Source organism: Miscanthus floridulus, chromosome 5, assembly GCF_019320115.1.
Source record: "Miscanthus floridulus cultivar M001 chromosome 5, ASM1932011v1, whole genome shotgun sequence".
Lineage (NCBI taxonomy): Eukaryota > Viridiplantae > Streptophyta > Magnoliopsida > Poales > Poaceae > Miscanthus > Miscanthus floridulus.
In genome coordinates this window covers 104,142,434-104,214,522 of record NC_089584.1, presented here as the reverse complement: position 1 = coordinate 104,214,522, position 72,089 = coordinate 104,142,434, and the positions used below count along the sequence as shown (strand labels likewise).

Below are 72,089 nucleotides of genomic sequence, written 5' to 3'. Positions count from 1 at the left end.
TGTGTGAGCCATGCAGTGATGGCGCGGTGGATGTAGCGCACCTGAGTCCCCTCTCGGATGTACACTTCTGTCTCCCAGAAGCTGGTGTAGTCAGGGTGGGTCCAATGCTCTGTCCTATACTGAATAGTGCCTCTAGGGTGGTAGCGATGTACAAGTGTGAGAAGCTTGGGATGGTAGTAGGCATCACCCTCCAAGTCATAGTGGATCTCTGTGGTCCACCCCTGAGCCAACAATGCACTGTGATCATCATCACTATCATCACCCCCATTTCCACCATCTCCACCATCAGCATCAGAATCATCAGAGTCATCTCCATCATCGGGGTCACCAGCTCCCTCTTGGCCACCCTGTCCATGCTCCTCCATAGGATCCTCCTCAAACTCCTCTATCAGAACGGGCTCTTCTATTTCTTCATCCATTGGATCTTCCAGCACGTCCTCCAGAGGTTCCCCCATGGGCACCTCCATAGGCAGTTCCTCTTCCTGGTTCCTCAGAGCTTCCACTAGATGTGCCGGGACACGCTTGCCCAATGTGAACCTGGTCCTCCTGGTGGGCATCACGATGGTCCTCTTGAGTGGGGTCTGCTTGGTGTAGGCCATCTATAAGAATGAAAAGGTTGAGTATTAGAACAAATTAATTTTTAGCAACAGATAAAGAATAGAATATAAGCAAAAATTTTATAGAAAATTAATCATAGTAAAATAAAGATAATGTGATCCTAGAAACGTCCATTTCTAACTAGGTTGATCATCCTATAGTTAGTTATAGCTTTGATACCAATTTGTCGCACCCAATTTTGCATAGCAAAACCAAGTACTCATATATGTGCGCCCAGGATGTCCAAACACACACATATCACAAACTACAATAGTATCAAAGTAAAGTACTTATTACATCGCATATCTCATCATAAAGTTAATACAAAGCTTGCTCAACGGCAATATTATTACAATCACAGCGGAATAACTAGCCCAACTGCCATAGGGACTCCAACTGGCGAACGTCTCCCTAGAAGTCCTGGACAACCTCCGAAAACTCTTCATATCAATTATCTGTTACCCATCCGGGATTTTCATTGGATGTAAAGCAAGTGTAAGCTCACCATGCTTAGCAAGTATATTAAAGGGATCTATGAGGCTCAAAAGGCTTGACACTGTTTGACTGCGGTTCGCAATTTTAGTTGATCAAATTTTAGCATCCTGAATCACTACTTTAATGAACAATCCCAATTCCCAAGTGTCATTAAAGTATAGTCATGTTTATCTCAATTCCCACCCATCCACTATCCATAGTAACCCACTAATCTTGAAGGATCCAGACCACTCGTATCCATGAGCACACTTGTTATAACAGGTTAAATATTTCTACAGAAATTGTACATCTTTACCCACCGAGCCATGATTCCCAAGGTCGAGGTTCACGAGGCCCACTACACCTCTTCCCAGGAAGTGTGGAGGGTTTCACTATGAAACCCTTAGCTAGTTGCACTAACAAGTCGTAGCTACAAAGGAGTGGCACATGTGGGCATCGCAACACAGTACACACCCTAGCAGAAAAAGAAAAGATACCCTCTTACCCTTACTAGAGCTACAGATGAGCTAGTACAATCTAGTTAACAGGTTAAAGTCAGAGACATATGACACTTAGGGTTGTATAGAACCTCCTGAGTTGCCACTTTAGGATTAAGTCCTTATAGAGAGGCACTGGAGTACTCAACCCCATACTCTAGCCCCCTATCTATTGCTAAAAAGCTCCATTTTATCACATTACATATAGTCTTTAGTCATGTTTAACAATTATTTTATGTTAAGCGCTGCAACATCTATCCAAAATGCCTACCCAAAAACCCTAGGTATCAAGGATATGTGGTACAAGAAATCATCTAGGTAAAGTCCTTAAAGGTATTTCAAATTAGACACATGCATGAATATGAATGGTAACAGTTCATAGGTAACAAGGGCCTTTGGTACACTTGCCTTCCTCAAAGTTGTCCTGGAAGTACTGCTGATCCTGTTGTGGGTCCTCGGTCACCTCAAATGGCTCACCCTCTAATCATGTTCCAACCACCAATCAAGCATCATACCAATCATTACATGCATACAAGATAGACTTCTATTAGAATAGTACATCAAACAGTAAAAACATAAGTTGAAAAGCTTATAAATCTATTCTATGTATTGCTACAAACAAGTGAGCGAAAGCATCACTCAAATCGGACTTAAAACGCGAAAGTTATGCATAAAATAAGATGTGATGGCATTTCTGTAAATAAACTGAACCTATTTTTGAATTAAAACAATTAAAAATATGAATATTCATGGTTATAGGACTGTGGGTACTAATTCTGGAAAATACAGGGGCCTAACCGAATAAAAATAGGTCTGATATGCAATTACTTTGAATTAAATTGGACTGCGGGTTGAATCTACGAAAATAGAAGGGTTTTTTCTACAAAACTGTACGCGGCTTGACTGCGGTTTTGACCGTGGCGCTGACTGGATGACACGTGGCGCTCTGGGGTTGGATCGGTGCACCACTTGGCTCGGTGGACCTGTTGACGTGGCATAGTGGATGGGTCTACGGGTCCATGGTGGACCGGTTATGATCTGAACCGGTATGGTTAGATCTCGACCATCCAGTCAACATCCGACGGCTCCTAATGACTTCTATCACTGTACAGTAATGCCGGTGAGTAAGCCATGGCCTGCGACGAGGCAGGAATGGCGGCGAACCCTAGTATGGTGGTTACGGCCATCCTGAGACCAATGGAGCACACGTAGTCGACCTACGAGCATTTGCAAACACTATGGAGGCGCTACCGAGGCGAGGATGGCGCTGGAGCATCGGGTCCACGGCGGCGCCATGGTCGGCAGCATCTGGAGGTCATCGGTACAGCGTTCTAGAGCGCAAGATGGCGAATGGAAGACATGGGAAGGATGGGGAGCTCACCACGAGTCGAATGAAGGGGTCTACGGTGTCTGGAAAGCCTTCGAAGGGGTGGTTCATCGACGGCGGCGGCTAAAGGCATGGGGAAGCACGGTGGATCTCCTGGTGGCATCGGCATCGAGAAGTGGGGCGCTGGTATGGAGAATCGCCGACGGCGGTGGAATTGGACTGTGAGCAGAGGATGGGAGAGGGAGAAGGGGTCAGCGTGGAGTTTTATAGGTTGGGCGGTGCGCGGAAAAAGGAAGGGGAGCGAGAAGATTTGGGCGAGATTGGCTGCCTGCCATATGTGGGCGACGGCGGTGGCTTTCCATGCTGGCAGCGCCAACGGCGGTGGTGGAGAAAGGAAAGTGCACCGGGAAAAGAATGGAAACACTGGGGAAGAAGAAAGGAAAGGTGCTGACACGCGGGGCCAGTGCACAGGGAGAGGGAGAGAGTGGACGGGCAGCGCGTGCGGGCGATGAAGGCCGAGCGGAGCAGGCCGAGCTAGGCCGCGCGGTGCGATGCGGTGCGCGCGCGGGAGAAGAAAAGGGCTGCGTAGAGTGGGCCGGTGCGGGAGGAAAGGAAAAGGGAGGAAGGGGAGGCGCGGCTGGGCCGCCAGCGGGCCAGTGCGGGAAGGAAGGGAAAAGGGGCTGGGCCAGAACCTAGGGTAGGGCTAAAACTAGAAGAAAAGTATTTTTTAAAAAACAAATCCTTTTCCAAATCTATTTTTCAATACTAAGCCAAATTCAAATGGAATTTGAATTCAACTTCAAATCAACTAGCCCTACACTCAACCAAAAACAATATGCTTCGGCATGAATGCAACAAACATGTTTCTAAACCTTATAGTTTTATTTTTTATCCATTATTTATTATTTAGCCTAAGTTAAAAAATACCTAGAAAATTTAATAAAGGCTAAGAATTAATTGCTAATTTGTAGTAAAAAAATTTTTGGGTGTTACATCGAGCCAGTGCAGACCAATACTGCGCTGTTCACCCCCAACACCTATGACTGTAGATCCATTCTCGAAACCACCTCTGAGGTCACTTTCACCAACAATTCATCGCTCGCTTCCTCGCTACCCAAGGAGGCAAATCGACAATGACAATCTGATCGCATCCATCGATCAGGTTGGCCAGAAGCTCACCGATTGCCTCTCCATCGTAGAATTAGCTCTGACCACTCTAGTCCAGCGCCGACCACCCTCCAATTCAGATCTATCAGAGGCAGATCAGGAAACTCTAGGGGTTACGACCCTACACTTTGTGCTCACTAGCGTCATCGTCGCCTATCAAGATGTCCTAAGGGGCAAATTCGTCGACCAGGTTGGAGATATCCATCCTCTCGCTACCTAGATCGCCGACCAGCTCTCGTCGGCCGTCAACATGCTACACAACGACCGATGCCCCGAAGCATCCCTCCAAACCATCCTAGAGGAGAATCTAGACTCCTAGTCCTAGGGCTCTACAGAGACTGTCGCTAAAACCACCACCGAACAACCTTCTTTCCCTCCCTTCCGTGGAGGCGCAATCTTCAACGTCAGCATCGATAGCCCCATGCGAGAAGGGGAAACCGAGGAGGACTACGCTGCCCATGTCAACAGGAATGTTAACCACGCACAGCACCGAGCAAACAAAGCTGCCCTTGTGCTAGCCAAAGCTGCTTACAATGATCAGCTTGACTCGTAAGGAAGGCCACGCCAACTCCAACGCAACCTCAACAACAAATTTGTCCGTGTTAAAGGCCATGACGTCTACAAGACTCCAAGTGCCAACTTGGTCATGGCTGCCAATGAGCTCGCCTAGCTCCCGTAGACACTAGAGGTTGCTAAGATCACCGCCATGCTTAAAGCGGTGCACTGCCAGGTCAATGAGATCTGCTAGGATCTGAGACCTTCCTACTCGATGAGCTCAATTCGCCGATCAGCCACACCAAGATCTAGTCGCCACCCTAGCCAAAGTTGTTTTGCTGACCAGCACCGTGATGATGGACAACCTCTCAAGGGGGGAGCCAGGGCAACCGTGTCGACCACCCTCGCCAACATGACCAGGAAGTCAACTAGGACCTCCGAGCACACCTTAACAATCTTCGAGACGCACAACGACGTATCGATGAGCGCTATTTTTCTCACCATGAAGAAAAAGTATGCCGCCATCAAGAGTATGGCAAGAGTTCAGTAATCTTGGACTCATCCCTCTAGCCGCTCAACATTGGCAACACTAACATCGACGATCTCGAAGGGCCCAAAGCATTCACAAGCACACTCCGGATACTCCAGTGGTCCCATGGTTTCAAAATCACTAGGGTCGAGCCCTACAAAGGACAGATGAACCCCACACAGTGGATACAAGCTTATGCCACTACTGTGTGCGCCATCGAGGGGGATACCAGCATCATGTCAAACTATCTTCCCGTCATGCTCACACCAACTGCGATGAACTGGTTCACAAGCCTCGCCCTAGACTCCATCGGATCTTGGGAAGAGCTGAACAAGGTCTTCACCGACAACTACATGGCCACGTGTACTCAGCCGAGCACCAAGCACGATCTGAACCTACTTGAAAGGTCCTAATGGCTAGAGGGGGGTAAATAGCCTATTAAAAATATTCTACAACAACACTAAGGTAAGTGATTAGTAAATAAGATGGCAAAGCAAATTTTGCGCTAGCACTATACTTGTGTTGCAAGCCACCTACCCAATTCTAAAATCTATGATCTCTAGTATATCACAACAAGGCTAACTCACTAATTTACACCTAGGTGAGCAAGCTAGCAAGACAACTACAACTAAGAGCTACACTAACTAGTTTCAATTACCACAAGGTCTACACAAGTAAAGGAACAATGTAATACAAGAGAGTGGTAGAGAGGTATACCACCGTGGCAAGTGATCAATCAATAAATACTAATGAATTCCAAGGAGACAATCAAGACACAAAGATTTTTTCCTTCGAGGTTCACTTGCTTGCTAGGAAGCTAGTCCCGTTGTGGTGATTCACTCACTTATAGGTTAATGCGCTAATTGGCATCACACACCAAATCCACAACCAGGTGCCACACAACCAACACAAGATGAGGATAACATAAGCCACGAGCAATCCACTAGAGTACCTTTTGGCTCTCCGCCGGGGAAACGTCAAGAACCCCTCACAATCACCACGATCGGAGCCAAAGACAAGCACCTTCCTCCGCTCGACAATCCTTGCTGCTCCAAGCCATCTAGGTGGCGGCACCCACCAAGAGTAACAAGCAAATCCTACAGTGAAACACGAACACCAAGTGCCTCTAGATACAATCACTCAAGCAATGCACTTGGATTCACTCCCAATCTCACAAAGATGATGAATCAATGATGGAGATGAGTGGGAGGGCTTTGGCTAAGCTCACAAGGTTGATATGTCAATGCAATTGGCCAAGAGAATGAGCTAGATCTGGCCAAACGCCATATATAGGCGTCCCCTCAAAATAGAGTCGTTGGCTCTCTGCTATCAGCTTCCACGACATGACCGGACACGTCAGTCGGTTTGATCAGATGCACCACCTTAGAGTCCGATCACTTATGCGCTGCCACGTGTCATCGCGGTTCAACGAACACCGCATGATCCCAATGGTCAACTTGATCACTCGCGTGGTTAAGTCAAGACTGGACACACTATGGAGATGACCGAACGCACCCTCGCCTAGAGTCTAGTCACTTCTAGTAAGCATCCAGAGAGGCAAAATCGCCACTGGACGTGTTAGGTCACGCATGACCAGACACGTCAATGAGTCTAGTCACCACTGCCTCGCTCTGATGCTTGCATCAGCATATGTCATAGCCTGACAGGACACATGCCCTGCGCGTCCAATCACTTTCACTGTTTAGCATCCGGTCAAAGGATCGAGGGTGGCCTTCACTGCATGCCACTGACTGGACACGGCTGCTGAGTTCGGTCGGAGCTAGAACAACGTTCGGTCGCCTCGAGACTACCCCTTCTCAACTCCAACTTTTCCACCCTTGATCAAATGTGCCAACCACCAAGTGTATCACCTTGTGCACATGTGTTAGCATATTTTCACAAACATTTTCAAGGGTATTAGCACTCACTAGAATCTAAATGCATATGCACTGAGTTAGAACATCTTATGGCACTTTGATAACCGCATTTCAATACGAGTTTCACCCCTCTTAATAATATGGCTATCGATCCTAAATGTGATCACACTCGCTAAGTGTCTCGATCACCAAACCAAAAAAAGCTCCTATCAAGTTTTACCTTTGCCTTGAGCTTTTTGTTTTTCTCTTTCTTCTTTTCCAAGCCAAGCATTTGATCATCACCATGGTCACACCATCATCATGATCTTCACCACTTGCTCCACTACTTGTAATATGCTACCTATCTCATGATCACTTTGATAAACTAGGTTAGGACTTAGGGTTTCATCAATTCACCCAAACCAAACTGGAGCTTTTAGTGGTTGGCTGAGGAAAGGAGATTACCACCATACCCCTAGCTCTTGTATAGCGTTTACCAGCTAGTGTCTGACCCTAATGTAATTCCACCGCATCCCTAGGTATGGCCTATAAATGCCTAGAGTGCTCATGTAAGAAGGGAGCTGAACTTTTCTGGACAAATCAATGGACATTTAATTCACTATTTTTCATCTCCTCGGTATCCTATACCCTCGCCCATCCCTTCATGATAGTCTAGTCACTCACCTATGGGAACCCTCAGCCTCCCCCCCCCCCCCGTGTCCTTCAATGAGGGTGAGAGGCTAGGAGTGACCCCACAGTTGGCGTCGCCCGGGGGGACCCTAGTCCGCCACTCCTTGAAAACAATGGCAACAACTAGAACAAACACCCAAAGGGCACACCACGAGGGTTAGACCCGACAGCAGGAACCTCTACAAGCAGGGCCGCCGGGACTCCGATACTCCAACCTATCGCTCAACTAACGAGAACACAGCTCGAATCAGATGGGGCCGAGGCAGTCAAAGCCAGAGCCAACCGCGAACACGAACCATCCAGAACAGAAGAAACCAGCCACGTATCGGAAGATGATGATGAAGATGTAGAGGCAAGAGGCCTCAAGGCCCGAAACCAAATGCATGAGGAGCTCCAGGAGAAAAGGCATCGAGTCAAAGCCCACTAGAGGTAGGCACGCCTACAAGTGATAAGGTAGATGAAGCCAGGGAACAACTTAGGCAAATGAATGAGTACCTAGCTTTGATCAAAGCTAACCCAAACTACCTACCCAAACAGCATGACTTGCCACCTCCTCCCCACCCAAATCCACCTCCGCTCCACCCGAACCCACCCCCTCCACCACCACCACCTTGTTTTCACCAGATCTACCCAAAATACATTCCCCCAGCCATACAACAACACCACAGAAACCAACCTCCACCAATGCCATATGACCCAAAATCCCCATTGACCTAGTTACTCCAAACTAGAAACTAGCCACTTGAGTACAAACCACAGAACCTACCAAGGTACGACAGAAGCAAAGACCCTCGCTAATTCATAATGAGCTATGAAGCGACAGTGGCAGCAGCAGGCGGGGATGAGTATACCATGGTGAAGTCCTTCTTGATTATAGCAAGGGACATTGCCCAAAGCAAGTACAACAACCTCCCACTAGGCTCGATAGATTCCTAGGGGCGCCTCCATGAAAAACTATGCAACAATTTCAATGGTATCAGCCCTTCGGCAACCAATCCCATAGAATTATTCACCTGCACTCAAGCCAAAAAAGAACCCCTCTGAGACTTCTGGCAAAGATTCATCCAGCTTAGAGCGAGGACACCAAACATAAAAGATGATGTAGTGATCCTAGCAGTAGTCAACAGGGTAAGACCAGGTCCATGTTCCTCGAGGCTAGCACAGAAGCCACCAAAAACCATTGTAGAGTTACACGAGGTCATGGATAAGTACATCAGATCAGACACTATCTTCCATTCGAAGACCAAGGCTTTGAAACTTCAAACATGCTCGCCTCCGAGGCCACCACAGCTCAATTAGTACCCTCGCAATGAACCAATCAACATGAATACCATAGAGTCCACACCTCCGCAATGCCAAAGACAGTAGCCAAGTCCAACATCTCAACAGACCCCCGCTAATAGCCAGAATGACAATAGAGACAATACCCAAAGCAGACCAAACCCGAGAGATCCAGCGAAGCTATACTACCATTTCTATGGACTAGGCAAAGGCCACTCGACAATGCAATGTGCATGTTTTGCAAAGGGAAGAGAATATCAAGAAGCACAGCAAGCCGCCGCTTTAGGCCCACCAAAACATGTTAACTACACAAGGAGACAACCCACCCCCACAACTGCCCCATACCAATACACACTAGTAAACTACGTCATCCTCTCGCAACAACATCCTTAGCAATACCCAACCTTTGCCGGCTACAATCCCTCCTATCACCATTACAACACCTACGACAACCCCCAGCCATCGTACGGCTACAACAATCGCTCCAACAGCCAACCATACATGGTTACTCACCCACCCACCCCACCACAAATACAAAGCCAGCACCTAGCATTACCACCACCACCAATCTAGCCGCAACAACAACAAGTAAAACTAGAACATGTGAGCCAACCCATTCAAACAACAATCAACAACCTAGCCACAACCTTTGGTGTGATACTTGCAATCACCGAAGGACCCAACGACGATCACAACAACAAGAGATAGCGCAAAGAGCATATGAGGCGAGTACACCACCTAGACAACGAAGGGCCACATAAGAACTCACAATGGTCTCACATCCCAATAGCCTTCGATGGCACGGATCTCCAACTAAAAGGCTACCCTCACACCGATGCCATGGTCATCGAGACAAACCTAGCTAGTTGGGTAGTAATACGGATTCTTGTCGACACTGGTAGCTCCGTCGACATCCTATTTGCTTCAACCTTCGACAACACGAAATTAGACAGAAATCTTCTCTAGCCGGCTGGACGCCCGCTATACGGATTTGGGGGCAAACAAGTGAAAGCCATAGGCAAAATCAAACTCCTAGTAACCTTCGGTGAGAAAAGCAACGGCAGGATAGAGTACATAACTTTCGATGTGGTTGACATGCTATATAACTACAATGCAATTTTTAGCCGAGGGGTCACAAACATTTTTAGCACAGTCCTCCACCCGGGCTATCTTTGTATGAAGCTGCCCTCCGCCAGAGGCGTCATTGCCGTATACAGCAACCAAGACCTTGCTAGAATAGCAGAACAAATAGTCACCTTAGGGCAGAAAAATGTACACAACCTGGGCAAAGAAAACCCAAAAGTCAAGATACCCTTACCAAACGAACCAAAACAACAAGTTAGGGCGAAGGCAGTAGAAGAAACCAAGACAGTACCACTATTTGAAGGTAACACTAGCAAGCATGTCATCATCTTTGCTATGCTGGATGGCAAAACCGAGGCTGAGCTCATCCATTTCCTATGCGACAACAACGACATCTTGGCATGGTCCACAGAGGATCTTCGAGGGGTAGACAGGTCCATCATTGAGCACACCCTTGACATCAACAAAAATCAACCACCAATCAAGCAAAAGCTTCACAAAATATCTGAAGAAAGAAAGCAGATAGCCAAGGCCAAGGTCCAAAGATTGCTTGATGCAGGGGTCATCCGACCAGTTAAATACCCAACTTGGCTATCAAATGTCATGCTAGTCAAAAATAAAAATGGCAAGTGGAGAATGTGCGTCGATTTCACAAGCCTAAACAAAGCCTGCCCTAAGGATGATTTCCCATTACCAAGAATAAGCACCCTCATAGATTCAGTAGTTGGTTGTGAGCTCCTATCACTCCTGGACTATTTTTTAGGTTACCATCAAATTTGGATGAAACAGAAAGACGAGGAAAAAACTAGCTTCATCACTCCTTTCGGAACGTACTGCTTCAGAAGAATGGCAGAGGGATTACACAACACAGGGTCAACCTTCGCCCGCATGACAGCAAAAGTATTCAAAGAGGACAAAGCAATCTCAGCATATGTGAACGATATCATTGTACAAAGCAAGCTCAAACAAGAACACATCAAGGACCACCGCAGAGCTTTCAACAACCTCCGCAACGCGGGGCTCAAATTGAATCCAGAGAAATGCATATTTGGAATAAGCAAGGGAAAGCTGCTCGATTGCCTTGTCTCAGCAAGAGGAATCAAGGCCAATCTAGAGAAAATTGATGCAATCCTCAACATCAAACCCCCGACCTCAAGAAAGCTAGCATAGAGGCTCGCAGGAAGACTATTAGCATTAAATAGCTTCATTTCAAGGTCCGTGGAGCAAGGGCTCCCCTTCTTTGAAGTACTAAAAACATAGATCCGTACAGCCGGGGACCCCAACAACAAAAGGCCTTAGAGGATTTTAAGGTCTATCTACACAACCTAACAACCCTCGCCAGCCCCTAACCAGGTGAATCGCTCCTCCTATATGTCGCAGCCTTGCCACATGCCGTAAGTGCAGTACTAGTAAAAGAAAATCAACAAGAGCATCAAAAGAAGCAGCTACTAGTGTATTACATATCCAAAACCCTTGACGGAGCAAAAAAGTTATATACATAAATGGAGAAGGTAGCATACGCAGTCATCATGGACTCTAGAAAACTGAAGCACTATTTCTAGGTGCACAAGATCACTATACCCTCAAGTTTCCCGCTTGACAACATCTTCAAGAACCTAGAAGACATAGGTCGAATAGGAAAATGGGACACCAAAATCAATGACTTCGCAATAGGGTTCGTCAGGAGAAACACAATCAAATCTTAGGCCCTCACAGACTTCTTGGCAGATTGGACCCCCGACACTCACAATATAGTGGAAGTTACAGAACCAATATGGATAGTGCACATAGATGGAGCATAGGGATCAGTAGGAGCTATAATAGTGGCAATCTTAACCTTGTTGTCCGGTATCAAACTCAGATATGCAGCGAGGCTAGAATTCCAATACACAAACAACAGCATAGAATACGAAGCAATCATATTGGCTCTATCCAAGCTCCGTGCACTCTCAGTAAGGTGAGCAATCATCAAAACCGACTCCTAGGTCACCTCCAGCCACATTGAGAAAAGCTTCAAAGCTAGAGCAAAAGTACTTGCACACAGTCTGCAAGATCGAGGGTTTCTTCCTAGGAATCACGGCCAAACCAATCCTGGGATCAGAGAACAATGAGGCTGATGAACTAGCAAAAGCCACAACTCAAGGCATCACCTTACCCTTGGATGTTTTCTACGAGGTCATCAACCAACCCTCAATAGAACTAAACATAAAAGCACCAAAGCTCATCAACGCAATACACAGCGAAGACTGGAGGGTGCCCATAATAGCCAATCTCAAAGGATATCGTGAACCAGTAACCAAAGAGGAAGAAAAAAGGATGCAGCAGAGGTCATGAGGGTACAGAATCATCAATGATGAACTATACAAGGCTAGCATAACAGCACCACTGCTCAAGTGTGTCGCATCTAGTGAGGGAAAACAACTATTAAAGGAGATACACGAGGGTCCATGTGGTTCACACAACAGACCCAGGGCTCTAGTGGGCAAAGTGTTCAGACTAGGGTTTTGTTAGCCAACAGCAATCAATGATGCAGCCTCGCTAGTCTAGTATTGCGAAGGTTGCCAACTCTCAGCAACGGACTCAAATAGACTAGGGGCTCAAACCACCCTAATCTTCCCAACATGGCCTCTGCAGCGATGGGCAATGGACCTAGTTGGACCATTGCCAACAACTCTAGGAAACCTCCACTATGTGGTGGTCGTCATCGAGTACTTCACCAAATGGATAGAAGCAAAGCCACTAGCTACAATAACCTCATAGACTGTCAAAAGCTGCTTTGGAGTGCCAAGAGAACTAACAGTAGACAACGAAACCCAATTTGACAGCGAAGTATTCAAGGAGTTTTGCATGCAGATAGGAACAAAGTTGTGCTTCGCCTCGGTAAGACACCCTCAATCCAATGGCCTCATTGAAAGAGCGAATGGTATAATCCTCCAAGGCATCTCAAGAAGATTACACGGTAGAACCAAGGGAAAATGGGCAGAGGAACTCACCTCAGTCATATGGTCACACAATACCTCTGAATCAAGGGCAACAAAATTCACCCCCTTCAAACTACTCTTTGGAGAAGAAGCCATCCTTCCAGAGGAGCTCACTCACAAATCACCAAGAGTGACCTTCGCAAAAGATGGAACAAGCACCCTCGACGAAGAATAGTTAACAAAAGACCTCTTAGAAGAACTCAGATGCCAAGCAGTCAACAACCTTCGCTTATACCAAGCTAAAAATGTACGGGGGCAAGACAAGAAAGTGAACCCCCGCCAAATTAACACAGGAGATATGGTGCTAGTTAGAAAACAAAACGCGAAGATGGCGGGTAAGCTCCAACCAAAATGGGTAGGCCCATACTTGGCTACTCAAGCAAGCAGACCCGGAGCATACAATCTCCAAGACAATGAGGGTAACCAACTACCTCACACTTGGAACATAGACGATCTTTGAAAATACTATCCCTAGAGGCGCCTTAGCGTGCCCTCACATAATGTAATTTTCCTTTTTTCATTCAACAATGTAAAAACTCAGGGCAACACTCTTTTTCCTTGTGAAGGGGCGCAAGATTTTTTAATGAGGCAGACGCTCTACCCTCTAATGTAATATTTATTCCCCAAAACTCCAACCTCCACTGAAATGGGTGGGTCAAGGCCAACCCACCCTCATCGACAAAAAAGCACAGGTAAAAATTTGTACCAAGCAGGGTCTCCAATCTATCAACCCTCGCTCGGTACAAAACATTCCTCCAAACCTCACAAAAGCAAACCCCACCTGACCTTAAGATAAAGACGGACGTGGAGGTCAAAACAAGTGAGCACCCTCATAAAGCGCCAAGGGCTCACAAAAGCAAACCCCGCCCGACCTTAATATAAGGACAGAAGCGGAGGTCAAAACAAGTGAGCACCCTCGCAAAGCGTTAGGGGCTCACAAAAGCAAACCCTACCCAACCTTAAGATAAGGATGAACATGGAGGTCAAAACAAGTGAGCACCCTCACAAAACGCCAGGGGCTCACAAAAGCAAACCCCACCCAACCTTAAGATAAGGACGGACATGGAGGTCAAAACAAGTGAGCACCCTTGAAAAGCGCTAGGGGCTCACAGAAAGTAAACCCCACCCACCCTTTAGATAAGGACAGATGCGGAGGTAAAAACAATTCAGCACCCTTGCAAAAACGCTAAGGGCTCACAACGCAGACCCCCACATCCCCAAGACACAAAGACGGACATAGTGTCACCCATCCTCAAAACAAAAGGATGGAAATGAGGGTCAAAGCGCGTGAACACCCTCATAAAGCAAAACAACCCTAACCGAAGGGCATCCTCATACTGCCGACTCAAAATCCAACAACACAAAAATAAAAGGGGGCCCACAAGAATACAAAATCATTCGTCAAAATTCAAAAACAAGTCCAATCATCTCAAATGACGCATTCACTCCACACACCAACCTCACCAACAAAACATATATCTCTCAGAAACCAGCCGCATTCACCACTACATCGAGAAACGAATCGACTAGGATTAAATGCTCCACCCACCCAATCAACATTAAAAACAAACCACCACACCAAAATCCAACAGTCGGTTCACCCTATAAATACCACCCCAATCCACCCAATGGGTCGATCAGCAACCACAGCAATAGACACAATCCTCAACCTCCCCACACTCAAAAATGTCTCTCAAACCCCCAAACCCTTACAAGAGAAAAGCCCCACCTAAAAAACCACCAGACCCCTCCCTCGACAATACAAACGACGATACCACAAGCAAAACGTAACGCTAGGGACAGCCAGAATAATCTCATCCATGAGCCCAATCAACCCAGTCCCAAAGCCTAGAGCACTCGGGGGACACTGCAAGAAAAAACGTAACATCCCCCCGAGTGCTCCCTCGCCACCAATCTCGAGCCCCAAAGCGAAGGGATCGTCAACACCTCCTACTAGAAGCTAGTGCGTGCTAGCTAACACCTTTGCTCAATTATGCGAGCCTCGAGGATCGCATATATCTTGCAACCCTCAGGCAAAGGTTCAGTGGAAGCAAAGTTGACAAGGACTACGGCACCATCCACCAATAATTCAAGAGGAGGGGTTTCAATCCTACCCTCCTATAAGTGGGCAATCAGCCGCACGCCAAAGAAGCTTCGCTAAGAACATGAACATGAAGGCGCTCTAGGAAAAACTCATGCTCAGAGCGGCGTGGAGCCTCACGGGGTCCAAGCTACACAAGAAGGAAACCTGTGACCCCCATGGCCAACCAAAAATAGCAAGCCTCGCCTAAAAGAAAATGGGGACATCGCTGCGCGTCAAGTTTAAAAAACAAAAATAGCGAGCCTCGCCTAAAAGAAAAGGGACATCGCTGGGCGTCAATTTTAAAAAATGAAAAACAGCGAGCCTCGCCTAAAAGAAAAGGGGGCGTCGTTGCGTGTCAAGTTTTAGAATACGAAAACAACGAACCTCGCTAAAAAAGGAGGCGTCGCCGTGAACCAAAGCGACAACAAAGTCACACCATATCCTGACCCGTCAGTTAAACAACACCAAATAATATTTACAACAACTGGAACCCTCGACGGGGCTCCCAACAGCACATCAAAATTACAACAAGTACAACAACAACTATTACATCGAGAAAAAATAGACTTCAAGTTGACCCTCGGCGCCGAAACTCCCAGACATCGGGAGCATCCTCTTCAAAACACACCTCACATGCCACCTCCCTTGCCATCTCCATAACTATATTTTCAAGCACACACTCAACCAGTTCATCTGCTACACCCTCCACAAACTCAGCTACATCATCCACAACCACCTGCAAACCCTCAACCCCGCCCAACCCCTCAACCTTTACAATTGGCACCCAAAGAACGGGTGCCATAGGAACTAAAGGCAAATCACCTTCCAAAACCCTCGCGTAGTACATATGCCGATTGTCACGCTCATCAAGCTCCAACGGCTCTGGCTTTGGAACCTTCAACTCTCCCTCGGCATCTAGACTCAGGCGCCCTCGCCCAAAAATAAAGTCTATAGCATCCTCATCATCAACATCATCCAACACCCACAAAGTAGACCTCGAACCAAAAAACAAGCGCTCGGACTGATGATTCGTAAGGTCCGCGTTCCGCCAAAACCTACTTGTCTCCTAATTTTTCATATCATATAAAGCAAGCTTCGCCCACCAAAAATGATCGAACGACAATGAGGAAAACTTAGACTTAGCACGCGCCCGTGATGCGCTAGAAATAAATGTATCCTGACGATTTAACATTAGGGGCAAAACATCCAACACTTCACGTGCAAGCCTGGCAGGACCCTACGCAATGAAGGCAACCGTTAATCACCAACCAAAAATAGACCCCCATAGGGAGGCACACCAAATGTTTTCCAAAAGGTACAACCATCCTAACTACGACGCACACGCACATCAAACCTGCCCTATAGTATCGACATACATGGCTTCTATGGCTGGCGCTCCATCAACTCATGCTTCCTCAGTCCCAAGGCCTGCTTCAACACCTTCGTGACCAACCCCCACAGCAATCTCGCTGGTGGATGCCTCACCAACAGTAGACGTCATGACCCTCGTGCTTGTTGAAGAGGTCCTACCTCGCCAGTTCTGGCAGTAGAGGTCAGAGAATCCTAGGGCTACGTCAGCTAACAAAATAAACAAAATAATAAGAAACATAAAAAGGAGAGAAAGGAAGAAAAAACAACAAGACTAAAGCCCCAACGTACCTCATGAGTGCTAGCCACTACCTTGTCAAAGGCCAGAGCCCAACGCTCGCCCTCTATCCAAAACTTCATCACGAAGCGTGCGACAACATTCTTGCAAAGCCAGTCATTAGCAGCACCCCACACATCCTCTAGACTAGGAAAGTTATTGTTAACCTGCCCAAGCCTCTTCAAATGATCACATCCAATGGCCTGAAAAGATCTCACAATGGCAAGGGTAGCCCCATAAGCCCCAAAATCAGCAACATTTTTCAACAGTTGAGAAAACTATCCAAGCTTCACCTGAAGCCATGATGAAAATGTAGTAGGATCAGCTTTGGGTAACACCCCGCTTTACTCCACGCCGCCCAAAACAAAAATGGTATTGCCAGCAACCTTTGCCTCCTGCATATAGGCAAGCAAAGCGGCACGTGAGTCTTCTAACTTTTTAGCGTTCTCCTTCGCCAACTCCTCGTCCTTTCTCAGATCCTCGTTCTTTCTTTTTAGCTCCACGTTAAGATCAATATTATGACTCAAACACGCCTCTACATCTTCAACCAAAGCTTTATTCCTCACAATCAAGGCCTCAAGTGACCCAACTTGCCCAGACAACTCCTTGTTTCTAGCCTTTAGGTCAGCCTTCTCCTTCTCCAATGATGCAACTTGCTCTTTCAGCTCAGTCTCAACATGACCATGGCGCTGACGCGCAGCTTGAGCAAGCATAATGGCTCTATCCCCAGCCACCTCGACGTCCTTAGTCAAATGATCCACTAACTCATAGGACATCAAAAACTCTACCTCTGGTAAGCAAATTCAGAGATAGGTCCCCGCCAAGAACTAATGCTCTTCTTCAGTCCTAACAAGATGGCAATCACAGAGGTCAGGGTTGGTGAAAAGGTCAATCTTAGGCTCATCAACACCATAGGAGACAGCGAAATGCCTCAAACCACTGTGGCTAGCCTCGCCAAGAACATGCTTGCCCATACTAGATCTAGGCTCATCCTTGTCGGAAGCAACATCACGTCCCTCATGCATAATATGCACGCAACGACGATAAGGCATCATCCTAGATCTGGTCAGGCTAGACTCAACTTTCCTCCCCTCATTAGCTCTGCCACCCTGAAACCCGAGCTCCTCAGAACCAATAGTCCGAGGGTTACCTGATTCGTTGTGCCCCTCATCGTATTCATCATCATCATCACCACTCGTGCCAGACTCACTGTTGTTGCTAGAGGAACTAGACCCATCAATCTTCACCTCCTTAGAGCCCTCGCTCCCCTCTTTCTCCTCACCATCATCATCATCCAAGATCACTTGCAAAATAGGTAGATAGGAAATACTTGGCATTTTACGGCTAGGTAGAGCCCCCCAACCATGCTTGGCCAGGGCACCAGCAAAACCATAGCCACTGGCCTCGTCATCACCATAGACGAGACAGCGGATGAAGCAGTAACCTTCACCGTGGCAACACGATCAACCTTAGATCCCCCAGCGCACCCATGACCATGCCCACCTCACTTAGAAGTACTCGTGATATTGTCACTGGCCCTAGCTTGCTTTCTTCTCTTGCCAACCCCGGCATCTTTTAGCTCCACAGACGGCCAATCCATGTAAATCAACCCAAACAAGTCAAAGCACCAATTAACACGATGATGATCAGCCAAGGCAATCTTTATCGCCTTATTCTTAGTAGTCCCAAGAGCCCCGATGAGTTCCTCCATAGCCTCCACAACCTTCTTATACATGACCTTAACCACAGCAGCTGGGGTGTCACTCTTTCGCAGCACCTTCGACCAAGCCTACTTGACATCCAAGACAAGACCCTTCAAACCACACGCCAGATACTTCTCATCATCCTTTATCGCAAACCATGATTGATTATCCCTCAAAGGCAAAACCTTTGTGCAAACAAACTTCTCAACCATGTTGCGCGCACACTGATGACGCGATAAAGGCATCCACAGCAGCAGTAGAACCATCAATCATGATACCCTTTGCAGTCACACTGTTAAGCTTCAATAGCTTCCCACAAAGGCTAGGCTCGCCTTCCATCCTAATATAGAATGAATTTTTGGTCCAAGGCGAAGCCCACTTGTTTTTCTAAGCCTGGACAGGAACCTTCATACCATGACGATAGACAAAGGTATAAACACCAAACTGCAAATGCATAGGCTTACCATCAATAGTCACCTTCTGAGGCTGAGGATGGGCCCAGTGAAATTGGACAAAGCCCTCGAGATCTGGCTCAACACCTTGAGATTTATAGCCCCAAACATAGATAGTGAGCTTCACAAAACTAGAGGGGTTCAACTGATGTAACTTAAGGTTAAACCTTTTCAGCACGCCAACAACAAGAGGGTGCAACGGAAACCTCAAACTGGCCAAGAATTCCTTATAAACAACAACCTCATCATCATGAGGATAAGGAATAACCTCTCCCTCATATGGCCTCACAAGATCTCCTATGAACCAACTAGCCTTCGTGAACTCATCCAAGTCGCACGAAGTAACCCTCGATAGACCAAACTCGAAGCTCACTACAGCATCCGAAGCAGAATCAGCGACCTCTGAACTATCAACAGGCTTCGCAGTCTTCTTCACATGAGCCATCAATCTACAAAATGCATAAGCAGACTCTTTAGTACAAAGAAAACTCAAAAGACAACAAGTACAAGCGACCAAGCAAGTACCTCAATAAGAGCAACGAGGCAGATGAAGCCAGCAAAAGCATGAACCCTCGAAAAAAGAACAACCCTTGCTACAATCAAACCTTCGCTCAGCAAGCTCAGCAGCAGCAACCAGCCAGCAAACAGAGGGCGTAATAATGAAAAACCCTAACCTACCGCAACTATTTATAGGCACCAAGCACCCGCACCTAAGGAAAGAAACTGGCGCACATCTCAAAGATTCATGAACCACTCCTCGAGAAAAACACAAATAGAAAACACCCAACAATCCTGCATACCATCCAACTCCACACTGGGCCCATTCACCTAATTCAATCAAATGCCCAGCTCTAGTCGAGCATGATAGGGATGTCGCTGGACTAGGGCCGCAAGCTAGGTACCCACGCGTGCCTCCCTCCCCAAGTTTTAACGTTGACCCATCACGCTAGGCCCGACCCTTGATGGGATGCAATTGGGGGGAGGTACCCTAGCACTGCTCCTCCCCTAACCCTCGACCTGGCACTAGCTCGACTAACCCACCCTCGTCCTGGGCACCACCCTGCGACGAGGGTGCCCTCGATTGGTTTTTTCATCTGTGTGTTTAGGGGGAGTGTGGCAAGAAGGTCGCAAGGCGGTGATGGTGAACAAACCCTCACTAGGGGTGCATGAAGGTCGTCACCTGCTGCGAAAAGGAACCATCCCATTAGCAATTGGATCCGAGAGTGGTTGGCTGAGGAAAGGAGATTACCGCCGTACCCCTGGCTCTTATATAGCATTTACCGGCTAAGGTCTGACCTTAATGTAACTCCACCGCGTCTCTGTGTATGGCCTATAAATGCCTGGAGTGCTCATGTAATAAGAGGTCTGAACTTGTCATTTAATCTGCTATTTTTCATCTCCTCGATATCCTGTACCCTCGCCCATCCCTTTACGTTAGTCTAGTCACTCACCTGTGGGAAACCCTCGGCCTCTCCCCCTGTCTTTCAATGAGGGTGAGAGGCTAGGAGTGACCCCATAGTTAGGTCAACCCTCGTGCCTATTGTCGCGTCATGTAAGATTTTTTTTTTGTTGCAAATCGGTAAATAAAGGTAGACCAGACCCGGAAGCAACATGCTAGCGATCGACCCAGCGACTTTTGATTGTTGAGTGGTCTTAGTCGTGATCAGTGGAGAAGATCTAACAAGTATTGGTACCAAGTACAGTACCCTACTATGATTTGGCGAATTTTAAAAAAATTTAACACTTTTTGAAAACTAATTTTAAATCTAACACGGTCGATTTTTAAAAAAACTAACACTTTTGGCCGCGCCTATTGCCCTGGCGTGGCCAAATGCCTATGTCGTGCCATGCATGGTGGCGTAGTAGAGGGCTAACATGGCGGTGACCAGAATCGCTGACCGCTGATGGGGCAGGGCCCGCCGTGCCACTGAGCTTGGCGTGGCACTGCCGTGCCCTGATCCATGGCGCGGTAGAGCCGAATAAATATCACGAGCGAGCCCCCCGTCCGCATGCACCCCTGCCCACCGCCAACCGCTGGCCCGCCGCCGCCCACCCGCGCCCACGTTAGCCATGCCCAGCCACTCCCGTCGTGCAGTGGCCGCGCCGGCCGTGCCACGAACGCCAGAGTGTCAAGGCCACCCGCTCCTAAGGTACCAACCTTTCGATTTCATGTTATTTTGATTATTATTGTTTTAGGACAATTAGTGATTTAGGATAATTAGTAATATAGGATAGTTACGGTTTTATGATTGTTATTGATTTATGATAGTCAATGATTTAGGATAGTTAGTGATTTAGGATAGTTAGGTTAGTGAATTTGTTTGTGATTTACGTAGGTAGTTTTTAGGTTTGAGGTTAGGATTTTGGGTTTAGGGATATTAGGTATTTATTATTTAGTTTATAGTTAGTTATTTAGTTAGGGATTTTGGGTATAGATACTAGTTTATAAATGTCGGTACTTACTAGTGCGTGATACGTCGATTTTGATGACTTCACGAAGTTTCATCAAATGCTTATATTCCTAGTGAAGTTGTTTATGTTACTAGTGCGTGATGTCTGTTAATTTTACTTTGAATATATGCATGTGCTTTCATATTGCATAACAAGTAGTTCAAATTTTGCAATGCTACATAATGTTAATTTGAATTTTGTTAATTTGAATACTCTAACGCTTTGTTTATCAATTTGTAACAGGATGACCCCTCCCACGCAACACCCGTTGTACCCCATTCTTCAGGTGGAGTACGACGACCAGCACCGAGCACACATCTTGAGTGACAACGACGCAGAGGTGGCCTTGCCTACTTTGAGGCCCCGCATGCACACCAGGGCGTACTAGTGGGACGAGCGTTATGCACCGTACATACAGCGTGCCGGCTTTCTCGAGCTTGTCCATGTTGTCAACCACGGTCTTTTGCCCCTTGACCTAGCACTACTTACTGTAGCTGTAGACAGGTGCTAGTGCATTCTTTATATGTAAACTTTCTTATAACAAATTTGAGGCAACTAACAGTTGTTCTATTCTTATAACAGGTGGAGGCCTGAGACCCACACGTTCCATCTACCTTGTGGTGAGATGACCTTGACCATGTAGGACGTGAAGGCTATTTTTGGCCTTCGATTGGGGGGACTTCTAGTAACAGGGATAGTTGACAATGGTCACTAGAGGGAGCTGGTGGCTCAGTTTACTGGCTTTCTTCCAACGGACGACGAGGCTTCCAAGAAAAATAAGTGAGAAATTGAAGCCTATTTAATACTTGCATTGCTTTTCTGCAGCCATCGGGTCTCATGTTCTTTGGTAAATTTTAGGAAAACTTCCAGTGTTTCGTCGTCCTAGATCACGGAGCGCTTTGATTACTTGGACCCATAGGCTAAGGAGGCTCAAATCGATAGGTTCGCTCGAGTATGGCTCTGGCACTTTCTTGGTGCTTTCCTCTTCCTAGACGCCTCGGGCAACACCATCAGCTGGATCTTCCTTGACATACTATGCCAGTCATGAGAGAACATAGCGACGTATAGCTAGGGCAGTGTAGTCCTAGCATGGACATTTTGATAGCTATGTGTTGCCTGCCATCGCACCTCAGGGTATGCAAACCTTGGAGGTTGCTCGTACCTACTCCAGGTTTGGTGTTGGAAACGATGGCCTATTGGGAGGCCACTTAGTACTAGTTTATCGGCAAGTACTTCAGTTCATTATATTCTTCGATATGGTTACATATGGTGACTTTATTAATGGCTAATTCATTATCGTGTTCAATGCAGCAATGGAACAGGCAGGATACACTCCCTACAGCTCTGTTTATCTAGACAAAATCAGAGTTAGTTAGAGGGAATGCGAGGCGCAAGTACAGGGAGTACACGGACGGTCTCGACGTCCTAACACAGCACCAGGTTACGCTCTCTTTACTATCATACCGGTGTCTTGTTCGATCTACACTATATCACAATCTAACTCAATTATGAAATTTTAGGTGCATTGGTGTCCTTAGGATGCTTCGGAGCTCCAGTACTATCTCAGTCCTGTCACTAGGGACGAGTCAGACGAGTATCACTGCAACGTCCCTCTTATTTTCTTCTATGTGGTCGAGATTAACTTGCCCATCAGGGTCTGTAGACGGTTTGGAAGAATGACAGGCTGCCCACCACCGCTTTACTCCACCAACCAAGGATTGCACGGGTGTGTTATCGATTAATAACAAAGCTACAATTCAGATGTGTGTGTGGTACAACTAACAACGTTTTGTTGCAGGTATGACCACATGAAGAGGTACAAGACCAAGGATTGACGCGTGACACACAGCGCGCACATCCATTTGTGGCAGAACAGGGTACGATAGTCGGTCCATGTGGGTCCTCCACACGACCAGCACACCTTCGACGAGTACCTGCGGTGGCTTCACAGGTCTACGATGACACATATCATGCCCCCATACACTAAGGAGGCGATTGACGAGGACTCGGAGAAAGATATCATCGAAGATGTGTACGACGTTACCACTAGGGAGGACACACGGCTATAGAGAGCCCCGCTTTAAAGATACATGGTAAGATACTTGAATGGTACAATTTGTTATCCTTTTGGTATTAAGTATGTGTCCTAAAATTGTCCAACCGCATTTCTGTACATAGGCGACACAATTGTCAAGGCTATCCAACGAAGCAGCGTTTTAGCTTCACGAGTCTAGAGGGCAGGGACCAGGCGTTCTCGTGGCTTTTGTGGAGGTAAACATAAACTTGTTCGTTCCGAAAATGTTTGTTCAGTGTATATGCATTTGGAAAATGCACTAACTTTAACGTCTATTTATGCAGAAGGTGAAGAAGAGCAGCAAGAAGCTAGCTCAGAAGCTGAGCTGCATGGACACTCCTTATGAGGAACCGTCACTCCCGGTGCAGTCGGGTGGCACGTCTTCAGCCTCTTTGAGGACACCAGCCGGCTCTTCTCAGCAGATGACAGGTGCCACTTTCGCGGTGCGTACACCACCACATCATAGCGCTGGGAAGGACCCTGCAACCAAGAACGACGATGATGACGACGATGACCCCCCAGGCTTCCGCAGACAGCACGACCAGTGGGACGATTGGGCGTAGAACGAGATCGGCATGTCTCAGCTAGGTGGTGCCCCGCTTGGTACCCAAGGAGCCTCACAGGTACTAACAAAGGTAGTTTCTTTAAATATGTATGCTCCATGAACTAATGATCATAAAGAATTATAAGTAATCGCGCATATCATATACTTGAAGGGTACAAGCCGTACGCACCGTCGACGCGACCATATCGACGTTGGCTACACTCCCAATGTGTTGCCAACAAATCCAAAGAGACAGAGGCGTCCGAGAGATCCTTACACTCCTGGGTCTTAATTTGTTAGGTCAAACGAATATTGGCGTCCGAAACTTGCAGGGTTATTTAGTTATGTTATGTCAAACTTATGCCAAACAATGAAAATGTTATGTGGTCAACTTGTGCACGGACTTCATTTATTTGCTTCATATTCGTTTCTATGCGTCGCGGCAGCACTGCCGGCGAGATTTAGCAACTAGTTCGGGAACCGGCAGTCCCGCCATATCTCGACGTCGGTGGCCGACGTCTTGCGCGAGGGGTCGAGGAAGCCGGGGTCCATGGTCCATGGTCGCGTCGCCGCCGATCCTACAATATGGGGCCAAAAAGCCCAAGAAATAAGTTCCCTTAAAAAATATTTGTTTCAATCGGATCTAATTTTTCGTCAAACACTATTTAGAATAACTCCTACTATCGGCGCGACGCGTTCCGATTAAACCGTCCAGGTACCGCCGGACGGGCGGCGGGCGCGGCTGTCAGGCGGGTTTCTGCTCAGGCAGGCAGGACTGGCCGCGGGGTTTTATTCGGCTCTGCCGTGCCACGGATCAAAGCGCGGCACTGCCGCGCCAAGCTTGGTGGCGCGGCGGGCCCTGCCCCGTCAGCGGTCAGCGATTCCGGTCGCCGCCACGTCAGCCCTCTGCCGCGCCACCATGCATGGCACGGCACAGGTATTTGGCCGTGCCAGGGCAATAAGTGCGGTCAAAAGTGTTAGTTTAAAAAAAACCCGACCGTGTTAGATTTAAAATTAATTTTCAAAAAGTGTTAAAATTAAAAAAAAATCGATTTGGACCGGCAACGAACTGAATGGTAAGGGAACTGAAATCACGCCGATCGATCGTCTGATATGCCATAACCCCGCAGCGTGCAGTTTTGACATGGCAAATTATTAACGAGGTGGAACGTATTATTTCACATCACGCATGCGACCAGATTATTATATTCCAGCGACATTTTCATTTGCTGAATTCTACTGCATTAGTTTCCCCCATTCCCTTTTACGAGTAGTTGTCTACTGCACCTTCTTGGTGGTTTCTGCTACCGTGCTACGCGCGCAAGTATTGGCCCCCTTTGCTAGAGGCGTGAGCGCGGTAAGAAACAACACGCTTTTTCTATAAAGAAATGCACAAACCAAGGAAAAGCACAGTTAAAATAAATTACTCTGACCTAGCTCTCTTATGCGTTTTAGTACGGAAAGATTCATAGGGAGAAACATGGCCTGAAAAAACTACCAAAACCATACCATTTGGCTTCTAGTTTTAACTTATTATTTATTTGAGCCATAAATAACTTATGGAACGCAGGGCTGGGATGCACTTTTTCTCTTCTACAAGTTGCTTGATATACGAGAAATTAAGCATCTTTAATATTTTTCTCCCTTTTTTCCCCGTCGACTGACATAAAGTCAAACCCGTATAGTCCACAAACAAAGTATACTGTCAAATTTGACATGGCAACTAATAGCTAGCAATTCAAATTATTGACCTTCGCGGGCAAGCGGGCCTTGTTCTAATTAAGTCTATTCCATATACTGATATACAGCGATCGTCATGTGTGCCTGTCACCCATGCATGCATGCTGTTGGAGTACATGCTTGCTTACTCCTAATTAATTAGCATATAATCTCATTCCCTTTTCTTCTGTTTTTGCGTAACGTGCTCGGTGGTCGCTTTTCCTTGCGTCCCAAGCACCTCGAGCGTCTTGATGCTGTATGATTAATTGTAGTATTGTTTATTTATCAAATTTAAAACTGGCGGACGTAACTGTGAAGTAAATTATAGAAATGATTGCTTATTAACCTCTGTTATTAGTACATAGACAAGTCAAAGACAAGCCCTCCGATCCACGCTAACGTGCTACCATACGAATTGTTTCGTAACATATATATGGTCCTAGCTAGGTGTGCAATTTATCACTACTAAAAAATTATTTTTACAGACAACCTTTTGGGCATAAGAATTTCTTTTTTCTATTTTTGTGTAATTTTATATATTTTTTCAATTGTTGAAAAAATATTTTAGGCGTGGTTTCAAAACCACCCTTAAAAATAAATGCTCATTTCCAAAAACTAGTAGTGTATAACAACATTTTTCTTTTTTAAAAGATAGCTAGGTCTAATCCATATGGTATAATCAATAGTGAAACTTGATCCTCTATATACATGTCTAAGACATCATTTTTTTTCTTGACCGGAGAGATATATGTTGTGCTGGTACCCTGCAAGGACAAAAAAGCTTGCGTATTTTCTTTAGTAAGGCCTTGTTTCGTATGGTTTGGGCCTTTCTAGAAATGGAAAAGCCATAAAAAAAACATATTTTGTGGCTTCAGCTTTATTGGTTTTTGCCTCATAACCTGTTCAAGTGGGCACGTTTGGTGTGACTTTTGATTAAGGCGGTGGAAAAAACATAACATAAAAAAGACATGCTAAAGGCCATTTAATTAGAGCATGTTTGATAGAAGAGCTAATTGCTAGCTAGCTAAAAAGTAGCTAAAATTAGATCTAGTATATCCAAACAGGAGAGCTAATACGTTGACTTAATTTTTTAGCCAAATTTTCAACTAAGGCCTCGTTTAGTTGGCGAATTTTTTTGGGAAATGGTACTGTAGCACTTTCGTTGTTATTTGGCAATTAGTGTCCAATCATAATATAATTAGGCTTAAAAGATTCGTCTCATGAATTTCGTCTAAACTGTGTAATTAGTTTTATTTTTTATTTATATTTAATGCTTCATGCATGCGTCCAAAGATTCGATGTGACGAGAAATCTTAAAAAAATTTGCAAAATTTTAGAAACTAAACAGTCACTAAGTGTTGACTAACTATGGCTAACCTGGACTAATTTTCTACAGGAGAGCTAATAGAGTCGTCGGCTCACGGACAGCTCACAGCATAGCACGGGGGCGGGCGCCCAGCCCCAAACACAAACGGCCCTCGCTTCGCATCTAAGGTCTTGTTTAGATTGAAACTTTTTTTAACCTGATGAATAGTATCATTTTCGTCTTATTTAGTAAATATTGTCCAATCGTGGACCAACTAGGCTCAAAAGATTCATCTCGTGATTTCCAACTAAACTGTGTAATTAGTTATTTTTTTTACTTACATTTAATACTCCATGCAAGCGGCTAAAAATTGATGTGATGGAGAGAGAGTGAAAAAACTTGAAACTTTGATGGGATCTAAACAAGGCCCAAATTTGACCTGGTAACGTCGGCGATGACGTCAAGCGCACGATTTTTTAAGTATTAATTAGATGCTACTCCAGTGGGCAACGGCTAGCTCGTGGCTACTCGAGGGCGCCAGGAAGGGCCACCGACGTGCGGGCCCGCGGAGTTGCTGCTGCGTGGTGCCCCTTGTTCGGGAACCGCTTTGTGCGCGCTAACTGTGTTTGGCCGTACACACGTGCTTGCTTGTAGCGTAAGTAGGTGCTCCCGTGGGTGGGTCTGCAGGCGGGCCATCCGTGTCTGCCTCGTTGAGCACACCGTGGACGTGAAGGTCAAATTCCGCGGTGCTGTGTCACGTGTGTTACTGGCGCCCGACAGTGTTGTGAGTTGTGGCTTCTTGAAATATACTCTTCCTTTTAAATTTTGTTGTATAATTTGACACTTTTGAGTCAACAAAACTCCATGGCAAAAATAATATTAGGGGCCTAAACTTTTAAGCTTGTAATAATGCAAAGTTGAGCAAAGAGTGAAAAAGTTACTCCTCAGTCCACAAAAGAATGTATTTTTTGTTTTTTTTTTTGGGAAGTCAAACAATTTGAACCGAAGGCAGTTAAGGAATGTTATTATTTTTTAATGGCAACCAGGGAACCAGTACAAGTTATGATGGCGACGAGCAAATTCTCTCATAATTCATTGCGTCATTTCATTACTACTAGCAAATATATCCGTACGTTGCAACGGATATATAATCTTTTATATGGTAACTAGTTAAATGCCCGTACGTTGCAACGAGTACACATAATATCACGATAACATATGTATGAACGCGTGTTATACTGTATCTAAAATAGATGCTGCAATCGTGATGTTTTACAAGTTGCAATACACGAGCATTCACCTTAATCATAACAAGTTTGTGTTTTACAATACATGTTTTACAATATATTATACAATTAAGAATCTAATCTCTCAATATTTCGACCAAGAGAACGTGCTTTGCACGAACACCAAGCTGCAGCTGGACACCAATCAAAGATAACCAGAAGATTTTCAAGTCTAAGATGCGGCATCTAACTTCTTGCAGCTGAAGCATGCAAATAGTTGAAGCTGTAGTTAGAAGTATCTTGCACATAAGTTGTTTGTTACTTTTTAAAGTTAAAGTACTACTGATATATCTTAAAAAATATGTATCGACGTGTAATGCATTACCTCTTTCATAGAGTTAGAACCTCTTTATATACAATATTCTTTATGAATATATCCTTTGTCGGTCTCTTCTTCCCCTTCCCTTTCCCTTTTTCCTTGTTCACGTCCTTCTCAGCTGCCGGCATAGCCAAGATCCTAATGTTCGATCTTATAGTAGCTCTTGATAGCGCCACATACAATTGGCCATACGAGAACACTGGTTTCGGCAAGTATACCCCGACGTTAGGGATAGTCTGCCCCTGTGCCTTGTTAACAATCATTGCGAAGCTGAGCCGAATAGGAAACTGCTTTCGCTTAAATTGGAAAGGGAACATCTCATCGTTCGACGGGCATAAGGGTATTTGAGGCAGAAAAACCCGCTTTTCCAGCGTGCTGTCCTAACACAATTTCTGCGTCTATGGTATTCTTTTGGAACCCCTGTATGATAAGCCTGGTGCCATTACAAAGTCCGTTCATAGGGTCAATGTTCCTAAGCAATATGACCGGACAACCAATCTTCAGCTTCAACACACGTGGAGGTAGCCCATTGGGTGTCAAAGTGTTAAGAAATTCCTCAGGGTAGTAGTTGTGCGGATCGTCCACCGCACAGTCAAAGCTATGATACACCATCTTATCCCCATGGAAACGACCTATCATCTTTATATTAATCATATCAACACATTCGTTCCGCGTAGATAATATCGCTCGAGAGGTGATATAATCTTTGCTTGACATATTTGCATTGAGGTTAGGGAATATGCAATCAATTAGAGTATCAAGATCACTATCTTCCCTAATGTGCGGAACACATATATCATGAGGAAGACGGATTTCAACATCAACAGTCGCCTCTTCAAAACCTTCACCGACGCGCAACAAGTATTCTGCAAACCATGGGTCGCTCTTTGCCCTCATGCTGCGCACCAGTTTTAGATGACGCATGGAATCCCAAAGGTACGACATCCGTAACGAGGCACCAACTACCTGAGCCCTTGACCCTCTCCGAACAACGGGAAGAACCTGTCTGAAATCTCCACCGAACACCACGGTCTTCCCCCCAAACGGCAACTCTGGTCGGTCCATTATATCACGAAGGTTGTTGTCTAGTGCCTCAACACCTTGCCTCTTTATCATTGTCACCTCGTCCCAAATAATAAGGGATGCGGCCCGAAGCAGCTTGGCAGTACCACTCTGTTTCGTGAAAGGTGCAAAAGGCCCCATTATCGATGGTGAGGGGAATCTTGAAGCACGAGTGGGTGGTTCTGCCACCAGGCATTATTGAGGCCGCAACACCAGATGTAGTTGTTGCCACTATAATCTTTTTCTGACTGCGTATAGTAGCGAGAAGTGCTCTGTACAGATAAGTCTTTCCGGTCCCGCTAGGACCATCCACAAAGAAGAGACCACCGTCCTCGGTATCAATCGAGGACATGATCTCATCGTATACAGCCCGCTGCCCCTTATTAAGGGTGTTTGATAGAGCCACATCATCCTCGTTAACCTCAATGCTAGCCTCCTCAAAAATCTCTCTAGGAATATCATGAGAGGCATCATATGTGTCGTCGATATCAGGAAGTTGATACATCTTTATATCCTTCTGCATTGATTGTAGCAATTTTCGAATATCCATGAGGACCATCTGCTCCACCATGAAGGTGGATTGATTATTACGCCTATAGTCCTCCGACATTGCCTCCTTGTGTTTCTCCCATAGTCCAAACACATCACTGGGCTCACAAAATACTAATATTGTTGCAAAGAGCCTTCGCAGCGCATATGGCATCATCCACCCGGTTGCCTCAGCGAGACTCTCATTTAGCATGCTGTCCTCTTCGATTAAGCCCCTTCTTTCTACAGCTTCACGAAAGATCGGTAGGATTTTGCCATCCACGGTCCTTAGACACTCAAACGAGGTTGCACCAGCCACGTGGTTCAGGAGAACCCTAAGATAGTAACGCTCCCCCTTGGCTGGATTGGCAGACATGATTCTTCCAATCTGTCGTAATGTATCATGACGTACCCTATTTTTCCAAACTTTGCCCTGTGCTTGCCACGTATAGAACTCAGGAAAGTCCTGATACAATATACCTCAAGCTGTTTCATCTGTCCTGTTCTTCTCAAAGTACGCTGTAAGCATTGACTTGTCAACACCTAGACGATCAAGCACTCATCGAATCCCCTGGCGCCAATGACACCATGTGCATGTCAGGAAGATGTAGCTGTAAGGACAACACAAAAGGGTACCTATCACTCAAATCAAACTCATATATCCTCCACAAGACTTCTAGGGGGTTACCCATCTAGCATCTCTGTACTGCTTGATCTCATCAACGTTTCCTTCACTATCCTCCTTGTTAGCCTCTCTCATGGCCACAGATGTCCGGTCATAACCCTTGTAAATGTACTTAAACAGATACTTGACTGCCTTGATGCTCCCACATGCCTCAACATTGATGTGGCAGTTAAATAGAAGGAGGAGATACGGGTTGTAAGGCACGACCCATCTGTTGTCAAGCTCATGTCCGCAAACTTTTTCTTTTCGGCCATCTTCACGCCATTTGTAAACTGGATATGAATCCTTGCCTTGTATTGTGACATCGCAGAAAGGTCTAGGGTAATGGTTCTTGCAGGAATCACGACCCTTTGTGCATGGACAATCGTGATTAAGCAGTCCGCAAGGGCCATGCATCATATGTTTGGTAACCATCTTGTACAAGACTGGGTACTTCTTCTTGTTTGGGAGCTCAGCTGAGATGAGGCGATCATACTGCTCTGGACATGTGATATTGTACTTCCTATCCATGATTAGCAAAAAATATGCATGAGGTAGACCCCTCTTCTGAAACTCCACAACATAAACATGTGCTCGCACCTTTCTAAGGATATCCTTTTTTAGGAGTCTATCCTTCAGCTCTTGTAGTTTTGCTCTAAAGACCCGAACAACGAGATCTGGATGATCATGTGGTGTCTGGCTAGGGTAGAGTTCATGCTTGATCTCATCCTAGTTTGGGTTACATGTCATAGTTAGGAAGATGTCCGGTTTACCAAACCTCCGTACTAGAGCCATTGCGTCCATGTACCGACGCCTCATGTCACGGGGGCCTCCAATAAATAATGAAGGCATCACTGTCCTCTTTCCAACACTTCTGCTCTACCTTCACCAGCATGAAGGATGCACATTGTATCATGCATGCTAATGATTTTGCTACTACAGATCAATATGAAACATTTTCGTGATGAGAGGTAGAACACAAGTAGTCTTTGAAGGGTTACCTGACTGATACACATCGATCGGTAACCGTCCATAAGCAGTACAAGCCTGAAATGATGCAAGCCTTTTTCTTATTGTCTAAAACTATGAAACATACTATCTGCAGCTAGATCAAACTGATGATAATTGCGTGCTTCACCTAACTGAATGGCAAATGAATCAATCTGCTGATATTCAAAATCAAACAAAGAACTGGATCTGCATCCGCCATTGCTCACCGTGTAGACAGCCAGATGCAGGACTAAGGAGGGGAGCTCGAGCTAGAGGCTGGCGCGGCCTGCGGGCGGGTAGGCAACCTGGCCACGCCGGAGATCTAGGCATCCGTCGTTCGGCCTGTCCGGAGGCGTCAGGGATGCTGCTGCTGCGTGCAGTCAGCGAACCGTGGAGGCGGGGAGGGCCGGAGGGCAGGTGGCGGCCGATGGCCGCTGGCGGGAAGGCGGAGGCGGGCCGCGGACAGGCGGCGACAACAAGCGTCGGGAAACGGCAATTCGGCACTTCGGCAAGCAGCCCGAGCGGGTGAGCGACTACGGGATTGGAGGAGGAGATCACGCGGAGGATTTTTGACAGGGCAACGTATGAGACCCGAGGGAGACCGAGGCACCACCGTGCGGGCAAGCCAATAAGCGTCGGGGGATGTGAGGATTTTGACCGGGGAACCGCATGCGAGGTCAAGGGAGGGATTGATTATTTCCTTTTCTGCTGGCATGGATGATGGTTGTGAGGTGGCGACGTGAGCGAGCGCAGGAAGGGCAGGCGCAGGTGATTTGCTTTTGCTCTGGTGCTGCGGTGATTGAATGACGAGCGAAGCTCTCGGTGATCGCTCGCACGACACCGGGTCCACTGCAGGCGCGAGCTAGCGAAGGCGTGTCGGGCAAGCGCAGACGCGAGCGAGTTTTCACATGCCGATCAATAATTCTCTTATGGATTTTTTGTTGTAGAGAAGAGAAGAGAGTAGAGATAGAGATAGAGATGGAGATGGAGATAGAGATAGAGAAGAGAGTAGAGATAGAGATAGAGATAGACATAGACAGCATGTTCGCTTGTTGGTTTCAGTCAGCCCAAACCAGCCAGCCAACAGTGTTTTCCTCTCACAATAAACCAGCACCAGCCAGTCCAAACCAGCCCAGAAACCAACCAGCGAACAGGCCGAGAGAAGAGAAGAAATAGAGAAAGAGAAGAGAAAAGAAGAGAAGAGATAGAGATAGAGATAGAGATAGATGGTCTGTTCACTGGTTGGTTTCTGAGCTGATAAGTCCGATTGATACTAGTTTATTATGAGATAAGCCATGGCTAAAACCAAACAGCCAACCCGCCGAGAGACAGAGACCGTACATACTTGCGTAAAAAGTTTCGCAACAGAAGTTGGGCAGCGTGCAATGGCTCCTTTCCCAACTACTACCGCCCTGTGCGACCAACGAACCCCATAAATACCGTTGCCAGGCGGAGCCGCGAGAATCAGGCGCCCCCACCCCCAGAGGCAGGCAGGTGTGTACGCAGTACACACACACATCCCCACAAAGTCGCGAGCCATGGACGCAGCGGGAGGTGCGAAAGGGAGCGATGGCGTGGAGAAGAAGGGAGAGGGGAACGGGAGCGGGAACGGCGGAGGCGGCGACGCCGGGAAGAAGGTGCCGTTCACGGGGCTGTTCCGGTACGCCGACGGCACGGACGTGCTGCTCATGCTCCTCGGCACCGTGGGGGCGCTGGCCAACGGCGTCTCGCAGCCCGTCATGACGGTCATCTTCGGCCAGGTCATCAACGCCTTCGGCGACGCCACCACCGACAACGTCCTCCACCGCGTCAACCAGGTGAGCCGGAGATGACTTCTCCATAACATGTACGTATGCCGGCGGCCGGAGACGGCCGTCGTTGGATCGAGGACAAATTCGGTCGCATGGCAGTCTGGTCTGATCGAGATAGAAAGCTCTGTTAAAATCTTGGCGGCGTTTGCGCTTTCGTTGCCCAGGGAGGGACAACGATGGAGGGCGTATCTTGACTTTTGGCGCCATTAGCACTCCCGTTCTGTTCTCTATTCGTCTTCTTTCTGTTTTGCTCCTTTTTATGTTCTTCATTCAATCAACCTTGAGATATATAAAAAAAAAAACACTCCTATTATGCAATGGAATTGGCCCTTAGAAATGAAAATACTTCCTTGATACGTTATCCGTAGAAACTTAGCAGCAACGTCCAGTATCAACGTGACGCCTCTTCCTAGATCAGTTGGTTTACGCTTCTTACGGTGGAACTTGTGCATCCGAGTATAAGTCCTCAACTTGGTACGGCTGCGGATTTATCGGCGCTATGTTTTCAGCGGTAGGCGACGTCTTCGTCGACAGCGAGGCGTCTGCAGTGACTTCGTAAATCTCGAGATCTACCGGCTTAGTCCTTCGGAGGTGCTCATAGGAGTAGGGTTTGTGTACGTGTGTTCATAAGGTTGAGTGTGAGTGCGTGTTGAGCGGCTACGTTGTACTGTATAATTCTAAAAAAAAATCCAATTCACTAGTGCCTTATTTTCCCAGTTTCAAAGTTCGAATATTGCACTATTCCTTCTGTCTTCTTGGAGCGTTTTTGCTTTCATTAGTTCAGTCATGCGGTAGCAATAATTGTATAGTTTCAATATTTTTAAGTGCAAACATCGAAGGGCGAGCCTTGGCAAGGTTTGTATGGCAACTTGATCCTTTTTCTATCGAGGGAATAAAACAGAGTCTTCAGGGTCACAAGTTTACTGTAAAAATTACAAGCCCGGAAATAATGTTTCTTGACCCCGTTCGTTTCGCTAAAATTTACTAATTCGTTGCGAGAGGAAAACACTGTTCGTTTGCTGAAAAGTACCACTGAAGTATGAATGTCTCCTCAACAACTCAACTCAACTTTTAACGACCAACTAGCCAGAATATTTTTTCCGCATTCAGTTTTTTTTTTTCATGCAATTAGGATTTCCCCCCCTTTTCTCACATGGGAGCTGACTTTTATATGAAGATAAACTGCGTAGTCGCTTACAATGTGCTTTTCTGAAAGCGACCTTTCTGAATTAGAAACAGGAATAGATTAGCTAAATGCTCAAACCAGTAACTTGTAATAGGTTATACCAGTAGATTGCATTATTACAACTTGTAATATAATAATAAGAGACCATGTGGAACAATTTTAATATAATGGATAACTAACCACATCCGGTAAAGGCTGGAATCTTTTCTTGATCAAAGATCCAAAACTCAGTCCAAGAATAAGCGCGTCCAACACATTTCTTTCCCCCTTTCTGAGATGGGACTCATAAGGGTCTCTTTGGCACGGTTTATGCTGGCTTCGGCTTCATCTATTTTGCGCAAATCGAGGCACTGTAGCGTGAAGCCGTTTTGTAAGCCGGGGTTAAAATGAATTAGAAGCCGGGAAAAGCCAGTTTTTCTGGCTTCACCGGCTTTGGCTTCACCGGTGAAGCCGTTTTGGATGAGCCGTGTCAAAGGAGGCTTAAATCACACTGTAAGTTTGTCCGTTGCAGTAGTATAACTTTGCTGACAGATTGCTATCCGAATCCTGAACAAAATCATAAAAAAATGAGGTCAAACTTTCATCACTGTTCTCCATGAATTATATGTAGCTTGAAGTTTACTTCAACTAGAACTCATTTCCTTGTTAGCAAGACATTATTGCATTTCTCAATTCTCACTTCGTTTCTACCTTGCTTTTTTCACAGGCAGTTCTGAACTTTGTCTACCTAGGCATTGCAACAGCGGTTGTTTCCTTTCTTCGTAAGTACTCTAAGTAGACTCTGTCAACTTTTCAATCTTCACATCCGCTTGCACTTTGCACCTGAAACTGACATTGCTGCTGCTAATAATTGACCATCGTTAGTATAAAACTAATCTTGCGGTCAATGCTGAGATAAGATAAGCTTAAGAAAAAGAAGCTCGCCTCATATAGCAGATAGTGCCAATACAAGTGTTTCAACTTTTCAAACTTGCAAGCTGTTGTCATAGAGCAGAGTTCAACTTTGACTTCTGTTTTGTACTTTCAATGAAGGGTACAAAAAGCTTGTGTTCATGATAGTGGTTAGGACAGTCCCAACATGTTTGAACTTCCATGGAAAGTAATACATGAAGAAACGTACCATAAAGACATTGCTTCATTGACAAACTGACCTAGAAAACTTGAAACAAGGGTTCTACATGCATAAGCCACGTAATAACTATATCAGTGTAAATAAGTGAAGCCACTTATTGTTTGTGCAGAGGTGTCATGTTGGACAATGACAGGAGAAAGGCAGGCAACACGCATTCGATCTCTGTACCTCAAATCTGTCTTGAGACAAGAAATAGCATTCTTTGATGTAGAAATGACAACTGGGCAGATAGTTTCAAGGATGTCTGGTGATACCGTGTTAGTTCAGGATGCCATTGGTGAGAAGGTAATAATTCCTATCTTTGAAAGTGACGAGTGCAGAAGCAAACCTGCTATTGATCATTACCAAATTATATCAAAATGTGCACAATTTGACTTCTACAAACTCTTCAGGTCGGCAAGTTCCAACAGCTTGTGGCAACCTTCATTGGCGGTTTCGTGATAGCATTCGTAAAAGGATGGCTTCTATCTCTTGTCATGTTGGCATGCATACCTCCAGTTGTCATTGCTGGTGGAGTAGTCTCAAAAATGCTTGCTAAAATATCTACCAAGGGGCAAGCATCATACGGTGATGCAGGCAATATTGTTGAACAGACACTTGGGGCTATAAGAACTGTGAGTTCCAAAGCGCTCCTGTCAGATGAATCTCTACATTTTTCAATTTTGCATGCTCTCACTGGTTTTCTTGTGCCTACATCTGCAAAACAGGTTGTCTCCTTCAATGGGGAGAAACAGGCTATTGCATTGTATAATAAACTCATACACAAGTCATACAAGGCTGCTGTTGAAGAAGGAATTACCAATGGTTTTGGCATGGGTTCTGTTTTCTGCATATTTTTCTCAAGCTATGGTTTAGCCATATGGTATGGCGGAAAGTTGATTCTTAGCAAAGGTTACTCAGGAGGAGACGTCATCAATATCTTGTTTGCTATAATGACTGGGGCAATGTGGGTTTCTTTGAATCTGGAGAAATAAAGTCTTATGCTGATCCATGTTGCATGACTGGTGGTGTTAACTTCAATTTTTGGTGTGCAGGTCTTTAGGTAATGCAACACCCTGCATGGCAGCCTTTGCAGAAGGACAATCTGCGGCATACAGATTGTTCACAACGATCAAGAGGAAACCAGTGATTGACCCAGAAGACCCAACTGGTAAGCAACTAGAAGACATCAAGGGTGATGTTGACCTAAATGACGTGTACTTCAGCTACCCAGCGAGACCAGAGAAACTAATATTTGATGGGTTCTCGCTACATGTGTCTAGCGGCACTACAATGGCTATAGTTGGGGAGAGTGGAAGTGGCAAGTCAACCGTGATAAGTCTTGTAGAGAGATTCTATGATCCACAAGCTGGTGAGATTTTGATTGATGGGATTAACATCAAGAGTTTGCAGCTTGATTGGATACGAGGGAAGATTGGTCTTGTTAACCAAGAGCCATTGCTCTTTATGACATCTATCAAAGATAATATAACATATGGAAAAGAAGATGCAACAATTGAAGAGATCAAAAGAGCAGCTGAGCTTGCTAATGCAGCAAATTTCATCGATAAGTTGCCCAATGTATGTCATAGATCCAATTATCAACTTATGTACATCCTAATCTTGCTGAGCCGAGTGCTAATATTTCTCTTTTTGTCTGATACTAGGGTTATGACACGATGGTTGGCCAACGTGGTGCTCAGCTATCAGGAGGACAAAAGCAAAGGATCGCTATTGCAAGAGCAATCATCAAAAACCCCAGAATTCTTTTGTTAGACGAGGCTACTAGTGCATTGGATGTGGAGTCGGAGCGGATGGTTCAGGAGGCACTGAATAGGATCATGCTGGATAGGACAACACTTGTGGTTGCACATCGCCTAAGTACTGTGAGAAATGCTGATTGCATATCAGTTGTTCAACAAGGGAAAATAGTTGAACAAGGTCAGGATGTCTTTCCCATTTGGCATATTGAATTTTAATTTGTTACATGCTCAAGATATTTTAACTAACCATATCAATTTCTTGCATCAATGAGTATTCATAGGTCCCCACGATGAACTGATAATGAACCCTGATGGTGCTTATTCTCAACTTATTCGTCTCCAAGAAAGCAAAGAAGAAGAACAGAAATTAGATCATCACATGTCTGATTCAAGGTCTAAAAGTAGAAGCCTCTCACTGAAGCGATCAATAAGCAGAGGTTCAACGGGAAACAGTAGTCCGCATTCTTTGACCCTCCCCTTTAGCATGCCTGGTTCAGTTGAATTGCTTGAAGGCAATGATGCAAATTGGGAGGATGAGAAAGAGCAGGCTCGTGATGGTGAGGCCCCAAAGAAAGCTCCAATGGGACGGCTAGCTAGTCTAAACAAGCCAGAGGTGCCTATTCTTTTGTTAGGATCGCTAGCTGCTGGAGTCCATGGAGTGCTTTTCCCAATGTTTGGTCTAATGATCTCCAATGCCATCAAAACATTCTATGAGCCGCCACACCAACTAAAAAAGGATGCAAGCTTTTGGGGTTTGATGTGTGTTGTGCTGGGTATTGTATCAATACTATCAATACCAGTGGAGTATTTCTTATTTGGGGTAGCCGGGGGGAAGCTTATTGAGCGTATCCGTGCCTTGTCATTTCGGAGCATTGTGCACCAAGAAGTTGCTTGGTTTGATGATCCCAAAAATTCCAGGTTGGTTACCATCCCTTTGATCAACGTTTTGTTGTCTTTATTTCTACTTACAGGATTCCATATTTGAGGTACTAACGGTATGCTTATATCTTACAGTGGAGCACTTGGCGCAAGGTTGTCAGTTGATGCTTTGAATGTCCGACGTTTAGTGGGTGATAACTTGGCCTTGGCAGTTCAGGTCACCTCGACACTAATTGCAGGATTTGTCATTGCTTTTGTGGCAGATTGGAAGCTCACATTGATCATCCTTTGTGTGATGCCACTATCGGGTGTTCAAGGTTATGCACAAGTGAAGTTCTTGAAGGGTTTCAGTCAAGATGCCAAGGTAATCTATCAACTAGTGAAACTAAGATTTATGCATATATTTTCAAGCAACCAAGCTCATACTATCTTATAAAATTTATGACATATTATTGACTTATACGAATTACATCAAAAATGATTTAAAGCAGGATTCACTGTAGATATTTGTTTTCTCCCAAATTTGCTAAGCGACAATGGAACGCTATTCTGCAGATACTGTATGAAGACGCAGGTCAAGTGGCCACCGATGCAGTCAGCAGTATCAGGACTGTAGCTTCTTTTTGTGCTGAAAAAAGAGTGACGACAATTTATGAAGATAAATGTGAAGCGTCAAAGAAACAAGGAGTCAGAACAGGAATGGTTGGAGGCCTTGGTTTTGGTTTCTCATTCTTGATGTTGTACCTAACATACGGACTTTGTTTCTACGTTGGAGCACAATTTGTTCGTCATAACAAATCTACTTTTGGAGATGTTTTCAAGGTTAGGAAAATGCATCGCTTCCCTTCAGCATTCCACTTCTTCCTATTGTATATTTGAGTTTGATGCATTAAGTAATGTCTGGCAGGTATTTTTTGCACTGATGTTGGCAACAATTGGAGTATCTCAAACAAGTGCATTGGCTTCTGATTCTACAAAGGCCAAGGATTCAGCCGTCTCCATATTCGCATTATTGGACAGAAAGTCCAAAATCGACTCAAGCAATGATGAAGGTTCGACGCTACATGAGGTCAAGGGCGACATCGATTTCCGACATGTCAGCTTCAAGTATCCAAGCCGCCCAGATATTCAAATATTTAGCGACTTTACCTTGCACATTCCCTCTGGCAAGGTTAGCCTACTATCCCTCTGCAATGTCCTATCTTCTATAGTAATATAATCAACAACTTAATCCGACTTATTGCTTTATACAGACTCTTGCACTTGTGGGAGAGAGTGGCAGTGGCAAGTCAACGGTAATCTCTTTGTTGGAACGATTCTACAACCCCGACTCTGGTACTATCTCATTGGATGGAGTAGAGATCAAAAGCCTAAAAGTCACTTGGTTAAGGGACCAAATGGGTCTGGTGGGCCAAGAGCCTATTCTCTTCAATGACACAATCCGTGCCAACATAGCTTATGGGAAACATGGGGAGGTCACTGAGGAGGAGCTCATCGAGGTCGCAAAGGCAGCCAATGCACATGAGTTCGTATCAAGCCTTCCCCAGGGGTATGACACCACTGTTGGAGAGAGGGGGGTTCAGCTATCTGGTGGCCAGAAGCAGCGGGTAGCCATAGCAAGGGCCATACTAAAAGATCCTAGGATTCTACTTCTTGACGAGGCAACGAGTGCCTTGGATGCTGAGTCTGAGCGCATAGTGCAGGATGCCTTGGATAATGTGATGGTTGGCAGGACAACAGTTATTGTGGCACACCGCCTCTCGACGATCAAAAGTGCTGATATTATCGCAGTTCTCAAGGATGGCGTGATAGTGGAGAAAGGAAGACATGAAGCACTGATGAATATCAAAGATGGATTCTATGCTTCTCTAGTTGAACTTCGTTCAACCTCATCATAGTACCTAGGTTAAGAATTTGTTCTGATTATTAGGCATTATACATACTTATACATCTTTCTTAGCTCTCCTTATTGTTTCTGTAGTTTGTGGGTAGTATGAAGTCATTGGGATTTGAAGAAGAATTCGAGAAGTTAACATTTCTTTGTAATTATCATTCACTGTAAGCATTTGGTTGAATTTTGAACAGCGGATTGCTGTGTATATATGCAAAGAAGGCATGATTTTGTATTGTACCAATGTCATTGCTCTGTCAATATCACCATATAGAGTCTCCACATAGCTTATGATATCAAAATGATCATCTATTTTTGTTGACACAGAATTTTCGTCTCCGTGCCGAGGACACACGCAGCAAGCCGAAAGGGTCCACTTGATGAAGCAGATCCGCCTAGCTTTAGCGCAAGGGTGGTCGATCCTGCGCAATCCTCCCGAGACGTGCCAGTCAATTTAACCCTGCAATTGACAAGGAGAGAAAGTTTATCAGTAATTAAGGGCGGAACATACCGGTGTTGCCAGACAGTCCCGAATGTGCGGCTCTGAGAGCCGATATGAGAGGAGATCGACTAAATAGTCGATTCCAACATATTCATAAGAATAAATCGATTAAAGCTCATGGGGTCGTATAAGAAGAATCGGTTATCATTCAGGATAAATATTATTTAAACAAATATTAATCAATGGCAATAAGATATTAATGATGATCAGTTTATACTGAGCCAATGATTACACGTAACCGAACTCTTTTTTGTATAGAGAGACAATTCAACACCACTTAACCATTTAATAAAGATAAATCTAATGAACATGTTAGATCTCATCCATCGCCATGACCAGTGGGGCATGAGGCAGAATCATGTAGGCCGTAGTAACAACAATAGACTCGACAACCCTAACTCATTACTAATATCAGTGGGGCATGAGGCAGAATCATGCAGGCCGTAATACAATAATAAGATCATGGGGCTAACATATCTTTCAACGTATCTCTACTTCAATGATCTCATAATGTGAATTGTTCGTGAAAGCGCTCGATATCGTCTAAACAGCCGATTCAGGCATAGCGCATAGTTAAGATCATGCCTTCTCAGGAACGGATCTACCAACTAACGATCCCCACTCCACGGTGCTAACAGTGGGGGTGAGAGGCAGAATCCCGCAGACCGTGATAATGGGCCATGAAACGGTTCTTGCTAACTAATAGATCTACTCAAGATCGAACATGCCTTAACCGCACGCTATGCACGATTAAGATTGATATAAAACAGCCGATAAAACATAACTCATCGTTTAAGGTGTAGATTAGATCAACTTTTAGATTAGCAAACGATGAGTTAAATAAGATATAAGGCCGATCCAGATCAATCTCAATCGGGCAGAGTGATATTGCTATAATTAGATAAACGATGAAAGCAATAACCAATATCGATAACTTAATGAATCTACCAAAGACTATCATTCTAAGGTAGAGCCGATAACTTGACCTTGATCTAGTTCAAGCAGTGGGGTGCGAGGCAGGATCACACAGGCCATACTTGAACTAGGCAAGAGTCGATAACTAGTCTATACCAGAGTTACAGTAGGGGTCGACTGGATCGATGCATCCATACGAACAGAGGTATAAACCATGACTATACTTACAGATAAACAATGGAGGTCAACTGGATTAATGCAGCCGTACTCGCTGAAGAACTCGCCGAGATCTACTCTACTCCTACTCCTAAGGGGTGGCCGAAGTCGAAAAAAATAATTGACTTGTATTTGATTGATTGCTGTTTTTACAATAGCCGGGGCTTGATATTTATACCCGGGACCTGTGCACGACTCCTGTCTAAGCACGACTCATCACAATTTTTGACCCTAAAGAAAACATTCCTAATTTAAGATAACTTGAACTCTAATCTTTCCCTTTCTGTAGAGTCCGGCACGTTTCGACCTGGCACCGAACGTAGCCTTTGTTGCTATCCGCTGGCGCTATCTGAGGAGAGTCGATTCCAATTTCTGCATCCGAATCAGCTATTTTCGATTTGCACGTAATTTATTCCTTGGTGACATGATCCTAGGAGCTTTCGAGTCCCTGCGACTTTTTATTCCAAATTTCATTGTAAACACATGCCCCCTAATTTTGGGATAAAAGTAATTTTATTCCAAAATTATCATGTTGGCATCCCTGATTGATCCACAATCACGGGTAGAAAACCTTGATCTGGGGTCCACTATTTGTCGTTGCCTGCGTCCACTCATAAGCCCATGTCTCAAAACTTTTTTGCAAGAGCGTCACTGCTTCTCGGGCACTTAGATTCATCTTCCCAGGCCGGATATAAAATTCCCATCTGACTCTGGCGAGAGCAGCTCAACAATTCAGCCATGCTTTGTTTTCATCTACTCTCTCGAGTGCCTCTAGTTCCACCAGACCCTCCTTGATTTGCCCTCTTGTTATGAAGATCTTGAGCGGTTAGAAGAATTCTTGTGCATAGGGTGATTGCGTTACTTATCCTAGCGCCTCGTTGAGCAAGAAGACCAGTCATTGCGGTTAGAAGAATTTTTGTGATATTACCTGAGTCTTCTCTCCATGCTCACAAAGTTGTTCTAGTGTTTACGATGGCTAGAATGTGTGATCACCTTCCCCTTGTTATTCCTCCAAACACCCACCGGAAAAGCCTTAGGCTTCTTTCCTATAGTTCCTCAATTTATTAAGAAATCCGTTGAGCATATGTTAGGTGGGCGACTTTTCTTCCTCTCGGATATAACTTTATTGATGGGCCGATGTGACTTGGTTCACAATGAGTTTCAACCTTATGGAAATTCGGACTCCCTTCAATCCAAAGAAGTTCTGGTGAGTTAATCCCTGATCAATGTATCCACCCCACGATATTTTGTAATTTGGGGAAGTAATAAATTCGAGTCCGTTATCTCTTCATTATCCATCCCCTGAATTTCTGGAGTGCTGATCCATTTCCGTTTCTGATTCACATCCTTGGTGAAATCTATCTTTCCGCATCCTAGGGCTATATATACGGGCCATGGTTGTGGATCTAACAACAACCCGCTTTGCCTCAAACCTTCTGCATCATTATACAGTTCCTGCTCTTCCGTAGGTTTGAGATTATGGAGAACAGCAAGATGCCTGCTGTGGAGGGCCTCGATGGATCTATATCATCGTACCAGCGCATCCATCATCAAGAGGGTGCATCTCGTGATGCCCTCACTGCCTCGGGGAATAGAGCCAATTTCGTTTGGCCTTTGGGGCCCACTTTGTCGATAGCTCGTCGCTAGTTCCTTTGTCGTTAGAGGAGGCAGATTGACGATGACGATTTGCTTGCCTCCATCGATCGGCATGGCTAGAGCCTCGCTGAATGCCTCTCCCTCGTAGAATCGACCCTGGGCATGGTTAGATATCGATCACCTCCCGGGGTTGATTCAGTGGAGGATAGATTGGCCAAGGCCGAGGCCAGGATTATGGGTAAGATACATGTCATATCCTCTTCTCTCTTTCAGTTTCATCTTCAAGGCTCTGATCATCTCCCCTTTGAATCTTTTAGATCTATCTGCCCAACCGGAGAGTCTTCGATCAGCTACGGATCATGCAGCAGGATTTGTCAATGCCAGGGGCACCGTTCCGATGGTTCGCTTGCACGACATCCTAAATCGTATCAGGGAGGTCACCCTTCATAGAGTTCGTCATGGAGCCGCCATGGCATTGGCTGCTGCCAAGCCTATTCGGGTCATAATCTTCAGCTTCTTCCCCATGGTTTTCCAGTTGCAGCGTACCCTGGGGAGCATGAGCGCTTGGTTGAGGATTTTATGAGTGTTGCCAATTCTATAGCTTTCAATACCCTGGCCGATGATATAGTAAGCAAAGTTTTTTCCGTCCTGTAGTTTGTAATAGGCGACATTTGGCAAACAACTTCTTCGCCTTGAGTGATTCTCCTTTGCTCCGTGCTTCATACCTCGTTCGTGTTCACTTTGGGCGATATACATTGTGCTGGTCTTTTACCCTCCTGGGTTTATTTTTTTGCACTAGAAGCGATACCCTTCTGGTATCGGCTAGCCAAGAAAATTGGTTGTCAAATATAAATCCAAACATTATGGTAATATTCCTTCAAATATTCCCCATTCGAATCCTTCTTCTCCTCCTAGTGTCTCCAAAATGTACCAAGCGTGTAATGCCTGAGCCGATAAGGTTTCCCCTGATTAGGTGACCATACCGGCTATCTCGCCCTTTGGTCGTCATAAGTATGTCTTCGAGAGTATCTCTAGATCAGCCGGAGAAGTCAATAGCCCACGAGAGCTGATGCCATTCGAATAGAAATACCGAGAGCGACCCATGAGGTCCTAGACTTGAGATCCGCATGTCAACGCGTATCTTGTGTAGAACCGATCATATTCTCCGTTGTTTACTCATGCCTCCTCCTTCGGCTAAAGAGCCGATTTGATACAATCGATTCCAGACTTCTGATCTTAATTTATTTAAGTCTGAAAACACGGCTTTCATTAAGAGAACCCTTCGATCTTCTATCCTCATTCATCTGGTGCTGTAATCTCTTCGTTATTAGTGAAGTGACGCTTCGCCTCCTACTAATTGCGATTGCCTTTTGTGCGTTCCGAGGCATCCGTCCCTTCACTTTGTCTTCAAATACCAGCCGATGGCTTCTGTCTCGAACACATCTCCGTCCACAACTGTTCCTTTACTCTTCTTCGCCTACCGAAAACCCTGTAGCAGTTTTTCTTCTCCTCTTCGTAGATCCAATCATTCTTTATGGCCGACGAAGACAACCGACGCAAGCGCACGGTGGAGGAAATCCCGGAAGAGAATATGCCAATGAACCAGCGTCTCCGGCGCATGAGGTGAGATCGATATTTCTTGTTTATGATGATAAATAGTTCTGACTCGCCTATAGGTTTGTTGTGAATGACAGTCTCCGTCCTCTTCCTAGGGCCGGTGGGCTTTCTGACGCCGCACCTTCTTTGATGGCCTCGTCGTTGGACTCTTCCGACTCCTACAACGGCGACGACACTTGGCACTACCTTTATGAGTGGAGGATGGCTCAGAACCATTACTCCGAGGCGACTTGGGAGATCGGCCAACTAGAGATTCGCCTCGAGGTTTCCCAGGCCGCTCTTCATGCGGCCGAGGAAGAGGCTAACGCCGCTCGAGCGTGGTTAACTGAATCGGATGCTGCGGTGGCAGGTAAGATGAGCCTCAGGGACACCCTTATTCTGATCTCGGTTATTTTTATCTTGATAATTCTTCCTCTTCTGTGATCATCAGCCCTGACAGCGCAGTTGGAGTCTCTCCAACTGGCAGCGAACGTGGCTGTGAACGCCGTCAATGCCCGGGGTTCCTCTATCGATGCTCGTCTCCAAGACATCCCGGCCCATGTTCGGGAAATCACCCTCCACGGCGTTTGCCACGGTGCAATCAGTGGCGCTGACCGCGGCGCGGGTTCAGACAGGGCACGAGCTTCACGCCATGGAGACCGGCTTCTCGGTAGGCGATGACCCTGAGGAGCACGAGGACCTGCTGGAAGAGTTTGTCGTGGTAGCGGAGGCCATAGTGGACATCACATCCGCTCAAGATGTAGTAAACAAAGTCTTTGATTAGTTTGTACTTAGGGTAATCTGATAAACAAAGATCCCTGTTCTTCTATGGATATGCTTCAATGCAATGCCTTCGTGTATGATTGTGAATGTTTCTTGCTCTTTTTGTTTTTTGCTCTATAGGCGATACATATCATATCAGTTTTTACTATCTTTGAAGATTTTTACTTTTTGAACTAGAGGCGATACCCTCCTGGTATTGACTATTGGAGCCGAGAACGAATCGGTATTAAATTCAGATGTTAGGATAACATCTCTTCATGCATTTTTCATTCCAAAGATCAAACGATCGATCAATCCAAGTCAAACATCCTATTAAGCGAAACAGAACTTCTCTTAAGAAATCCATTAACTCTGAATCGCACTTACACTTTAACTCAGCATTCACATACGTCGGCCTAAACCCATTTCCAAGACTCAATGTTTATTTTTCCTTAACTCAATGGCCGATGCGATGCCACGATTATTAATTAAAATAAACTTTCAGAGCCGATTGCTTGAACCGGCTGTTGGCCTTCATTATTAATCCTGATGAAGCCTCCTTCCCATGTTTTGCTAGAAAGGCATTCGAAGTCTCCTAATTCCCAAAACACTGGATCGGCTGTTGCGATGCTCACAGACTCATCAGCGCGATCCACCTCGACATCATCCCCATGCCATTGAATCAAACATTGATGCATGGTTGATGGCACACAACAGTTTGCGTGAATTTAGTCACGACCGAGGAGTAAACTGTATGAGCCTTTTCCATCGATGACAAAGAACGTGGTGAGTAGAGTTTTACTCCTGATTGTCAACTCGACGTTTATTGCCCCCCCGGGTCTTAGATGTATTCCCTCTGAAGTCTCTAAGCATCATGTCGGTCTCAAGCAAGTCTCCTGGTCCGGCATGTTTCGACTTGGCGCCAAACGTAGCCTTTGTTGCTATCCGCTGGCGCTATCCGAGGAGAGCCGATTCCAATTTCTGTATCCGAATCAGTTGTTTCCGATCCGCACGCAATTTATTTCTTGGTGACATGATCCTAGGAGCTTTCGAGTCCCTGCGACTTTTTCTTCCAAATTTTGGTGTAAACAATTTTTTTGTTTAATAAAAAAATTATAGCCTAGTGATCTGCCAAATACAGGGGACACCTGTTTGGTCGCTTGGAGCTTAGTCCTTATGATCTAGTAGTATAGATCTAAATGAAACCCTAAAAAATCATATAGCTATGCCAACAACCGAAGGATTTCCGTGATCATATAGATAGTGCCCCTCATCCAAAAGACGATCAAATCATTTATTTTATTAATAAATTCTGAGCTACTTAAATTAAACAACCAGATGAGAAGAGGCCAAACATACCGTGGCCCCAACGACGTCACGCTTGGCATTGGAGGACCAGTGACGCCGTGCGAGCTAACACACCAAGCTCTGAGCAGCCGCCAGGCTCGCCACGCGTCGCCCGCGGCGGCGAGCTCCCACCACAGTCGCTGCTCGAGATTCGAAGCAACGAAGTGAAGCGCTGCGCCAGTTGCAGCCGCTCCAAAATCGCGCGTCCAGTGCAGGTCCTGGGTGCGTCCATGGAGTAAGCCGGCTGGTTGATGTCGACGCGATGGCCGGCGGGCACCACCCTGCGGCTCGTTGCGCCAATCTTCCTGTGCGCTAGTCGGCGCGTAGTACAGCTCCGAGCAGCAAGGCTTTGGATTTGGGGAATTGTCTAGCACCAAAGTTTGCTAGTGCTGGCCCAGTTGAATAGATGTTTGCTCCCCTCAAAAAAAAAAGAATAGATGTTTGCTAGTGTGGGCGTGAAAAAAAAGAGAGAAATAGGTAAGGAAATAACAAAAAAAAATGTTTGCAAGTGTTGGCCCAGTTGAGCCAAAACATAAAATTAGAACACGTTAGAACAACTTTAGTAGCCTTTTTATATCCTTCTGCATTGATAAGAATAAAGATTTTCGTAAAAAAATATCTCTCCGCATATCTTCAAATATTGTCATCCTCTTATTCTAGATTTCTCGTACCTAAAGATGGAGAACGGGGTTAGCCCTCTAAAATGCACATAAGATAGAAGTTGTTGGAGGCTAAAAAGATATATATATAGAGAGATTTTATTAAAATAGTCCTCAAAATGATGGTTTAGAATAATTAAAAAAAAAGCTCCTGGAGATGCTCTTGGCATAGAGATGGTGGTTGGACTAATTTTAGGCTTGTTGGGCTAAAACAAACACAGGCATAAGCCCAGGGATGGTCAGAGCATGGTAGGTTAAATAACATTTTAATAATAACTTCAGGAAGGAACCAGATCTTTACTTGGAGTTTGAGGACTCTCCTACTTTTGAGGTTTAAAATAATTGCACTAACTCAAAAAAAAAGGACGACGATGAGCCGCGACGAGTCGCGCAGAAGCAGAGGCACGACCCTGTCCGACATCGATACACGTGTCCGATCCCCCCACTCCTGTCCCCCTCGCTCCTAAAGATGGCAACGGGCCCCGATACCCGATGGATATTTGATCCATTAGAAGACGGGGATAGGATCATATCTTTACCCGCGGACATTTAAATGGACAAGAATCCATCCCCGACGGGTATAGCAGGTATGAGAACGTTCCCTGTTTATCCGTCCCCGTTACCCGTTGGGGAACCCGACTATTTGAGCTGTCATGCGAGTATCAGGCCCAAAGAAGCTCAATATAGGTATTTTGACCCAAATCTGAACAATCATATATATAGTTTGTGTGTTCTAGGAACCCTAGTTCAATTTTTTCTCACCATCTCTGCTAGCAACACAAGCACGCCTGCCTCACGAGCGCCCGTGCTCATCGCTTTCCTCAATTCGGTCTCTCTGCCACCTTTGCTCGTCCTCCTCGCAACCTCGCTCCTTCTCTTCGGCATCTCCGAGACCCCGACACTTATACCTGGGTGAAGAAGAAATGTCTCTGATTGCAAAGCTGCGACCCCAAGTGTCCTTGTTTATCGGGTATGCAATACCCGTCGGGTATCTGTTACCTGACCGATGCCCGACGGGTACGGGGATGGACAAAAATCTATACCCAAGACAGTTAACAGGGACGGGGACGGGATAAATTCTTCGTAGCGAGGAAGAGAACGTTCCGGCGATACCCGACGGGTACATCCCCGTTGCCATCCTTACTCACCCCTGGTGAATGTGGCTTCTCCGCTTCGCCCCCACTCCCTCCCCCGATCCTGCAGCATGCGATGACGCAAGGTGATGCAAGCACAAAAAAAAAGCTGAATATTTTTTTAAAATTGCTATAATTTTGAATGATATATCCGTTTTCAATTCCGTTTGCACTGGTGTGTTCCACGTGACGAAACGAACAAAATTAGACCCAATTTGCCTATGTTTCGAAGAATTTTATTTTAGTAGCAATTTATGTGTAAAATATACTAGGAGATTTATGAAGAAGTTGCCGCCATGTAATACTAAACTTGCTACTCCAAAAATATACTAAAATTTTTACATGGTATGCACAAGCTCAGCGGGCCAAAAATCAAAAATTACTACCATGTAAAGCTAAAGTTGGTACATAGTATGCAGCTGGGGGACAAAAAATATCAAAAGAAGTTACTACCATGTAATACTATAGTTGTACAACTTGTGGGGCAAATTATTACAGCAAACCTAAAAATATAAGGTGTTGCACAAGCTAGGGGGCAAATTATTGTAACAAACCTAAAAATAAAAGTTGTTGCACAAGCTAGGGGAAAATTCTTTTGTGACAACTTATGTATGCATTGGCGACCCTTTTGTAATAACTTATACATGGTAGGTGAGGCAACTACATAATTTAGGAAGGCATTTGAACCTAAAAGAAAATTGAAAGCTGAAATAAAAAAATAAAAAGACTAAAAATTGAAACTAAAAAAAGAATGAAAATATAAAAATATGCAACTTATACATCGTAGGTGAAGCAACTAATATGCAGGATTTAGGAAGGTATTCGAACCTAAAACGGTGACTGAAAACTAAAATTTTAAAAAATGAAAACAGAAATAAAAAACACAGAAAAAAACAAGACGGAAAACTAAAACTAGGAGCAAATTTTTTTATGGCAACTTATGTGTTCAATGGCTACCCTTTTGTAGAAACTAATATGCAGGATTTAGGAACACATTCAAATCTAAAAATGTGAGTAAAATCTGAAACTAAAAACAATAAAAAAAAACTTGACTAATAATGAAACAAAAAAACTAAAAACTAAAAATAAAAAAAACATAAAACTGAAACTAAAAGAAACGATGACAAAACAAAAATGAAACTGAAATTACCCGTGACTAAAAAAGAAATTAACAACCAGAAAACAAAACAAATAATTGAGAAAAAATAAGTTATTATATAACTAATATGTAGGGTTTAGGAGTGCATTCAAACCTAAAAAGGGTGACTGATAACTGAAACAAAAAAAATATTTAAAAAACACAAGACTAAAAACTAAAACTAAAAAAACCGAAAAAAAACTAATGAAAACTGAAACTGGAAGGCAAATTCTTTTGTGGCAACTTATGTGTGCAATAGCTATCCTTTTGTAACAACTTATACATTGTACGTGAGGCAACTAATATGCAGGATTTGGAAAGACATACAATTGAAAGTCACATCTAATAATGAAAACTAAAATTGACAAATAAGTTGCTACACGCTTAATACATAAGTTGTTATCGTTTGCTAGTATATATAATTTGTTAGAAGGTTAATATACAGGTTGCTACATGCTTAATACATAAATAGCTACGACATATATAACATAAGTTGTCGGTACCTATAAACTATTTTGAAACACATATGTCGTAGTCTTATTTCATATATCTCATCACAAGTGGCTCAGTAGTACAAATCAGTGGAAAAAATGAAACCGAAATTACCTAAAAAAAAAAGACGTACCCAGTGCAGAGCGCACTCGCTCTGTGCGAGGTCTGGGAAAAGGTGTTAGTGGCAAGCCTTACCCTCGCCTGTGCAATGCGGAAAGACCGCGACTCGAACCCGGAACCTTCTGGTCATAGACGGTAAGACTCTACCGCTTGCACCAGGTCCGCCCTTCGAAACTGAAATTACCTGTGACTAAAAAAATTAACAACCAGAAAACACAAAACACATAATTGAGAAAAAGATGAAATAATTCAATATACGACTAATACATAGGATTTAGGAGTGCATTCAAACCTAAAAAGATGACAGAACTGAAACTAAAAAAACAGGACTAAAAACTGAAACTAAAAAACCTGAAAAAAAAAACACTAGCCTAAAAAAAGAAACTGGAAGGCAAATTCTTATACACGTTCGAACCTAGAAGGGTGACTAAAATCTAAAATTAAAAAAACATGACTGAAAAATGAAACAAAGAAACAATGAGAAAAAAAAACTATCAATTACGAAACACATCCAATCTTCCTGAATTCTTCGCCATGTTTTTTCCTCGATCAGGATGGCAAAGACATTCAGTACATTCAGAATTTTACAAGATGCATTAGCACTGCAAAGAAAGATGCGGTAATGTGCAGGTCTGAATCAATCAATACCGAACTAAGGTTACAGCAATTAGAACACATGATCGAAGACAAAAACCATCAAGAAGAGCTCCGATATACTGGATGATACTTAAATATACTAAACTGATTTTAGCATATCAGAATCAGTAGCCTCTCAAATGCCAGCTGCTACTCGTGTTATTGGGAAATCCCTCTCAGTGCCCAAAAATCCTTTTCAGTATCAGGCGCACATCGAGCTGGGAAGGCCAGTCTCAGATTCACCATGCGCACAAGCCATGTGTATAGAATACATGAGCGGGGCGAGCTCCGGTGGGCGGCTGGAGGCTCGGCCATGGCTGGGCGGGAGCGCGTGGAGGTCTAACGGTCCTACGAGCTCCGGCGGCGGGCCATGGCGGTCTGCGTGCTCCGGCAGCGGGCGGCACGGCCACGGACGGCTGGCGGTGGGCGGCGCAGCCACGGAGGCGGGAGGAGCTCGGACCAGAGCGGACGGGCGGGGAGCGCGGGCCCGGTGACCTCCGACGAGCTCCAGCGGGAGGGGCGCTCGCGGGCTCGCGGCTGGAGGGAGAACCGCCGTCGGGGTGGGGGAGGACCGCCAGGCTGCCACAACCGCTGTTGGGGTCGGAGCCCAACCACGTCGAGGCAGATGCAGAACAAAGTGGCGATCTGGACGCGCGGCGAAATCCAAGAACTTCCTTCGTCGTCGCCCGCCGCAACTCCGTCCACAACCGTTCGCCGGTTGCGTTCCGCCATCAACGCCGGATTCGTTGGCCCGTATGCGCTGCCGGAACGAAAGGGGAAAGAAGCAGTTGGGAGCTCGGGGTGTTGGCCGCAACGTTGGATGAAGGGAGGGGGTGTCTGCTGGGCCGGCCCGTCACGGCCTGGTGTCGTGCGGGGGAGTTGGAGCGCGACCAGTCGCCTCCTAGACTTTGCGCAAAAAAAGCCCTCAATCCGTATATTTCATTCGGGACCCACTCGTCAGTCTAACATTCACTCTCTCTCCTTTTTCTTTCTTCTTTTCCATCTCTACACAAGGAGATCCATTGGAGTGCCCATTCCATTCATCCATCCTTCCTGGTGCCGCCCGCCTCCACCATTGATGTCCGCACCCGACGAGGGCGTCAACCCGGTTGTCTCATAGGCTCCGCGTGACTCTCGCTCTAGGGCTATCCTAGAAAATTTTAGACCTTGTGCAAAACTCTATAGTGAGGCATTAACTATCTTTTTAATGTAAACAGTTGCAAAAATAAAATTCTAACCCAATTTGTAAGATGAGTTGATGCACATCTACAAATACATCTACACAAGGATGAAGAACCAAAAAAAAAATGGATGAATGGACTTATCAATAGAAATGCATAATTATTCATTAGAGGGAAAATGCAAAAATAATAGGCTTTTTTTGCTTAGACGGATCCGATTCCAGGAACTTGGCAAAGTGAATGATGTTGTTTCCTTTCTTCCTGATTGGTGACGGCAAGCATTGCTTCTTGAATCTTGATGGCTTGTTTCGATAAGCTTTTAAAAACAGGCCCTTGTCCAGCGAAGGCCAGAGAGTGAAACTTGCCCGGAGACTAGACGGTGCAGTGAAAAACAATATTCCATGTCAGGGCTTTTAGATGAACTCATATCCACCTTAATCCGCGTGTATTAAGATCAAAATTAGTTGATTTTTCAATCTAATCCAATACATATGGATTGAAATAGATACGAATGTATCCAAACAAGCCCTCAGTGGAATATAATAACCAGGACACCCATAATTGCATATATTTCATTCATGACACAATAACTAGATAGCACGTCACGCATAGCTTAACCGATAACCGATAGAACAAACGTAACGGAGCACAAGACGAGCAAATAGATCTAACGAGTCTCATTTCCAGGATTCTAAGATTATTATGACTGTAATAATGAAAGTTCGACAGGCTACCCACTGTTCCAAAAACAGCACCAGGGAACCGTATGCAAACACAACTCAGGACATCATGTCATGACACCAGATTCTTGAACTCCGCAATAACAGAAAGTATCTCTCAGCTCCTTCCTGGACACGTACAAAGGATGAGTAAGCGTGACCCGAGTGCAGCTTCAGACTTCTGCTGCCTTCGGAGAGTTCTCGGGCGTCTTCAGCTGCACGTCCGGTGCCTTGCTTGTCTTGTGAGACTCCACCGCATCCTTGAATTCCTCCCTGGTGACTGTGTCCTTGAACTTCAGAGCAAATGTGGCAAGGCTGCTCGGTGACTCCCCAATGCTGCTCATGCAGGCAAACATCACGCCTTTCTTGTCCATGTCCTTGAGTGACATGTCGTTGTAGAGGCTTGCATTCAGGACCAGCCGGTAGTTGCCTTTTGTCCTCATGACGAGCCGGGCTCTCTCACCACTCTCACCGCCAGATACAGGGACGTTCAGCTTCAGTTCACCTTTTCCTCTTTCTTTCCAGCCCCCATCTAGGTACTCATACAAAGCCGAATCAGCAGTAAATACAGCGTTCTCATTTTCTTCACCAGTTTCAACAGGACCCTCTGTCATAGCAAATTTCTTGGGTGCCTCTGCTGAAGTAGCAAGCACTGTGGCAGAACTCCCGTTGTTGGCAGTACCAAGATTAAAAGAAGGGAACGAAGAACCATCAGCTTTCAGCCCAAACAGGGGGCCAGAACTTGAGCCATCTTTAGAGGCTGAGCCAAACGAGAATGATGTGCTTGAAAATCCAGTTCCGGTCAGACTTGTGAAAGCATTTTGACCACTTGACAGATTCTTAAACGAGAAAAGGGGTGTTGCTGATGATGTATGCCCTTTGTTATCAGCATCTTTCTGCTCTGACTCACCTCCACCTTTCTTCTCAGTATCATCCTTGCTAATTTTATCAGCATCTCTCTGCTCATCAGAGAAGCCATCCTTGGTCTCTGATTCACCTCCATCTTTCTTCTCAGTATCATCCTTGCTAATTTTATCGTTATTTCCAGCTTCATCTGCCCTTTCCTTTTCTTCAGCATCTCCCTCTTTTGTTTTGCCCTCAACTTCAGATGGCATGGAGCTACTTTCTTTGGGTTCTCCAACTACCACTTTGTCTCCACCAGATTCATCCTTTGTGTCTTCTGCCTTGTCACTGGTTTCAACAGGTTGAGGTGGTGCTTCAGTTGTGGCAGCGGAGTCGGTATTTACACCAGAGCCTGCATTCTTGTCTGGCACAGACAAAGTATGTTTCCCACTACCATTGCTTCCCTCGTCAGCTTTGACATCTGAAGGTTGGACCTCTGGGACAGGGGCGCTTGTTTGAGCACTAGAATCAGTGGGGGCAAATCTGATTGCAGAGAAAGGATTAGAAGAAGGAGCTGATGACGTCTGCTGGTGCCGAACCTTTACAATTCTCTGGGTTGCCATAACTTCCTCAGTAGCTTTCTTAAATGTACCCATCTCTTGCTCTGGTCCATCATCATCAGGCTCAGGATTATCCTTGTTGATTTGGGTACCTGCAACCCTCTTCCTAGAGCTTGGGGCTTGTTCCTCATCTGACATCTTCCAAGTTGATAGCACCTGAAATTCAAACAAAAGAACTTAGAAACAGTAAAAAGAAATAGTCCCATGAGCCACCAAAAAACAGTAACAGGTAGGGTGCCACAATTCATCAGAAATGAAAATGTAGAGTTAAATCTAAAGATAAGGTTTATATTAGAGTGATAGCTCAATCTGCTTCCTAGTGACACATAAACAGCCAAAAAGTAGTCCAGGAATTTACATGTTAACATGGTATCTTGGCAATCCATCAAACTATCAACAAAGAAGAAAAAGAAACCTGACAAGACCTTCCTATATACAATCTAGAAACAAAGAAGTGCCAAGGGCAAACAAGCAGCACAATCATGGTGCAAGTACAATAGACTCCACCTAAGCCAAAATAGGAATTTTTTTTCAACTTATCTGGCATCAATAAAGGGCGTACCCAGTGCAGAGAGTTCCCGCTCTGTGCGGGGTCTGGGGAAGGGTGTCAGTGGCAAGCCTTACCCTCGCCTGTGCAATGCGAGGAGACCGCGACTCGAACTCGGGACCTTCCGGTCACAGGTGGTAAGACTCTACCGCTTGCACTAGGCCTGGCATCAATAACCACACAATTTGTAATCTAAAGAAAGAAATAATATGTTGCTTGACAGTGTATCACATGTTAAGTTCTGTGCAAAGTGCAAAAAGGAATTGCCAAAAGAAAACTTGAATGGTATCCATAAAACTATCTCACCCAAGACCCAACAATAGCATTAAACTATCTCACCCAAATATTAAAACATGGCAATCGTATCATGTGTTTTGGACCAAGTAGCATGGAACATATATCTATATTAAGCCAAAATAAACACAGTTTTTTTTTAAATCTCCATCTGGTGTCAATAACCAAACAAAATTTTATGATGAATTGAGGAAAAATATATTGCTTAACATAATACATCAGACAATAAGTTCCATCTAGCTGCAAAAAGAATATCATGTTGGCAAAACACTGGCAAACCCTAAGTTTCAAATATGATGAAATGATGTGCAAGCTAACCTGACATCTGAAACACTAAATATACATATAAGCCCTGTTTTCAATGGCTTAAACTTATAGAAAGCTAGCTTATGGCTAGCTGCCCACAAAAGCTACTTTTTGGAGCTCTCATGTAAAAAGCAAAGCATTTTGTGTGTGGCTTTATTTTTCCGGCTTCTTCCAATCAAGAAGAGAGGGCAAGCTGCAGGGCTCCTGCTGCTTAGTGGAACTGGCCGGCCGGCGATAGGGAGGCGAAGGCCAAGGGTGTGCGCAGATGTGGGGTGGCACATGCGGTGGTCGAGGGCGACAGCTCCAATCCACGGGCAGCACGTCGATCCAGCGGTGCTCGTCGGTAGGATGGTGCTCAGTGGGGAGATCATCAGTGAGGAGGCAATCGAAGAGGAGGCACTCACAGTGGGGAGGCAGCCAGCGGGTGGGGCAGCACACATTGATGAATAGGACGCTCAGCGGGAGGAACTCATCACAGTGGAGGCAGGCTACTAGGAGGCACTTGCGGTGGGGAGGCGCTCGAGGACGGCAAGAAAAAGACGAGATAAGCTCCTCACAGGCTGCTTAACGAAGAAAACGGCTCATAGTTGTTTCGCGGGTAAGTTTCGTGTTTGGTTGCTCCACCGTTTTTTTTTCTAGTGAAAAGTTGCTCCAAAAGCAGTTCCAAACAAGACCATACGCATAATGCAACCCAGCCAAAGAATCATGTTTAAAATTCCATTCATGTAAACAATATACTGACATAATTCCGCCTGATTTGACTTCTATTCCACTTGCTATATGTAATGATATAACAACATGAGTAGCAATTAGCCTGAAAAAAAATACTTTTAATGACGACAAATATGATGAGGTAAGTGATGGAAGAAAAAAAATCAATTGCTACTCTGTAGATAGTTTGATGGATTCCTTTTCTGTAGATAATTTGATGAATTGTCAAGATAGCATGTTAGCATGTTCATCAAAGAATTTCTCCTAAATTCACATGTACATGATTCAATCTATCATAAACAAATATGTTCTGAACATAAAAAGGTCCACCGATCTTGTTTAAGGACATGGATCAAAATCTACACCGTTTAGAAGTTGCAGGGGCTCAAATTCAGCTAAAAACACTGCAATTTTGGTACCAAAATGCGTTCAGCTAAAATCTACTTGTTGTTTAAGAGAAAAAAAGCTAATACCGCAGCAGGCAACAGGAGAGAGGAGCAGCAGAACTGCAGAAGGCCCTGCGGCGGCCTAGGCAGCTGGCCAGCTGGGCGTGGGCCGTGGGTGCCTGAGCGGGGGGCTGAGGCGGCCAGGCGGGGGCGCGCCGGCGCGGGGCAGCTGGCCGTCGGCGAGGCGCTCCGGCCTCCGGGTGGCGGGGCAGCTGGGCGGCGGAAGGCGGAGCCGGCCGCGGAGGGCGGAGGACCGGGCGAGTCGGCGGAGTCGCGACCCCTGCTCGCGAGGATGGGGACGACCGGACGGGGGCACGGGGCGACTCGCGGAGGGCGAGTACTGCGGCGCTCGTCTCGGGGACGGGAGTTTTGGGCTGGGCTTTGAAGACCCCGGGGGCTGCAGCTCCGGCCCCCCGTGCGTCCGCCCTTCTCTGTGTTCTACGTTATTCTCCATTCTTTCTTATGCAGATTTGTAATTACCTTCACAAATGTGCCTTCATCAGATTAATTGCAGAACAATGTGTTATTACTAGCCTTACCTTTACTTTTTCTCACAATTTTCTCATTGCTTTGGTTGGAGCCTCTTTGTTTTTTGAAGCTAACAAACAAATTTGGGAACCAGTGCTGCTAATCTGTAGCCTAGTATATAGATGACAATGTGTTGTACTAAATGGATCCATTGAAGACCTTAATAGGGCACTCTGGAATGGTAAGGGTTCTCAAATTATACGTACTTAGTGGTAGAATAATGCCTTGGTAACACAGAAGTCATCGGTTCGAATCCGATAAAGTACTTTTCTACTAATGTTCATGTGTCCTATTTTTTCCCATGCCGCTAATACACCACGAATTAGTTTCAGACATGATTGCTTCTGAGATTGTTCTGCACCTGCATCATCTTACATGTTGCTTAAAGCATGCACAATTGATTTGGAAGACATTAAGAACAATTTTTTTTCCATATTTTGTATGCCTTAGCTTCAGATACATGAGTCATGACATGAATGCTTTTGAGATTGTTCAGCATCTGTATGATCTTCGCCATGTTCGTTTGGCTTATAAGCCGTACTTTTTCAGCCAACGAACAGTATTTTTCTCTCACAACAAATCAGCACAGTACTTTCAGCCATGGCTTATATGTTGCCTAAATCGTGCACAATTGATTCAGAAGAGAGTAAGAGCATTTTTTCCACATGGCTTTCTTGATGTCATGTGCCAACACAAAATGAATATGCCACGCAAGAAATTTCTTGAAGCCTAACTATTTTGGTCAGATCTGGTCGCCACGGAACACCTCAATATATTTGATTGGAGTGTTAACAAATGGTGTGATTATTGAATTATTGGTCTTACAACACATACTCTAGAGTTAGTCATTTTGGTTCTGCTCTGTACTGATTCTTATGTAAGTGAACTTTCAGTTACCTGCCTATGGTGTGATCCGATATGTAGGGCTAAAATGGAGTTGTTCATATCCAAACCTACCCATGTTGTAATCGGAATTAGACTGATTTATGCCTTGCATTTGCTGTCCCATTGCACAGTAAACAAAAGCCCTTTATTATTTTCCGAGCTCTGCATTTCAATGAATGTTCTGAATATTATGCCTGATTGTAAGGTTGAGATGGCGGACTAGAGTAAGATGAATAGTCATTTCTAAAATTAATTATGCCGGCTAACTAAAACAAATATAGAATTAAAACTATCGATCTAGTCAAGACTACACCCCTCTATCTATGTTCTCAAGCACCTTAAAATCATAAACTAGTCACTAAGATGCCGAGCTAGCTAGGAGCTCACCTAATAAATTCTAGGAGCAAGGTCACACAAACCTATGCCACTAATAAGCAAAAGCACAAAGCCACATAAACTCACTAGCAATATTCAATAACAAAACTACACAAGCTAAATTATAGAGCACAAATTACTTAGCTATACAAACTAAGCAATGTGACAAACAAGGTTATTCAAGCCGAATTAGTCACACAAGAGAGCTACTTCTATGCTACACAAGCAAGAAGGTAACTAGCAAACTACACAAACAAGAAGGTAACTAGCAAGCTACACAGGCTAACTAATTACAAGAGCAACTACACAAGCACAATGTATATGAAAGTAATTACAAGCTTGTATAAGAGGATTGTAAACCAACGGGAAGACAAGGATGACATGATAATTTTTATCCCGAGGTTCACGTGCTTGCCAACACGCTAGTCCCCGTTGTGTCGACTGTTCACTTGGTGGTTCGACAGCTAATTAGGACCACACTAAGCCCACACGTTTAGCGCCGCAAGAACCCCACGAACCAAGTGAGGGTAACTTAATGACACGCTCAAGTAGAGTTGCTCTTCGCGGCTCCTGCGGGGTGAGCACAATACTGTCGGTGTTTCGAGTTACCACCGACTAGTAAATTTCTAATATTGCGCGTCTGGCTCGGATGGTGTGCTAAGAGGACACGAGGTTTATACCGGTTTGGGCAGAATGTCCCTACGTCCAGTTCGTTGCTGTTACTCGTGTTACTAGCACTAAAAGTTTATAGTAGGGGTTACAAACGGTCGAGAGAGGGACAATTCCCAAGTCTGGTGAGAGAAGCGAATGGGTGCCGAGAGCTCGGTCGCTTCCCGGCTGTATGCTTATGTGTTCTGATCGGTTCGGGGTTCAATGGGTCCCGGTCCGAATCGATGCGATATGTTGCGGTGCCCCTTATGGGACGCCCTGCTTTTTCTTTTATAGGCCAAGAGAAAGCATGGGTTACAGTGGAGGAAAAAGAGGAGAATGAGAAGGAGAATAAGTCCTCCAGGATCGCTGGGTCCTTCTTTTCCTTCACACAGGTCCCGCCAACCCTGTAGTCGTCAATAGGGACAGCTCCATGTCGTGGCCCTGTCCGTCACTAGCGCCATGCGCAGGCGTCGTCTCCCGGTCGTAGCGCTCCACTCTGTCCTGGTGGACGTCGTGGTGAACTGACGCGCTTATCAGTCCTCATATGAGGGTTAGGCAGAACAGCACCGGTATGTCCGACTGTAAGGTCGAGATGGCGGACTAGAGGGGGGTGAATAGTCATTTCTAAAATTAATCACGTCGGCTAACCGAAACAAGTGCGGAATTAAAACTATCGGTCTAGCCAAGACTACACCCCTCTATTTATATTCTCTAGCACCTTCCAAAGATACTAATTAAGCAACAAAGGTGCCAGGCTAGCGAGAGCTCACCTAACCAATTCTAGAAGTAAGGTCACACAAACCTATGCCACTAGTACTTTAAGCTATAGGGAGCTCCTACACATGCTAGTAGCAAAAGCACAAAGCCAACTAAGCTCACTAGCAATGCTCAATAACAAGGCAACCAATGTCAAATTAGAGAGCGCAAATACTTAGCTACACAAACTAAGCAATGTAACTAACAAGGTTACACAAACCAAATTAGTCACACAAGGAAGCTATTTCTATGCTACACAAGCAAGAAGGTAACTAGTGAGCTACACAAGCTAACTAATTACAAGAGCAACTACACAAGCACAATATATATAGAAGTAATCACAAGCATGTGTAAAGGGCTTCCAAACCAACGGGAAGAACAAGGTTAATACGGCGATTTTTCTCCCGAGGTTCACGTGCTTGCCAATACGCTAGTCCCTGTTGTGTCGACCGCTCACTTGGTGGTTCGGTGGCTAATTGGCATCACCCGCCAAGCCCGCACGTCAGGCACCGCAAGAACCTACCTCGAAAGTGAGGGTAGCTCAATGACATACTCAACTAGAGTTGCTCTTCGCGACTCCCGTGGGGCGAACACAATGCCCTCACAAAGCTTTTCTTCGGAGCACCGCACAAGCTTCTTGTGGGCTTCGACGGAGACCACCACCAAGCCATCTAGGAGGTGGCAACCTCCAAGAGTAACAAGCACCACCAGCTTGCAACTCGATCACCTAGTGCCACTCGATGCAACCTCACGATGCAATCGCACTAGAATCGCTCTCTCACACAATCGGATGATCACTATCAAGTATATATGAGATGGAGGGCTCCCAAGCACTCTCAAGCATGGACACAAAGTCCCCAAGGTGCTTAGCCCTAGCCATGGCCGAGACCCCCTTCTTTTATAGCCCCATAGGCTAAACTAGCCGTTACCCCTTCACTGGGCATTTTTCGGGTTGACCGGACGCGCCAGTCATATCGACCGGACGCTGGACCTCAGCGTCCGGTCAATGGATGCTTGCCACATGTCACCTCCGTTCAACCTCAGTTGCTTGATCTCAACGGTCAAGTGATGACCGGACGCAACTGCTTAAAGTGACCAGACGCAGGACCCCAGCGTCCAGTCGTTTCTAGTAAGGTTCCAGTAGCGACCGGACGCGTCCGGTTGGTCACGATCGGACGCAGCATCAGCGTCTGGTCCTTCTCCAACTTCTCTACGTCGCCTACGTCACCATACATCAGCCTAACCGGATGCACCCAGCCAGCGTTCGGTCACTTTTAGCGCCAGCGTCCGGTCGAAGACTGACGCCTATGTGCTCACTGCTGCCACTAACCGGACATAGGACCCCAGCGTCCGACCACCATGTGACCAGCGTCCGGTCCACTCTGTGAGACCCTATCTTTTCTATATAGGGCGCCGGTGGCACCATCGGACTGTCCGCACTCAAAGGATTAGCCACTCAACTTGCCAAGCCACTCAATCCTAGCGACGATGCAAAGTTAGATCACTCGAGTGGCACTAGATGACCGATATACAAACAAGTTTGCCCCTCTTGATAGTACGGTCATCTATCATAAACCTGGTTATAAACTTCTCTACACACCTATGACCGGTGAAATAAAATGTAATAAGTTATACCTTTGCCTTGTGCATTCCATTCCATCTCCTCCAATATCGATGCAATACATGCACCAACACAATCAACAATAATATGATCCACTTCATATCATCATGTGATCATATTGGTCATCGATCTTGACTTCACTTGCTTTTCACCGTTGTCTTCATCCATCGGCGTCAAGTCTTGCTTAAGCTTCACTGCCATGTGGTCCATCGCTCCAAAGCCTCAAACTTGCCCTTCACGCTTGCAACTGGTCCATCAAGCCAAGTCTTGTCTTGATATTCTCCACCTTGATCACATGACTCAATGTCATGTCTCATTTGCAATGAGCTCCTTCATCATCACATGTATGAGCTTTGCAACATCTCCAAGACATTTTCACCTTCATAGCATATGTTGCTCACACATATGAACCTGTGGACTAATCACCTATGTATCTCACATAAACACAATTATCCCACCTAGGTTGTCACTCAATTACCAAAACCACACAAGGACCTTTCAATCTCTCCCTTTTTGGTAATTGATGACAACTCTACAAAGATATGGAAATTAAGCTCTTTTGGATTCATGTTGCTTGCCCAAGTAATTTTACCATGTGTAAATGATTTTGGACAAGTACCACAAACCCAAAATGGTAGTATTAGCTCCCCCTACATATGTGCTAGAGTGTTTGGTTTGAAGCTCGCATATATGCATAGATTGAAATTGTGGGAGAGTAATTACTACCAAATGATGCTAAGGTGTATAGAGTAAACCTTTGAAGTGTGATACCAATCGAAGTTGCACCTTTAAGTTCATCCTTAGCACCATGGTTAGCTAGATAACACTTTGGAAATAAAAAGCGCTAGATACCTCGTGAGATCAACATTAAAAGCAAGGCACTAGCATTACTTAAAAAACATACCAAGTGTCTAGCTATCATCCTATGCATGCTAGTTTTTATTTCATCAACCAAATTTTACAACTAGCATACATCACACAAGCATGCATATTGAATTTAAGAACTTATGCAATGCAAGCAAGCACATGAATATGCACATATCAAATGCAATTAATCAAAGTTCATGAGCTTGCCCCCCCCTATTTGTGTGCTTCTCTTGTCCAAGAATTTTGATCCATCTCTTTTCTTCAATGTTGCTCCCTCTTTGTCCATGTCCATATCCAACCTCTACTTCTTTGTTTCAATTTCTCTCAAAGCTTTCATATCTATAATCTCAATCTTAAAGGTTTTATATCTTTGTACAATCTCTCCTCTTTGTCATTAATTTCTGTAAAAGGTGTGCTTCTTATTGATGCAAGGGTATGCATTTCGGGTAGATGGTTGAGGCTTGAATTTTGCATTTTTTATGGACATCACTTGATTGTTGGAATGACACCACTTGTAGATACCACTTGTAACTTGTACCACTTGTATCTTGTGTAGGGCTTCTTAAGATACCACACATAGGATCTTTGATCTTGATATCAATTTATGGGACACCTCCCCCTATGTGATAGCATGGGTCATCTATTTGATACACTTGAGCTCTTGTAGGTGAGGGATGCATTCTTCATTTGATGATCACTTAAAGTTGAGGATCACTTGTGGAACCATCGTCTTGCATGATTGATATCATGTGTAGAAGTGATACCACTTGAAAGAATCTTTTAGTATAAAACCACTTATTGGATTTATCAATAAAAACTATTTCTTGAACATTTTCTATCTTCATGAGTACCATTTATAGGATATCACTTGAGAGTTAATCTAGATACCTCTTGACACAAACAAACTAGATATCTATTTGCATTGTTGTCTTGTGCTTGTACTCTTATCACTATCATGAGCTTCTATGGTTGACTTGAATTAAATTGATTTGCCTAAGCTTTCACGTCCGGTTTGAACCAATGATAAGCTTCTTCACACCTCTTGCAAGGGTTATCTTACCAATGTTGTACTTGTCACTTGTTAGCAATCCAAATTAAGTCAAGTAATTGGGTTCACTAGCTCATGAACAAATTCATATACTAACCACTAGATCAAGTAACCATTCAAGCAATAGTGGTAGGCTATGAATTTAAACATTTTATTTGTTATGCATGATCCTATAAAATATGTACTATATGCACTAACCGCATACTAGTAAGGGATGAAATGATCATGCATAGTACAATGATACCTTTGCTATGTTGGAGTAGAGGATAGTCACATAGATTCCAATTCATTACTCCAATATCAATGTGAAATCCAATTATAAGCTTGGTGAAGACCAATAGACATCATTTCGAATTCCACTCTTCATCCATATGAAATGAATACCACTTATGATCAAGTGCACTTTCTTGTTGTGGTTGGCTTGCTTCATCTTTTGATCTTTGCTTACATGAGAGAACTATTTGGAATACCACTTGAAATATCATGACTAGCTTTCTTTTGGGTGTTGCTTGATTTTCTTGATCAACCCTTTTGATTGCTTCAACTAAGCATCTCAAATGTCCCTCGGATCACCACTTCCATGTTAGTCTTCCAAGTACCACACTTGGTTTACCTACACATAGGCGGCAAGCCCCTACACTAGGGAGAAGTGGCCTCTTTCCAAAGAACCATTCTTGATACTTACTTGAAATAGCTTGATTGATTGATTCAAGTGATGGACTTAACTTGATGAGTAACCTTGATTCCTTCTTTAAGTCCTTTTCTTTCTACTTGTTTAAGCTCTTTTCTTTCTACCAAATGATCTCTAATCATATCTAGAACTTAAACTTCATCTTCAACTTGAGTTTGATCTTGATCTTTATCTTGAGTACCAAAAGTGTGCAAAGTACACTCCACAATCAAATGACCTTGTACTCTTTGCTTATCATGCTTCTAGATTATCTCAAAACCAAACTTAGGTACATCAAACACTTGTAACCATGTTTCCAACTTGAGGACCTTTCAATCAAAGTGACTCTAGATCAATCCAATATTTGTCACTTTTCTGGCAGATTATGTACCCTTCAAAGAAATAAGCATATTTCTCAAAGTCCAAATTCAAATACCACAAAATTTGGTGGATGTGTGCATTACTAAGTTATCTAGCAGATATAAAAATTTGAAATTCATTTGACATCTAGATTACTACCAGATTTCAATTCTTCCACCACTGCTACATGCTAAAAACTGCTGCACTATAGCTGACAAGAACCACTCCAAAACCAAAGCATTTCTTATCCAATTTTTATGAAATTTCTACAGCATCTCATACCATAAGTCTAAAGCATGTACACCAATTTTTATGCCAATCCAATAAGTTTTGATCACTCAAACATGGCTAAGATCACAGCTCACTTCAGATTTTCAATATAGGACAGATTTCAATCACTTGAGCTATACTTCATCAAATATGAATCACACTTGAAACTAACTTATTTGAATACTTCCATAAGACATATATCTATTCAATCCACTTACTAAATATCATCTTATGAACTTATCCAACACAAATCAATCCAGACTTGACTACTAATCAATTTTCCATTCAATCATCACATAACAAGCAACATTGCATATTTATCCAATTCAATCAACTCATATGCACTCAAATGAAATAATCAATAAGAGATATACCTTGGTTAGCTCATGATCATTCAACTAGCAAGCTTCAACTCAATTATTTACAAGTCATCAAATATATCCAATGAATCACCAACAACTTAAATTATAGCACTTGTATGTTAATAGCACTTGGACTTCACTCAATTTTCTCTTAGCATTGGGTTTGGATGTGCACTAAGCTTCATAACTTGATTCAACATATGATGAACAATGTGAGATCAATTGAATCAAGTCTCTAATACCGATGATACCTACAAACAATCATCCACTTTTTGATGGTACCCAAACAAGTTTAGGTCCTCTCAAGTTAGGAGCAACATACTTAGGCAACGCCTTAGTATGAGTAGCGGGATGTTTTGCAATAGCAACCATAGAGCAACTACACAAGCACAATGTATATAGAAGTAATCACAAGCTTGTGTAAAGGGATTCCAAACCAACAGGAAGAACAAGGTTGACACGGTGATTTTTTCTCCCGAGGTTCACGTGCTTGCCAACACGCTAGTCCCCGTTGTGTTGATCGCTCACTTGGTGGTTTGGCGGCTAATTGGCATCACCCGCCAAGCCCGCACGTTGGGCACCGCAAGAACCTACCCTAAAAGTGAGGGTAGCTCAATGACACGCTCAACTAGAGTTACTCTTCGCGGCTCCTGCGGGGCGAGCACAATGCCCCTCACAAAGCTCTTCTCTGGAGCACCGCACAAGCTTCTTGAGGGCTTCAACGGAGACCACCACCAAGCCATATAGGAGGTGGCAACCTCCAAGAGTAACAAGTATCACCGGCTTACAACTCGATCACCTAGTGCCACTCGATGCAACCTCACGATGCAATCGCACTAGAATCACTCTCTCACACAATTGGATGATCACTATCAAGCATATGTGAGATGGAGGGCTCCCAAGCACGCTCAAGCATGGACACAAAGTCCCTCGAGGTGCTTAGCCCTAGCCATGGCTGTGACCCCCTTCTATTTATAGCCCCATAGGCTAAACTAGCTGTTACCCCTTCACTGGGTGTTTTCCGGGTTGACCGAACGCGCCGGTCATATCGACTGGACGCTGGACCTCAGCGTCCGATCAACGGATGCCTACCACGTGTCGCCTCCGTTCAACCTCAGTTGCTTGATCTCAATGGTCAAGTGTTGACCGGACACAGCTGCTCAAAGTGACCGGACGCAGGACCCCAGCGTCCGATTGTTTCCAGTAAGATTCTAGTAGCGACCGGACACGTCCGGTCGGTCACGATCGGACGCAGCATCAGCGTTCGGTCCTTCTCCAACTTCTCTACGTTGCCTATGTCACCATACGTCAGCCTGACCAGACGCACCCTGCTAGCATCCAGTCACTTTTAGCACCAGCGTTCGGTCAAAGACCGACGCCTGCGCGTTCACTGCTGCCACTGACTAGACACAGGACCCCAGCGTCTGGCCACCACATGACCAGCGTCCGGTCCACTCTGTGAGACCCTGTCTTTTCTGTATAGGGCACCGGTGGCACCGTCAGACTGTCCGCACTCAAAGGATTAGCCACTCAACTTGCCACGCCACTCAATCCTAGCGACGATGCAAAGTTAGATCACTCGAGTGGCACTAGATGACCGATATGCAAACAAGCTTGCCCCTCTTGATAGTATGGCCATCTATCCTAAACCCAGTCATAAACTTCTCTACACACCTATGACCAGTGAAATGAAATGCCCTAGGTTATACCTTTGCCTTGCGCATTCCATTCCATCTCCTCCAATGTTGATGCAACACATGCACCAATACAATCAATAATGATATGATCCACTTCATATCATCACGTGATCATATTGGTCATCGATCTTGACTTCACTTGCTTTTCACCATTGCCTTCGTCCATCGGCGCCAAGTCTTGCTTAAGCTTCACCGCCATACGGTCCATCGCTCCAAAGCCTCCAACTTGCCCTTCATGCTTGCAACCTGTCCGTCAAGCCAAGTCTTGTCTTGATCTTCTCCACCTTGATCACATGACTCAATGTCATGTCTCATTTGCAATGATCTCCTTCATCATCACATGTGTGAGCTTTGCAACATCTCCAAGCCATTTTCACCTTCATGGCATATGTTGCTCACACATATGAACCTGTGGACTAATCACCTGTTTATCTCACATAAACACAATTAGTCCACCTAGGTTGTCACTCAATTACCAAAACCACACAAGGACCTTTCACCAACGCTGTTCCTGATGTGAATCCCCAGGTATGGCCTGTCATGGCCATGGGTTATATCGGGGCATGCCAGTCACCTCCCTGGTGTCAGAGCTTTGACCCAGGCCCATTCGCTTAAACTTGAAGTGGTTGGCGGCGGTATGGGTCTCTGTCAGGCGAAATGGATCCCCCAGCCTCGGGGTCAGTCGAGGCAGAGCCCCCCCAGAGGCTAGGCGAGGCAGAGCCCGCCCCTAGAGGTCGAGCAAGGTGGATCTAGCCCTCAGAGGTTGGGTGAGGTAGAGCCAGTCCTCAGAGGTCGAGCGAGGCGGAGCCCGCGGCCTCGGTGTCGGGTGAGGCGGAGCCCGCCCTCAGAGATCGGGCGAGGCAGATCTAGCCCTCAGAGGTCGAGCGAGGCATAGCCCATGGCCTCAGTGTTGGGTGAGGCAGAGCCCGTGGCCTCGGTGTCAGGGGAGGCAGAGCGCAAACCCAAGGGTCGGGCGAGGCGGAGCCCGCTCCCAGAGGCCAGGCTAGGCGGAGCCAGCCCTCAGAGGTCGGGTGAGGCGAAGCCCGCGGCCTCAGTGTTGGGCGAGGTAGAGCCCATCCTCAAAGGTTGGGCGAGGCAGAGCGCAAACCCAAGGGGTAGGCGAGGCGGAGCCCGTCCCTAGAGGTCGGGCGAGGCGGAGCCCATCCTCAGAGGTCGAGCGAGGCGGAGCCAGCCCTCAGAGGTCGAGCGAGGCGGAGCCTGCCCCCAGAGGCTGAGCGAGGTGGAGCTTGCGCACCTGTGGGTTGGTTGGAGCTCTAGTTGTGCTCTTGACTGCTCGGATGAATCAATGTTGATGGTTATTAGCTCCTCCTCTTTGGGTACCCTAGTATTGGTCCCCGACAAATACCCCTCACAATCACTTCTCTAGAGCACCACACAATCTTCCTTGTGTGCTTTGACAGAGACCACCACCAAGGTGGCTAGGAGGTGGCAACCTCCAAAAGTAACAAGCACCACTAGCTTGCAACACGAACACCTAGTGCCACTCGATGTAACCTCACAATGCAATCGCACTAGAATCGCACTCACTCTCAATCGGATGATCACTATCAAGTGTATGTGAGTTATAGAGCTCCCAAGCACACCTTCACAAGCCACCAAGGTTAAAGGATGCTCAGCAACCAGCCCATAACCAAGCTCCACCTCTATTTATAGCCCGCAAGCCAAATAGAGTCGTTGGAGCAAAGTATCCCTTTTCTGCGAGGGCACCAGACAGGGTGGTGCCTGGCATCGGACAGGGCGGTGCCCCTCCAACGGTCAAGTCCCAATGACTAATTTGAACTAGCCATTGAGCCCCTAGCATCGGACATAGGGTGGCGGTGCACCGCCCTATAGGTGGCGGTGACCACCCAGGCCAACCCCCGAAAACTGCACTCTCTGAAAAAAGCGGTGGTGCCACCACCTGACAGTCCGGTGACTATGGTGGTCCCTCTTCAGCTCAAAACCAAAAAACACTAGATCAATCTTGTAGAGCATTTCATTAGCTTTCTGAAAAGTCCTAGATCATCGAAATCAGAGTTCGGAGCTAAGAGTTATGCCCAAAATATGAAAGGGTAATTGTGTTGATTTGGACACGCTGCAGGGGGTGGCGGTGCCACCGCCCTAGGGGGGTAGTGCACACCAGAAATGTCGGTGCCACCCCGCAGGCTGGGCTACGTGCTGGCTGCAAGTTTAGTTGCGTTTTCCGACCCTCGGACAACCCAAACTTGTTTTTTCTTCTCTTTTTCCTCTCCAACTTGATCCAAATCAACTCCAATAATTCCTCCTTTGCAAATGTGCCAACACCACCATGTGTTCACCATCTTGTGCATGTGTGTTAGCTTTTCACAAATGTTTTTCAAAGGATTAGTCACTAAATTCACCACGCCACTTGATCCTACCAACGATGCAAAGTTAGATCACTCGAGTTGCACTAGATGACCGTTATGCAAACAAGTTTGCCCCTCTTAATAGTACTGCTATCTATTCTAAACCCGGTCATAAACTTCTCTACACACCTATGACCGATGAATTGAAATGTCCTATAGGTTATACCTTTACCTTGCGCATTCCATTCCATTCCATCTCCTCCAATGTTGATGCAACATACACACTAACCATATTACAAATGATATGATCCACTTCATATCATTACATGACCTTGTTGGTTCATCGAACTTGACTTCACTTGCTTTTCACCGTTGCCTTCGTCCATCGGCGCCAAGTCTTGCTCAAGCTTCACCGCCACGCGGTCCATCGCTCCAAAGCCTCCAGCTTGCCCTTCACGTTTGCAACCGGTCCATCAAGCTAAGTCTTGTCTTGATCTTCTCCACCTTAGTCACATGACTCCATGTCATGTCTCATATGCAATGAGCTCGCTCTTTCATCACATGTATGAGCTTTGCAACATATCCAAGCCATTTCACTTCTATGGCGTGAGTTGCTCACTTAAGTGTACCTGTGGACTAATCACTTGTATATCTCACATTTAAACACATTAGTCCACCTAAGTTGTTACTCAATTACCAAAACCAAACAAGGACCTTTCACTGGCAGATAGCATATCCAGGTGACAAGGTTCAGATGGTTAATCTCATGATGTATTTTCATAGCTCTAAATTCACATGGGTGCTCTGAATCTTATGCCTACAGGAGAGCATATTGTGCTTGTGAAGAAGGTTAGGTCTGATGATTAACCGCGTGATGTATTATCTTTCTGATACACACTCCCCGAAGAAAAAATATCCACCTAATAACATCATGGATCAGACTATAGGTAACCACTACTCGATGTACTCCCTATACAAATTTATGTGAAAAACGCGGAACTAATGCCACCATCCTAACTTGATAGATGTAGATTATGGGGGGGTGTTTGGCACAACTCCTCTCGAGGGGCTCCTATAGAGGAGCCAGAGCCGTTTTGGAGGAGCCACAAGGAGCCACAATTTGTGGTTCCTCCGAAACGGCTTTGACTCCTTTGTTTTTTGAAAAACGGCTTCTCCAGAAAAACGTTTGGCAGGGCTTCTCCACAGGAGCCAGAGCCAGAGCCACGGACGAGCCCTGCCAAACAGGCCCTATGTAGTAGCTACCTCTTGCTTCTCTATTGCCACTGTTCTATCCATTTTTCAAGGCTGTGTACTAGACCTTCATGCTGTGCTTAGGCCCGATTCAAACAATCCTATATGTTCTTGAGGCTCAGAGCATAGATATGGTTAGGTCTTGGAGTCGGAGAAGAGAAAGCTTTGTTCTTGCTGTTTCTTTGCTGCACCAAGATGATGGTACAAGTGAAATGCTGGATAAGAATAGAGGTAAAAGGGAAATTTTGCTTCCTGCTCATGGTTGTCAGATTTCTCAGAGATGTTTTATAATTTTCTATGACTATGTATAGCATACCATTTCTAAGATCCACTTCTATGATGTTTGTATATCAATTTTTATTTCTTTCCTCTCATTCATGTTATTGTAGGGTTTAATTGGCAGTTTTAGATGGAGACAAAAGGGACGCTGACAAGATGTGTGCCATAGAGCTCAATTACCGCGAGACTAATCATTTTTTACTCTTCCTTAAATAGATGACCAATTATTTGCAGTCACTTTACAGACATGCAACAAATCTTAATGGTTGATATATATATGTATGGCTTATATTTCCTAAAAGTTGTGTTCCCCGTGCCCATATGGCTATAAACTATAATGCTGCAAAAAAATATGTACTTTTTGTTTATTTTTCCATTTTTATGCTGACTCCTTTTATTTGTATCCGTTAACGGAATGTTCTCCTTCTACCTTTTGTTTCAATTTGCATATTGGTGGACCTGAGCAATGTGAATCTGCATACCAGTTATCTGATGGTTGCAAGGTGTTGTAATTGTCAGGTTATCCTTTTATGTCCACCGATATCCAGTTGATCATCAATTGTTATCTACAAGTTTTATAAACTGTAAGTGGAGGCTACAACACCTACCAATGATTCCTTTGATATGTGCTTAAAGCAGAACGTGCATATGTAAGCAAAGTTTCCTTGTGTTTCCTTATCTATAAATCAATTTACATAGGTGACATTTTTAAGAGACTTGCCTCTATATATTAATAATTATCTAAAAAATTCATAACTTTTGCATAAAGTCAGATGAAGTACATCAAAATTGTGAGGTCAACGAGTTCTACGACTTTGTAGTTAGTAAGTTATTTATTTGAAATTAGTCATAGTTCTTAGATTTTGAAATTCAAAATTAGAGTTTTTGAACGACAATAGACATTAACATGGACTATATA

General features: G+C 45.1%; 3 protein-coding genes and 1 pseudogene across 3 annotated transcripts; 1 reads left to right on the top strand and 3 right to left on the bottom strand.

The window, feature by feature from the left end:
* Nucleotides 1–28,570: 28,570 nt before the first annotated feature.
* On the bottom strand, nucleotides 28,571–29,237 carry LOC136455053 (uncharacterized; annotated as a pseudogene).
* Nucleotides 29,238–33,253: 4,016 nt separating this feature from the next.
* On the top strand, nucleotides 33,254–40,679 carry LOC136450375 (ABC transporter B family member 9-like). The gene is made up of 12 exons (XM_066450774.1): nucleotides 33,254–33,620; nucleotides 35,507–35,561; nucleotides 36,042–36,217; nucleotides 36,325–36,546; nucleotides 36,640–36,878; nucleotides 36,967–37,492; nucleotides 37,579–37,852; nucleotides 37,956–38,592; nucleotides 38,689–38,917; nucleotides 39,109–39,375; nucleotides 39,461–39,724; nucleotides 39,807–40,679. Exons 1-12 carry the CDS (start codon nucleotides 33,342–33,344, stop codon nucleotides 40,449–40,451), a joined length of 3,813 nt encoding a protein of 1,270 aa, XP_066306871.1. The 5' UTR covers nucleotides 33,254–33,341; the 3' UTR covers nucleotides 40,452–40,679.
* A 12,720-nt stretch (nucleotides 40,680–53,399) lies between these two features.
* LOC136450374 (nuclear pore complex protein NUP50A-like) lies at nucleotides 53,400–57,604 on the bottom strand. Its single transcript, XM_066450773.1, has 2 exons — nucleotides 57,251–57,604; nucleotides 53,400–55,075 (listed from the first exon to the last, which is right to left on the bottom strand). The coding sequence occupies exon 2, from the start codon at nucleotides 55,055–55,057 to the stop codon at nucleotides 53,630–53,632; it is 1,428 nt and encodes a 475-aa protein (XP_066306870.1). The 5' UTR covers nucleotides 55,058–55,075; nucleotides 57,251–57,604; the 3' UTR covers nucleotides 53,400–53,629.
* Nucleotides 57,306–57,677, bottom strand: LOC136455052 (extensin-like). The gene has a single exon (XM_066455237.1). The coding sequence runs from the start codon at nucleotides 57,675–57,677 to the stop codon at nucleotides 57,306–57,308; it is 372 nt and encodes a 123-aa protein (XP_066311334.1).
* Between the last annotated feature and the right edge of the window lie 14,412 nt (nucleotides 57,678–72,089).

What these genes read in the sequence shown, in the direction of transcription:
- LOC136450375 (XM_066450774.1), top strand. Translation starts at nt 33,342, where the DNA reads ATGGACGCAGCGGGAGGTGCGAAAGGGAGCGATGGCGTGGAGAAGAAG. An exon ending in AGCGGTTGTTTCCTTTCTTC is followed by an intron (nt 35,562 to 36,041) that starts GTAAGTACTCTA and finishes TTGTTTGTGCAG; the next exon opens with AGGTGTCATGTTGGACAATG. An exon ending in GTTTCAGTCAAGATGCCAAG is followed by an intron (nt 38,918 to 39,108) that starts GTAATCTATCAA and finishes GCTATTCTGCAG; the next exon opens with ATACTGTATGAAGACGCAGG.
- LOC136450374 (XM_066450773.1), bottom strand. Translation starts at nt 55,057, where the DNA reads ATGTCAGATGAGGAACAAGCCCCAAGCTCTAGGAAGAGGGTTGCAGGT.
- LOC136455052 (XM_066455237.1), bottom strand. Translation starts at nt 57,677, where the DNA reads ATGGAGAATAACGTAGAACACAGAGAAGGGCGGACGCACGGGGGGCCG.